Raw genomic sequence first — 66,083 nt, forward strand, 5'->3', positions numbered from 1 at the left:
TGTTATATAGTGAACAAACTCCTTTGCCTCGGGAAGATGTCCACTACCCGACTGAAGAAATTAATACATGTAATTATCATGAATATGCGATATATTGATTAACATACTCTGTATAAATAATTATTATACTTGATTTGGAATATAGCTATCTGGTTGGTCAGTAACCGTCTTGTAAAACCCATTTACGTCAGCTGGTCAACCTTTGTATGGTGTCACCACTGACTATTCCCACAGTATTGCGAGTAACAGTACTAAGAGTCCGATGGTGGCCACAAGATAGATCTAATTGTTATGCACGCGTTTTTCTTGATGTTGGTTTGGGGAAATTCGTCATGATAATGTCTCTGATAGATCGCGAATGTGTCGAGACAATGGGCACAAATACATCGATGTCCATCAGATATCCACTCTTAGTGTGATCTAGGGTAGTCACCACCAAGAAAATAAACAAACCACACGTTGTCATGTCTTGTTTATCATATACCTCTCAACATTTTACATTAATCTGAATTTTTAGGGCACAGCTACCGCGAACGCCACTATGTTTGTATTTGTAATTACCTCCTTCTGTAGCCTCCTAATCTTCGACAGAAGTAGTTCCGGATCCAATTACTTCACATTTAACATGGCATCGGCGGTTGGCAGAGTATGATGCTGCACTTTAAGGTCAGGGGATCAAAATGTTTTGGAATCCATTTATCTTAAACCGGCTTCTACTGATGCCTGAGTAGAAGGTTAGGTTTGAGCTTCATCTCATTCGTGTTAAATAGAATGCATTCTAGTCAAGGATACGATCTTCTAGCTTGTGGAGTCAATACACGCACCCTCAAGGAAAGTGATTAATGAAGCTGCATTTTGAAACATTTAAGTCAATATCAATGCATAGACGTACCATGTGGGCATAATGTTCCTAACTTTCACAAAAAGGAACGTTTGGGGATATATATAAATGACAACCTCTTTTTTAATGAAACGATTGCACAACTTCGATTAGACCCTGTTCATAAACATCTCTGTCATATCGGTATTCACATTGCATTTCAATGTGCATCATAGCTCGAGTATTCAGATCAACTGATAGTTTCAAGCAATTGCATAGAATCTACTCAGTTCAAAACAAATTCGTGTCCAGGCGTGTCTGCGTGTATAATAAAAGCGACAATCCACCTTCCATTTTCAAATGAAATCTCTGCTAAAAGCAGAGTCCTTTGTGCAATTCTGACTGTATAATAAGCATGTGTTTATCAATTACCATGAAATAGTAATGATACCAGGTGTTCGCGAAAAGATTAGAGTATCCAACCAACCGGTGGCACTCGTCACAAACACATGCAAAGACAAATCAATTGTTCATCTAAAAACACGGAATCATATAGTACAAGTCAAAATAGGGAATTGCATTTGGCATCATGTTTGTCACTGATGCGTCAAATGTTTTTGGAAAACATTACCGAGGCCTTCAATGCTGTAACCGAGTTCAAACAACTTCTGAGCAAGAGTCGTATGGCGCTCTTTTTACTTTTAGTGGAAAAAACAAAAGTTGTGACACCAAGGGCTGCAGCTGTTTTAACTGGGGCTGCTCTTCAGATAGTGTCCCTAGAACGTAAAACTGATACTATTAGATTTCACATACGCTAAAGACACCCAAATACTGTTCTCCCGCTGTATTGATTGCTCTCTTGAAGACCATGTTTAAGAACTAAACCTCAAAATAAGTAATGATATTGTCAACACAGCATCGGTGATGAGGGCAAAGCCAGTTGAGTGGAATCGGTTTCTTGATCATTTATCCTAAACCTTGAAGACATATCTGTAACTTGGAAATATACCATGTACATCGTAAGTGTGACGAATAGAGACATACATGCATATGTTTGTACATTAGGTTTGTTCAATAAAGATATACAATCTGGATGATCAATGTCGTATGAGCAAAGCTGATACAAGAATCAAATTTAAGTTGGCATGTGGAACACAAACAGCATTCATTTGCGTGGCAACACAACGCCAGTTATGACAAAGTGGTGGACAAATTGTTCGTTATACGGGACATGATGTCCTTTGTACCAGATGCAGCAGGTTACGCCAATGTAGGCTTTAATGGGAATCTTGTCTTGAAATGCCTATTACCATTTAGAAAGAATGTCCGGGGATGTTTCATCAACGAATCAATACGTAAAGGTTAATTGTGTGTAACGTACAATAGCTTTGTTTGCCAAAATATGATAAAAGGTCAAAGAATGGTATTTGTAGATGCTAACAAACCCGGGAGGCGTTTTACCGATACACATCAGAATTATGTTATTAAACTACTAACTTAGCATACAATGAGATATGCAAAGGCCCAATGACAATGGAAAGATCTTCTTGCAAATGCAAAGTTGGAGCCAATTAACTCATTAGAGAAACGCCGAAGTGCGATGTATAGATGCTAAGTTAAGTGTTAGAGAACAGTGAAATGCCTTGCAAATATTTAACATGTCGTCTGTAGTTGAATATGCGTAATATAGCCAACGAAAGCTAAATTGCAAATTATTTTCATGTTAACAAAGCACTCCATCTCTGGCATTTGACATAGAGCAATCATGAACAACATTAATGTGATAAAAGGGAGGGATTTCTTTCCATTGCTTGCCCGTGCTTTGTGCGTCGAAAGGTGATCGAATTTCGATAAAACACATTAACACACGTTAGCAATCGATGCCCTGTCCAACAGGCTGATCTAATCGATAATAAAATCCGAGCGATGAATGCACGTGGAAGCAGTTTATATGACATTATTTATGTAAGTGCTTCAAGGGAATGACAGTTTTTCAGCTGAACAACCATTGTAAGGTTTACTTCCGTGCTTTTCATTCAAGTCCATCATTTCTTCAAAAGATTCAACCATCCTCTGGTTAGCCCGTCTCGAACTAGGTTTTGATTAATTTAAACGAGATGTTGAAAAACATTTATTTTATCTCTGAAGTGATACAGTAACTAATATTTCAGAAATAAAACATTCAGATATATGCGTGAGTGGGTGAGTTTGGTTAAGCGCCTCTTTGATGAATATTTTAGTGTTATTGGTAAGGTCGTCTTGATGTCGAAGGAAAACCCGAAGTGATCCTCAAATAGCCATACACCGGAGTATTTTGTACTCCTGATCGGCGATCTCAAACAAATCACACATATTTAAATGTTAGAGTAGCATTCATTTGAGACATTCAAGGGCGTTGTGTGCTCCCTCAAAACTTGGACCAGACGAGTGAGTGGTCGACAGCATTTTTATCTTTCAAACTGGTCCCCGAGTCACGAACAACGCACCTATCAGCAACATGTGACACTGATTGCGACATTAGTCAGTTACTTGAGACCTACACGCATGTGTGTGTGTGCGTGTGCGTGTGCGTGCGTGCGTGCGCGTGTGTGTGTGTTTGTGTGTGTGTGTGTGTGTCGCAAAGTAGCAGTGAAATGTATACGACTTGGTCACTGAATATCAGGATCTTTGAAGATCCGGGGTAGAACAGGCCGTATAAGGCGTCTATGCTTGTCGTAAGAGGCGACTAACGGGATCGGGTGGTCAGACTCGCTGACTTGATTGATGCATGGCATCGAAATCCAATTGCGTAGATCTACGCTCATGATGTCAATCACAGAACTGTCTGGTCCACACTGGATTATTTACAGATCGCCGTCATCCAGTTGGAATATTGCTGAGTGCGACGTTCAACAACAAACAAACACTGAATATCAGTGATGACACCAGGTGTTCGCAAAAGGGTTTTAGCATGTCCTCCCCTACCGTTAGCACAAACCACTCACACAATTTGCATGAGAAAGTAAATCAGTTCTCCGGCTATGCGACGACGGTCTTTAAACAAACCAGACCAGACTCTCCAATGACATAATAGTGGATTTACTAATTTTGCTGAAACCAAAAACGATATGAAATGATAACGTTTAAGAAATGGCTTTGCTTGCAACACATTGGGGTGGATGTTGGGGTCAGTATCAATGTCGCAGCGTAAACTATACTGAACAGCATTGAAAACGCACCAGCAATAAAACTTGAAATATTACAAAAACAACTTGAGCAATGACCGATTTTGATCATAGACATAGACGGATTATTAAGAAAGGCGACAAAGGAAACAGGAATACCACACAGTAATTACAATTACGCCATCAGTGTAAGGAAGACACAGAGGGTAAAATGAAAAGTCAATATCTGGTACATGTATGTCCGCCATTTACAGCAACACAGGCCATGCAACGTCTTCTCATTGATCGAATAAGTCTGCGAAAAGTGTTCCGGGGCATTCCACTCTACGTAGTGTATCTTCAAGTTCTATCAGGTTCTGTACTTGCGGAAGACGTGAGAGGCGTCGACCCAGGTAATCCCATAGATGTTCAATTGGCGACAGGGCTGGCAGGGCTGGCCATGGAAGCAGAGGCACATTATTGTTCGCTAGGTACTGTGTTGAAACACGTGCTGTGTGCACTCTTGCATTATCAATGAAGGTGTGCATATCCTGGTGCTGACGTGATTTGCCAATGTTATTCCTGTAGTAAAGGGCATTAACTCTTCAACGACAAACATGGAGCTCTGTTCGATGGTTACGCCCCACACCATGACACTCCCCCTCCCATCACCCCCCCCACACACACACACACACACACACACACACACTCGCAGTCGACCGTCAGCATTCCGTAAATGTAAAACGGGACTCATCAGAGAACAGCACACCATGCCACTCTCGCAATCTCCAATGACGATGCCTTTTGGCCCAACGCAGACGTTCATTTCGATGTCGATCAGCGAGTATGGGTCCAACATATGGACGTCGAGCACGTAGTCCTGCTGAGCGGGAAGTCGAAGTACGGTGTCAGCACTGATCAATTCCGTCGGCCTTGTTCGGTTGCTGCAGTCCTGGTAGCCGGAAGTGTACGATCACGAAGATGCCGACGAACAAAATTGCGATCCTGACGTGGTGTAGTTACACAACGTTGACCCAGACGTGGTCGATCTCTGGTGGTTCTTGTCTGCTCAGTAGCCTGAAGACTGTTGAATGATGGCCTCGAAACCGTTGTGCAACGACTCTACTTGAAGTACCAACTTGAAGCATGCCCAAGTCACGTTCAAGTTCCTCTGCTGTTAATCTTGGCATTTCTTGTGTCAGTACCATTTACGTCTGCAGCAACAAGTGATGTGGCTTTTGAAAGCCTGTCTTTTATAGCCTTTTATAGCCCTTTTATAGCCACGCTTCCCGTGAAACAAAACACGTTTCCCATGATGTGCACGCAATTTGTTGCGTTTTGGCGATTTCACTCACAAAAAAATCAGGAATGTGTTTTGACGAGCTGTTCTTGATGCTTCGTCCAGAACGTCGTATATTACTCATTCACTTATATATTTTCATATGAATTAATTCAGGATAAAAATCCATCCATTTTCATGGTGGGGCGTTTTCAATGCTGTTCAGTATGTAGTTGTAGTTGACTTAGCATAATTGGAAAATGCTACTGTGTTATATTATGAAACTCGGGAACTACAGCCTGTACATACGTAAATCTATATTTAAAAAAAATAAGATCATGCAATTATATAATCTGATAACAGCATTACTGCCCTGCATACCTCCAGTAAGCAAGGATCGGCGTGTCAAGCATTGTGCTGGCCCACTCAGTTTTAAATGGCCCGACACATATTTTAGTACCACTTCATTATATTTCAATATGATGTCATACTGTGTTTATGCATTCAACGTAGACAATTGGCTTGCATTGTAATAGTTGCTATTATAGGATATATTGTGAAACTAATGTTAACAGTCATCATAGACAATAGCCACAACGCCGTCAATGTTCACTTTAATCAACATATAAAAAATGACTAAGAAACATGTTTCATACCATCATAATAGTTTAGATCAATTCTTGTTGTTGTATATCTATAGTCATAGTATCCAATTTTTTCATATTGTCAGTCATATATAGATCACAATCGTGGGATTTGTAGACGTCTACATTAACAAGAAGCTCGTGTTCAATTGTTACACCATGGACTCCAACGAAGGCCGCTTAAAGCGACTTGCCCAATTTCCCAATTATCTATTATTTTGTATATAAAGTACACGTATGTCCATTAGGAAGGTTTAAGATATACATACTTTAGCGTACATAGTTAAGGACATATTCCTGTTAATCTACCAAAGCTGCAGAAAGGATAATTATGATAACGCCTATAACGCTGTTTTTGTTCCTAGCATGTGTGTCACTTGACGAAATATATTATAGCTTCCGAGCATCGCGAATGTGGATCTCAAATGCAAATGCTACAGCTTGATTCAAGTTGTATCATTTTCTTCAGTTGTTCACAAATGCTGTGCAGATATAAGGTTATGTATAATACACAAAGTTCAATGGAGACATACTTCATCTGTCTGCCATGTTCTAACTGAAAGGCAAATTATCTAAGAGAGGAAGAGGAATGGAATTTCGGAACACCCAATCACAAGAGTGTGTTATCCAACAAATATACATGCAACACATGAAGTCTCCGAGTCATCCTTTCAACGCCTACTCAACTGGAAGTTTCCCGAGAAAGATAGGTGCTGAACAAGCAGGAAGATTCCCCTCGCGACTAAACCTTCAACTAAATTGCAAGGACAACGACTTAAACCAGAGCATAAAACGAACATACGATATACTTTGTTCTTTTCAACCATTTACCTAAGTACATGTGAATCAGTTAGGCTGAAGCAATCTTCATTTTATTACAGTAATAAAAATAACATCAAAGTAATGCTTCAAATAACCTTAAAGAAGCAAGCAAACTTACGAATAGCGATAAAATAGAGATTGTCGGAAGTGGCATCAGGCGATCAGTATCACCGTTCCTCGAAGCACCGAACTTAAAGTAGTATTCAAACGGAAGGATTTATGAAGACATGAAACCTCTTTAAATGGATAGCATTTTCTTCGTTTTGTAACGATGTTTTGGGGCTACCTATTACCCTTTCATCAGGTGAATGACAGAAATTATATTGCCTAAAAATACATGCAGATATTTTCACACAGGATAGAAATCATGCTCAACGTTACCATTGGAAAGACAGTAAATTTACGGGGTACTTGCCTTCTATTTGGTAGGAACATTGTTGTACACGGCTTTTAGATGATGCCTGGTGATATGTATCAACTTCACTCCTTAGATCTGATAATCATGATGAAGTATATGTAACTTATTTAAATATTTACAAAAGCCCGCTGACGGTTGGGTGTAGGAAAGGTGTTGCTTATACTGTCAACCTGGTTGGAAAGACATATATTTACAGTCTATAATGTGATCCGGTGACACACGTCATCTTTTGATATCCAATATGTCCTAATACTCACCGTTAAAGATGTGCGCGGTAAAAATGGTTAGTTTTAAATAGAGAGCAAACTACAAATTTGAAAGCATACTCCTGTTCAGTGTTATGTGCATGACCAGCTTTAAAAGGACGTCAAATAGACTTTAAAATGAAATATCCACGATGAATGTCAATCAATAGTCATTGAGGCTTGCATGCGTGAAGACGAATTTAATTTGTCTCTGTAACTGAAAAGAAATACGGCTGCCAGGTAACTTCACATTTGTAATATTGTAAAAGGAATAGGACCTCAATGTTGGACCGCTTAATGTCAGTGAAAAGCCGAACATGACGCAGTTCGTAGATGTTGAATAAGGTCCCGTGACGAGATATGACCATGTATGCTCACCTTTAACTTGACGTTGTGGAAATAAACTGGGTCATCATGAGTCAATATTTTCATAGTTGTGACATAATACAGTTCCCGTATCGTCATGAAGACACAGTACGTCAAATGTTAACGGCATACGGGTCCAGGACATAAACCAATATATAATTTCTTCATATTATCATGTCAGGTGACACCGAGACAAAATCACCATCCGACATGATCACTACCATACTAAAACCATTGGCACTTGGCCGTCAAACCTAGCTAACACCTTAGTTTCAAACCTGTTGTGAAAGGTTCGCTTGGTACTATGATTTTCATTTCATGATGAGAAATGGCATTAGTACGAATCCCTTAGACTCCTGGTATATACGGCAGCCCTCAATGACAAGCCACGTTGACAGATCCGTTTCTTATTGATTAAAGTGTGTTGAGTGATTCTATTTCAACGATGTCCAATCAAGCAGGAGATACCGACAGATAGTTCCGTTAAAGGGGCAAATTTGATGATACCTCATAAAACCAGTGCTTTGGATAGAATCTCTAGAGGTTGCCGAGGAAAAAAACGTTATTGATGAAATCCGGGGTGCCACTGAAATCACATAAACTCAATACTGTGTAATTTCATTCAGTTTTGCCCTATTTACACTTATAATGAATAAATTGACATGGACGCTTGCATTTCAAGAAACTCTGTAATTAGAGTTTTAATACTGCACTGTTGACAACTGCACGTGATACATACAAAAGCGTATATGACAGTGAGCTTGTAACTTATCGTTGGCTTGTGAGTGAGTGAGTGAATTTATCATCGCTTTGAACAGTATTTCAGTTATGTCACTGCATGTCAGCTTGACATGGCGAAAAACGCAAAATGGCGAAGGTCAGAGACGAGCACGTGCAGGCCTAGAAAACGGTAAAGACGAGAAATGGTCAAGGATCATATTCGGGAGATAACACCGAATCCCGAAACCATGAAATGACGCAACTCAGCGCAACAAAGACGATGTTCTGGAATTAATGCGTGGTGTGAACCACTTGGTTGGTCTATGTACACTAACATCATCGATAGAGTCACAAGTTATAAATTGCCTGATTGAATGTGAATGAAAGTATGCGGGGCCCATGATGTGCCGCTATTGAGGAAACTACATGTGTTTAGCACATGGGTCGTTCGAACACTGTAAAATCTGTATTGTTTTCTTTCTTTTAGCCTGTAGTCCATTTAAACATACATTTCCGAAAACACAGAACAACTCACGACCTCCCTTTACAACGTGACTGCATACCAAAGTTGTCAGTAAATGCTTATATAATTCATGTTGCGTTCATGTTTATGTAGCTTTGCGTGATGTAAAACGATAGATTCCTTTTCAAAAATATTCTTACTACACCTACATTCGAAATAAATCTCAGGGTAAAACTGATTATCACACACAGAGTTCTTGTCATAACGGTATCTGATGGGAACACATGGACATTTCAATGAAGCTCTTACTACGTCTCAACATTCACAGAATTCAATCTTCGGTGGAAGTGGATGTGCACTTACCCCCCGCATACATCAAAATAGAAGTGGGGACGTTTCTAGTTCCACTGCCTAAACAACGGAACTTAATTTAAGACTTGTAATTACACTGAAACCGGATCATGAAAATACCCTATTTCCGTTGAACCCTTGTCAGATAATTGACAGAATCTCTACAAAATACGTAGTGGTAAATTAGGCCTTGTTAACAAAAATGCCAGGAGACGAAACCTACGGGAGAATTCGAAGTACGTAATTTTCTGTCTGGGACTTTATGCGAAAGAAGCGGGGGAATGTACGTATATGGACCACAGGCAAAAGAAAATAATACAATCCAGATTATGCAGATATCAAATGAAAGAAGCGGGGTAATGTACGTATATGGACCGCAGGCAAAAGGAAATAATACAATCCAGATTATGCAGATATCAAACGACCCATGTGTTAAGGACACTAGTAGTATACATGTACATTCACGTAAAACTATTCACACTATTTAGTAAGGCGGACAGAACGATTCATGTATATGGTGTATCCTGGAGCTATGTCACTGATCGGTGTCTGCGAAAGCGTATATAATGAATCAGTTTAAGCGTAACGTTCGTAACACCAAAGCCCGTTCATGCATTTAAGCGAATTTGGGTGCCTGTGATTGAAATGTATTTGAATGATCATGAAAAGACATTCTATCATTGAGCAGACGATTAATTTGATTATCAGTAAAGTATGGGAATGACTGCATAAACCTGAACACGACTTTGGGGCAAACATGTCCTCTTTTAAACAACGTGTTCCAATTGCTATCTAAAAGAATGTCATTTTACTTTACTGTACAAATTAGTCCAAGATCGACGCTTTGCTTGAAGTTATGTCAGGACATAAATTGACTTGTCAGTTACATATCAAACTTTAAAATGCTACCTTAAACGGAAGAACGCGTGTGAAGATAATGTCACGTTGAAATATAAATTATTCTACTTTTGTACTCGTACACGTTTCGTGATTGTGTCGGGCTATCCCAGAAATCTTTTACGGGCCATATTTCTAACATTATGTTGCTTCCTAAGCTGTGTTAAACGATGATTAATCGTGACTGGGTGTATTCTGAGGTGCTCGTCGCTAGATTCTGTCATGTTCATGCCAGTGTGACAGCAGTATCTGAGGGCTACTCCAGTTGATTCTATCAGTTAATGTCTGTTCCTTGGACTTGCATTGATTCGTTTCGCCTTTAGCTATGAGGCCACCCATCTGTTCATGAATGTAACTCAGGTCGTTATGATGTGGCGCTACCATCAGATTCTCGTCACAAATCGTAATCAATATGCGATGCACATCTTTGTAGGCGTTGTGTTGTATAAATTCATCCTCATCCGTAAATATTCGTCTCCAAAATGTAAATCGTTATTAAACGTCTATGATTAGAAAACGTGGGCGAATTATCAGTGAGAGAGGAAATCGTCAAATTACAAGCGCACGTAAAATACTTTTACTGTCCAAGAGGACATTCTTGTACGCAAATTACTAACTGTTCGGCAGTTATCTGTGTTCATTAATCTGAAAATGCAAACTTGAACTAGGACTGAGTTTTACATTCAATTTGGTATCTTCCGGTTATTGTATTTTGGTAATGCCCAACGACGTTCAATGGTTTTGTCTGATAGATCAATGAACACACGCTTGAAATAGAGATGCATATGTACATACATTTCACCTCATGGAGATCCGTCGTAAGAGGCGATTAACGGGATCGGGTGTCCAAGTCACCGTATTCGAAATCGATTCAGATCGATTCAGTAGATCGATTCAGTGGAATGTCTGGGTGCGACTCGAATATGTTCAGACCGCCGTCATCAAGCTGGAATAGTGCTATGTGCGGCGATAAACAAACAAACAAAAACATAAATATCAGCTGATAAACATTACCAGGAAGGACAATAATGTCTCATGAGGCCCTGATCTCTCTGTTTGTTTAAATTCCAATGAACCTGCTGGAGTGGCTGTATAATGAGGCTGCGTAGGGGTCTTCATCGAAGGATTCATTAACTATTGGGGATTCAATACTTTCCGATATGCAGCCATACATCCAGCGTCAATGAGTGTTTTTAAAGACCAACGATTTGATATTCGTGTGTGTGTGTGGGTGTGTGTGTGTGTGGGGGGGGGGGGGGGGGGGTCGGGGTATGGAGATAAGATATGGAAAACAGATACTTTGTTTAATCAGCCTGGATATTTTTAAAATAAAAACATCTTGCAACAATGTTACTTTTGTGAAACACTTGGTTTATTTTTTCAACAGTCTGAAGCATGATTTTTTCAAGAGATTTCGTGGACACCTTTTTCCTTAAAATCCCAAGCACGAGCGGCATGTAAGTAAGTACTGGTATTATCGTTTCTTAAACTAAGAGACTGGACAAACTGATGGCATAGGTATGCATAATCTCCTTTTCGGAATTGATTCTTTTATCATATTACTTGCTAAATCCAGCTTAGCTACGTCAAAGACCCAAACCGCATACAGTATACATCTATGTCACTTTGCCTTTCCACACTTCTGTGTTATAAAGTAAGAAGCCACGCGATTCCATCGCAATCTGTCCTGAGGGAAAAGTCCTTACAGTCCAAATGAAAACGATGAATTGCAAAATAACTACAAATTGGGAAATAGTCTATTACTTGTGAATACAGTCACCTTGTATCCCACAATATCTGCTGTTTGATATTTTTATTCCCATCACTAGCAATCTAGCAATCCATCAAAGCTCGTGGAGAACAGATCAAAACAATGTAGTATATGGTTGATAAATTAGACAGTTTTCAGAAAAATCAATTGTCGGACGTGCAGTTGTTAAACAGCATTCAGAAAATACGTACATGTCACTGAGACTCTTGAAGAAATACCTTGAAACTGAGCATGATTTAATTGTTACAAATTCAAGCTATGCCAACTTATTCTTACATTTGGATACAGATACAAAAAGATAAAAGGACTGTGTTATGTGAACGATCTGACATCCTTCGTCTTTCGAAATCATTATCACCGAACTATCAAGCAGAAGCGTGAAGGAGGGTATGCGCCTGTTTTCCCAGATGAGACGTCTCTAAATTTATCTCATAGCCAGCATTCATTGGGTAACCAGTGGGGACTGTAAGGAATCTGGGAGGAAGTTACCTATGGGAAAAGGTGAAAGCGTCCTTGTTCTCCATGCTGACTGTGCTAGTCAGGATTTACTCCCAGGATGTGACCTCGTCTTTCGAGCCAAGCCTAAGGACAACAGGGACAACCACGCAGAAATGAACGGCAAGGTATTTATGGAGTGGGTGACAATGACACCAAAGGTCAAGGTCAAGCCGCCCCCCTTTCCAATGCGATCTGAACCTAATAGAGTTGATATGGGGTATCGTCAAAGGTGACGTTAGGCGATTGAACACAACGTTTAAATTGCGGTATGTTGAATCCCCTGGTCGGATAACATTGGGACATGACAGCGTTGCGTTACCAAAGTCATCAACGAGATAGAGTCAAGATACTGGTCACTTGATGGACTTTAGCAAGCAACAATCCCACCTATAGTTGTGACCATCAGCAGTGACACAAGCAATTCCGATAACGAGGGCTGTGACATGAGCGAATCAGGTTGCGATTAAAATTATCATGAGACGTTCCCTCTTGTGCTGTCATTCTCTGTACTGTAGTGTAGAAATTGCAGTAAATTCCAGTTTCCACCCTTGCCGAACTATAGTGGAATTCCTGGGCTCCATCGTAGCACCACCAGTGGCTATTACGAGTTATGCCCCTTCTATCCCTCTCTGATGGGCCAATAAGATTCCACCTCTCGTATCGCTTGCATTTGCTTCAAACAAAATGGCGGCGCCCAGTCAAGACGATCTGATCGATAATCAAGATCTATATTGTGATAAAAAGGGTCTTACATCGCGAAGTGCATCAAATCACGTGAGCACCTTGATTAAGAAAAAGAAAAGATTTGGAAAATATCTCTTGACAAGGAGATGGTGGTGCACATGCTTTGCGAATCCTGCAATCGACCGAAATCTGCATGACAGTTTAAGAACCGGATTTCGATTTCGTTGCGCGATTTTGATTGACTCGTTAGTCCAGCCAAAATGTAACTCCATAATACCAGCCAAGTTGGCCTCAGACCGGAAGGAAAATAGTAGAATTTAGTGTCCTGTTTAAATGGGCTGTTCAGCCTGTGCCTTGTTTTTGAAGTGACTAATGCTAGCTTAAAGGAAAGATTAGAAATTGTGGTTTGTTGCCATTTTTTCGTTAGCCACAATCTGTGAAGGTATTGATCCCAGCTTCCCATGACTTGACCCCAAGTTGAAGGCTGCTCTGTGTGTTTCGGCTCGAAATTTCCAGTAAGCACTGTTGATTTGGAGCCAAACATACTGTAAGTCCGAAAGAGAATTTCTATATTTCAATGGCGCTTCAATGACTTTACGCAGAACACGCGAGACGACTCATGGCACGATGGGATACGATGCAATCACCCAAGTCACCGATCCAGACACCGTAACCATTAAGTCACCTCTTATCACCAGCAACGGTTGCTGGGGACCTGTAATTACAACTACGATTTCCCGGACAAGCTAAATGCATTATTTTTCACTTTATTTTCAAATTTGTATTGTTTTTGTTTATTGTATGGGTGTCTCTGCCACATAGGCCATACAAAATGAAATGAACTCTTTCAAGAACATGATTTAATTACACTGTATGTATGGCAAACTTACATATGAGATCTGGCTACCGAGACAGGCTGTTTATTTGTATGCGATGTTGCTGACGTTGTGCTTGCATGGACATTCGAATACGTTAGTTCACTGACAAATATTATAGGGCCTGTCACTTTTTTACCCATTGTGTATGCCTTTTTGTCATTGTGTGTGTCCATTTACTGATCGCACAATTTAGTTCTGAATTCTGGGTGAACCTTTGCGTTTGAATTTGAAAATCACCTCGTAACAACATCAACCTGGACAAAAATATAACCACTGATTTCAAGATTTGATTGTCGAATATCAAACATCTTTTCAGTTTCAATCCCGTCATGTTATGTGATGTTTCGTATGTTGCACAGCAAAACATTCTAGTTTCGAATTATATGTTTTGTATGGTGTGTGTTAGATTAACATTAAAGAAATGAACATGTAAGTGGAAGATATAATGAAAGTAAAACACGCTGTAGGTTGCTCAACCGTCAACGTAAGCAAGAGTGAATCACATTTGAACAATGGTATCATATGGATATTGTGGTTATGTGCGCCCTAAATACATTTCCTAATAATTTCATCTTTCAGGGAAATGCACATCACCTCAGCCGTGTCCACTTAAGCTATCCATATGTTAACAAGGCATGTTTAGGTGCGCTCTGATTCTTTGTCCTCGAAATTATTTATCTAGCAACTGAACGACGGGATGTTATAATATAATCTTGTTCATTGTAGCATGCAAGGTTCACACAAAGCGTCTTGATATAGTCCCAAATATAACCCAGACCCTACCAAGCTATGCGTGAGCCAATTTGTACTTACAATTGTGAAATAGTCGGTTTGGTACCTAATTATCTAAGTTTACTATATAGCTACCACCCACGATATTATATTATAAACTGTGAAAAGTCGTTTTGTTACTCATATATTAGAGAGAGTGAATGCAGTGAAACGCCACATTGAGCTATATTTCACGATATCACGACGGTTTTAAATAATTGAGTCTGGACCTGACAAATAAACGACTGAACACATGTTCAACGATCCACGCCCTGGGCGCACGCTGACACAATGGCACGCTGTCACGAAAGTCACAGAACGTTTTGTGAAAGTCGGACTTTAGTGTTATTAGAAAGATACCATTTCCATTGAACAAACTACTAAGGTGGTGTGTGACGCGGTACACGTGCAGTTAATGCTTTTCGTTTATATGTTAAGTGAATGCTTCTAGTCGACTTATCACATATTATCACACATATCTGGGAACACACCCTCAAACCCTGATGTTGTTATACACTGCGGATTATGCAGGTTGTGGCAGTACGACAAGAAAAGTCTACCGGGGAACAGTTCTATTCCGGAAATCCCACAATTCATGGAACATAGCGTTTGATGCAAATAGGAAAAAAATATCATTTCTCTCGAGATCTCTTTGTTCAAGTCATTTCCTTGTTAGGCGTTTTGGGTCCATCTTGAAATCGGAAAGGAGCTGTCTTGGAGTCTTCTACGAAATTATTCGTCTTGGATTAGCTGTACATCGTATTCAGTAGTACAACGAATGACCAATCCACATCTTCCCGAGGCAAGTGAGTTAACTGAGTATAAAAGTCCAGTTTCCACCCTTGCCGAACTAAGCTGGCATTATGGAGTTACATTTTGGCTGGACTAACGAGTCTATGCATAGTCCAATCAAAATCGCGCACCGAAATCGAAATCCGGTTCGTAAAGTGTCATGCAGATTTCGGTCGACTGCAGGATTTGCAAAGCATGTGCACCGCTAACTCGTTTGTCAACAGATATTCTCTAAATCTTTTCATGCTTTTAATCAAGGTGCTCACATGATTTGATGCACTTCGCGATGTAAGACTCGTTTTATCACAATATAGATCTTGACTATCAATTAGATCGTCTTGACTGGGCGCCACCGTTTTGTTTGAAGCAAATGCAAGTGATACGAGAGGTGGAATCTGATTGGTCAATAGGAAAGGCATAGAAAGGACATAACTCGTAATAGCCACTGGTGGCGCTACGATCGAGCCCAGGAATTCCAGCCTAGTTCGGCAAGGGTGGAAACTGGACTTCTTAAAGTCAGTTAACTCTCTTGCCTCGGGAAGATGCCAATCCACGGTGTCGGAAAGTTGGTAGAATGAGATCGAGTGTACAGCAATGGTGTACTCTATCCTGATAAACCAATATTAGAAGAAAATCAACCCAATCGATGTCGCAACAGCAAGTTGTTGTTGTTGCATTAAGTGTTTAAGAGGTCGCCTTCTGCCTCGGCAATTTCGGCTGACCTGTCCCTCTTTGGGACTCCTGTGTGTGAGAAGGGTACACATATCTATTGTGAGTTCGGTGTTCACATAATTTCTGTTTTTGCATTGATATGATTTCTATTTTCTTATATTGATATGATTTCATTTTTATCCTTGGCTGTTCTGTGTATATACGTTCGAGTAACTGTCCATCTCTCAGAAATAGAGTTAGTTTGGCCTTCGCTATTGCATCTCTTGGCTTGAGGAGATCTATGACAGATAGCGGATCTAACTGCAATTCTCGTTTTAACCTAGCCCGGGCTGGGGCATGGTCTTGACATTCTAGTAACACGTGGTCAATGGTTTCAGCCTTATTGCAAGATGAACAAACCTTGTCATAGTGCTTTTTGTGACCAAGTCTGAGGCGTGAGATAGCAATTTCCATTTTCCATTCATTTGAGTATGAGTTTGGCTTTTGTTGGACCTTGGGTTGAATTTTGTATAGCCATCTGCCGATCTTACTTCCGTCCCATTGGGCTTGCCATCTTTCTGCTATGGAGGCTTTGATTTTGCTTTTTATCTCTAGTTTACTAAAGGGAATAGGCTGTATATCCGCTTTGTCTAGAGCTAGCTTCGCCAGTGAGTCTGCTTTTTCATTTCCATGACTATCTATGTGAGAGGGGATCCAACACAGCTCCACCTGTTGCCCTTGGTCCGATAGTTTTGTATATTCGTATAGAATATTGTTGACTGTGTTTGGCCTGGAGTTTGAGTTTCTGCCACTGATGGCCTGAAGTGCACTTAGCGAGTCTGATAGGACGACTGCCTTTGCTTCCGGGAGTTCTGGTATGAGTTTGAGTGCATGATGAATTGCCTCCAATTCAGCCGTGAATACTGACTGACCGTCAGTCAAGCGAACTAAATGTGCTTGGGGTTTGGAGCTGTGGATATTGATCCCGTAATCAGCACTGTTGTTGATAGGATTCTTGGATCCATCAGTATATATATGGGCCCAGCTGTCCCATGTAGTTCGAATTTTAGTGATAGCTACTGATCGTAGTAGGGTTGGGTTTTCTCTTTTAGTGACTTCTGATGTTAAGCAGTGTCAACTTTGGGAGTTTTTAAAGTCCAGGGAGGGTGTAACCCTTTGTAGTGACTTTCTGGAGGCTGAATGTCATCGCAATTGTGACTTCGAATGAGTTCACGTACTAATATCCCAGATGGCTTTAGTGAGGGATTTTTTCGAGCTAGGGCTTCATCTCGAATGTTTTCGTCTTGCCATATCTTTTTAACCAAAGGGTTTGATGTTCGTCCCCAGAACGATAATATTGCCTGCTCTCTTCTCAGTTTCAATGGGAGTTCTCCCGTTTCTACTTGTAGTGCTTCTAGTGGGGTGTATGTTGCTGCGCGTGTGGCCAGCATTAGGGCTTTGTATTGTATTCTGTCTAGGCGCCTCAAGACAGTATTTGATGCTAAATGAAAAGCCTCACAACCATAGTCATTTTTTGATCTGATAAGAGATTTGTAGAGGTCCAGCTGAGTGTCTCTCGATGTGACCCAAGTTGTGCCTGAAATTGCCCGTAATACGTTCAGGTCTTTTTGACATCTTTTTCCCATATATTCTATATGCTTGCGCCAAGTGGGGTGTTGATTAAGGATTACCCCAAGAAATATTGCAGATTTTTCGAATTTGATAGGTTTGCCTTTTATGGAGACACGGGGTATCATAGCATCTTTCCCCCGGCGTTTGATTAGAACTCCAAAAGCTTTTTCACTGTGGGTGAATCCCCATTTTCTACTCCGTCCAGGGCTGACTGGAGATTTTTTCTGATTTGTGAAATATCTCTGTGCTTCACCCATATTGCTCCATCATCAGCAAATTTAGAAGTTTGGGTAGGAGAGTTGACATGGTCAAAAAGATCATTGATCATGATATTAAACAGGGTTGAGCTTATAATGCTGCCTTGTGGAGTGCCATTGTCCAGTGCCATAGGATCAGATCGATTGTTCCCTATTTTAACTAATAGCGACCTGTCTTGCAGGAAGCTGTCTATGAAGTTTGCCATGTTCCCTTATACTCCATTTTGTGCTAGTTTTGAGTGAAGTCCGTCATGCCATACCATGTCGAAGGCTTTTTACTGAAGTCCTTTGGAGTCCTTTGCACATGTTTGAGGTGAGTGAGATCGGTCGATAAGAGTTTGTTAGGGCTTCGTCTTTCCCTTGCTTTAGCAGCCGGATAATTGCAGCGTGTTTCCATGCTTTTGGGACTTCTCCTTTGGACCATATCGTGTTATACAACTCAGTGAGTAAGCCTTTGGTTTGAGTGAAAGGCGACTAACGGGATCGGGTGGTCAGGCTCGCTGACTTGGTTGATACATGTCATCGGTCCCAATTGCGTGGATCGATGCATATGATATTAATCACTGGATTGTCTGGTCCAGACTCGATTATTTACAGACCGCCGTCATATAGCTGGAATATTGCTGAGTGCGGCGTTAAACAACAAACCAACCAACCAACCAACCTTTGGTTTGATCAGGTAGGTTTTTCAATATCTCATAGCTGGTTGTGTCAAGAACAGGTGCTGTGCCTTTTCTATGTTGTATCGCATCATCAAACTCTGTCACAGTAAATGGTATATTGTATACCAGATGCTTGCTTTGCGGCCGTTTTGAGATCTTAGGCATAAGCATTTTTTCCTGTTTGAATTCTTCGCTGCAATTTGTGTTGCTGCTGACAGATGAGAAGTGCTCAGCTAGAATGTTGGCCTTTTCTTTGACTGTATGGGCGTTGGCTAACTTGGGATTTATTGTGGGTTTACGCTTACCCCTGATTGCGTGTATTTTGCTCCAGACTGTTTTAGCATTTGTTTTTTCATTAAGGGATTTGCAGAAGGTCTGCCATGACTCTTTTTTAGAATGGTCTATTAGTTGGCTTACTTTCGTCCTGGCTGCTCGGACTTGGGCGAAGGCTGACTTATCCCTTTTTTACCTATTTAGGACTTTCTTTCTCACTCTCCTAGCTTTTGCTATTTCCCTGTTCCACCATGGTACCGGCGTTTTGCCAGTTTTGTGGTCTTTTTTGGAATTGACTTTTCAGCTGCGGCAATAATTGCTGAGGTGAGATTTTGGCAAAAAAGATCAGGATCATCCGAGGCAATTTCTGAGGACTTGAATGATATACATTCCTTCCTGAATTTAGGCCAATCAGCCTTTGCACAGTCCCATATGGGCTGAGGATTGGGCTGTTCCTCTAATTGTGGTGGGCTACCTTTGTAGGTGAGTATAGGAAGGTGCAACAGCAAGTAAACTATCCCCATTTATATAGGATAGGATCATAATCGGTAAAACGACACATCACTGCTCGGCATTCAACATTCAAAACACCTATTCAATGCACTTTATATCCCGATTATGTTTCTAAGTTCGTCAACACCATACCCCTGCTCGTTGGTTTCACCAAAGTGGCAAATGTCTGAGACCTGCAACATATCTGGCTTTCCTCCCACATTAATACTGTCCAAAGCAGTGTTAAACCCAGCTCACTCACTCACTCACTCACTCACTCACTCACTCACTAACATGTACATGTAATAAATATAATTCAAATAAAGAAGGCAATTTGAAAGAGCGGTAATATCTTAACTTGGAATATTCATGAAAATTGTCTCTCTACATCTGAGCATGATTATCAAGACAACTTTGTCTGAACCCCCGTACAAAATCAGGGATCGATTCAACACCTTGTTTCTCATGCATATCCATAGTCACACTTATAGGGTACATTTTTAACTTTAAGTCCCCTACAGTCGATAAACCTTTTCTTCCAGCTTATATTATGATAGATGTTTGATGTTGGGGCAAAATTATATATGGATAACCTAAGTGGTTACATATGTTTAAAAATGCTTTCAACCAATCATTAATAAACATTTAATAAACTGTGCACAGAATGTATGTTCTTACTAGTTACCGCTTTGGAAACCATAATGCAGTGTAACATACCATCTAAAAATCATATTGTCCATTCAAACTAGGTCATTTAACAACAGCTCCCTGTCAAGTATTTAGACTCTGCCGACAGGACAGACACGGCGAAAGTCGTTCAAACATATCGTTCCTGGGGATTTTCATTTTCCTGGAAAGTCCACAGTCGCGTAGCAGTCAAGCATGGTTGCGTGCATTGCCAACGGGTTTAGTGTTGTATTGACGTGTATTCACAATGACATAACGATTACTCTAATAATGTCTTGATAAAAAAATATTGCTCAATGTTAAAAGGATGGAGATGGTTTAGCACAGCAGTTGAGGGGTTCGATCTTCTGGAGAAGTATTTGTTGCAAACGTTGTCTGTTGTCTTATATATCTCACTTTCTATCCCACGCTGATCTTTTGAGAATTTCAAATGGGATTTTAACCCAGGACTAGCGAATGCTTACTCAGATAATACCGTGCCCGTGACAATTGGTGTTCCTATACCCTGAGTACGCTGTGACATGTCTGTATTCAAGTGTGGACCAGACACACCCGTACTTGATGTTATCAGTATGACCCACAAATCAGAGAAATAACACATACCCATTTCAAAAGGATTGAAACTGTTACAATGTATCTACAAATTACACACAAAGACGGTGTTTGTGTAGGCATGGGATGGGCTGTGATGTTATTTCAGATGCCATGTTCATTGGAGCACTTCATATATGCTGTTAAGAAAAAGAAAGGGGGGGGGGGGGGGAGGGGTAACCTAACGATGGTCTTCTATTTCTTTCAGCTTTCAGCCTGCTGTCAGCCTGTACAGGCTACTTCACACAAGATTAAATGCAGATATTGGTGTATAGCAACTATATTGTAGAAATTAAGCATCGTTAGATATTGTCTGTGAGATAAAGATACACGAAGACTAGGGCAACATCAGAGTTATCTACTACCCGATTCAGCGAAGTAGCCTTTTTTGACCCGAAAAGGGATCAGTTATTTGGACACGATATATGAGCTCACAGTACAAACAGATGTAGAGTAGACATGTTATGGATACGTACTGCATGGTTAACAAGAAAATCGTCCAGGTCACATGTAGTAGCACGTCATATTGTTAACGGTTACTTGTCTGTATATTCTATAGCTAAAGCAATACAGAATCATAAGCTAGGTTTTCACATGAACGTAATATTGTTTATCACAACTTAGGAGTTGTGCTAAGCTTCGTCCTAGAAATCATTCCTTTGTTTATGCAACTGTGTTGTTGAAATAAAACATTCAGCAAAATACATGTACCTGCAGTCGCAAACGGTCGCCATATAATTCATGATGTAACTTGAGGTACGTCAACAGTTACGTGTGTAACTAATTTCCTTCACTTTCTTTGCTAAATGCATGATTTTGGATGCAGGTGCTACCATTGTTGACATGAACGTTTAGGTGAACATTACTATTACATTACTATTACCACGACGTATGTATTTCAAATACTTCTCCAACTGAACTCAAAACCGTCCGATATATTATATAGTACCTATTTTGATTATTCACACCACTGAAAACTAAAAATTGAATTATTGAATCATCATTGCAGTCAATACACACCATGCGTTATGGCCAAGGCTGTATACAAAGATGTGATTTAGTAGAAATCGTGTTTTCCAGGAATGGCATACCATATATGGGCTTTGTAATGTGTACAAACAGGTTCGACAGGTAATATATATGAAGAGTTAGGCTGAGGCCGCGCAAAGCGTTACCTGGTCTCACTGTGTGCAAGCTGGGTGAGTAGACGCTCATATCTCTACCTCTTTGAATTAACTAAAATTGTTGAGTTTAGATTAACGTACATGTTACGTCTTCATTAGTGCACTGACATGGAGTCAAACAAATAGTATCATCAGATAAAGTTACTTACTTACTTACTTACTTACTTTGGAGATTTAACGTTCGCTTTCCGACTGATGCGTATTTCGCACACGGGCCCGGCCAGGCCATTTAATGTGTTTCCGAAAGGGGCGAGGGTGGTCTGTGCAACCCAAGAGGGGGCTTTAGGGGTTGCTTATATAGAATTTTGGAATTTTGAGATTTGGAATAGATGCCGATGGGGTTGGGGAGGAGAACTAAGGGAGCTGGGTATGGTGGATGATTGTTTGTTTATGTGATTTTGATTTGGTAGGTTATTATGTTTTTAGATGCGTTTTATTAGTTCCGTTTTGATTAAGAATACGCCTAAGGCCTTGAAGTTTTCTAGTTTATTTTGTGGGTTTAGTATTGCTTCTAGAGTGAGAGCCTTGTTTAGATTGAGGGTAGTTTGTAATGCGGTTCGATGTGTTAGGTAGTGTGTGCAGTGGATGAGTGCGTGTTCTCGGGTTTCTGGTTGTTTGCAGTGTGGGCAGTTACCTGTAGTGTGTTTTTTAAAAATATTTAGGTGGTTATTTAGGTTGGTGTGTCCTGTTTGGAGTTTAGTGATTACTCTGTCTATTTCTTTTGATGGATGGAGAATTTTTGGTTTGGTTAGTGGTTTGCTGAGCACTCTTTTGATTTGGCTATTTGAGTTTAGATATAGGTTATGCCATTTTTTGTGATTTTTTGTTTGTTTACACTTTTAATTTCTGATTTTGAGATGGGTAAGTTTAAGGTTATTTCTGGGATTTTGAGGGGTAGTTTGGCTGCTTTATCGGCGTTTTCATTACCGTATATTCCTACGTGGGCGGGTATCCACAAGAAGGTTATTTGTTTGCCTGCCTTAGTTAGGTCGTTGGAGCTTTTAAGTATTTGATTTATTAATTTAGGTCGGTTTTTGGTATTTTTGTTTTGCAGGGCTTGTAGTCCACTTAGGGAGTCAGTAAGTATTAGGATTTTTTGGTGGTTTTTGGATTCTTGATTGTGGAGGGCTGAGGCCATGCCCATTAGTTCTGCCGTGAATATTGATTGGTTATTTGGGAGTCGGAAGGATTGTGTGGTTTTAGTTGGTTGTGTGGTATGGACTCCGAAACCCGTGTGTTTGGAGGTCGGATCTGAGGATCCGTCCGTGTAAATGTGACACCAATTTGGCCAATTTTTGTGTATGTATGCTAGTGTGGTAGTTTTAGCTATGTTTGGGTCGGTTTGTTTATTTATTTGGCTAGCTAGTGTTGTGTCAATTTTGGGTATTTTAAGTTTAGGGGTGAAGATATTTGACTGTTTGCAGTTTTGTTTAAGATTTTTAATTTGGTGTTCATTTAGGTAGTTTGTTATTCTTTGGGATATTGGGGTAAGTAAGGGGTGTTTACGAGCTAGAGCTTGGTTTTTAGGGCTGATGTGTTGGTTTATTAAGTTTTGGATGAGAGGGTTTGATTGGGACGCGGCCCAGAAATTTAAGCTTAGCTGTTCCCTGCGTAGACTTAGTGGCATTTCTCCTGTTAGGGCCTGAAGTGAGGTGTAGGAGGTGCCATGTTGGGTGCGTGTAATGAGTTTGAGAGCCTGATATTGTATTGAGTCAAGTTTTTTAGATAGAGAGTTGTTTAGGGTGTTGTATATGGCGCAGCCGTAGTCTAGTTTTGATCTAATTAGTGATATGTAGAGAGAGAGGAGAGTATCTTTGGAGGCTCCCCAGTTAGAGCCAGTTAGGCATCTTAGGGTGTTTAGGTCTTTACTGCATTTAGTTGTTAGGTTTTGGATGTGAGCATCCCAGGTGAGATGTTCATCGAAAATAAGTCCTAAGAATTTGGTTTGTTTTTGAAATTTGATTGTTTGATTGTTTAGCTGGAGGATTGGGGAGGCGGGTTTCATGTTTTTATGTTTGAATACTATTCCTGTTGTTTTTTCTGAGTTAAGGGAGAAGCCCCATTTGACAGCCCATTGTTGTTTTTTATTAAGAGATTTTTGGAGTAGATTTTTGGCCATTTTCATGCTTTTAGTGCGGATCCAGATGGCTCCATCATCCGCGAATTTTGATGTGTTTACTTTAGGGGATAGACTCTCGAATAGATCGTTTATCATTATATTGAAGAGGGTGGGGCTGAGGATACTGCCCTGTGGAGTGCCATTTTCTAGGGGACATTGGTCCGATAGAGTTTGGTCTATACCCACGGTTATTTTACGATTGTATAGGAAGTCCTGGATGTAGTTTATTATCTGACCTTTGAGTCCTATTTTTTAAAGTTTTTGTATTAGCCCATCGTGCCATACCATGTCGAAAGCTTTAGAGAAGTCTAAGAAGATGCCTGTGGTATATTGTTTATTTAGTTGCCCTGTCTTAATATCTTGTTCTAGTCGGGCGAGGTTATCTAGGGTTGAGCGGCCAGGAGTGAAACCGCTTTGATCTGGGTTTATGATGTTATTTTGGGTTAAGTAATGTTGTAATCTATTTTTAGCCATTGATTCCATTACTTTACATAAGTTTGAAGTTAGGGATATTGGTCTATATGAGTTAGCTTGATTAACTGGTTTATTAGGTTTAGGGATTGGTATGACTAGGGCCTGTTTCCAGGGAGTAGGAACCTGTCCGTTTAGGTAGATGAGATTGTATAGTTTGAGTAGTGCCTGGAGTAGTTTTAGGGGGAGTTTTTTAATTATTTGGTAAGAGGTTAGGTCTAATCCGGGGCTGTGCCCTTTTTCCTGTTTTGGATTACGTAGAGGAGCTCCTCCATTGTGTAGGGTTGATTTATTTCTAGATTGTTATTGTTTGGTTCTTTTGTGGGTTTGTTTTCTGTTTTAAGTTTATCTTGGAATTTTTGGCTGAAGTTGCTGTTACTGCTAACGGCTATTTGGACTAGTTTTTGAACCTGGTGGTTTAGTTCGTGGGCTATGTTTAAATATTTGTAGTCGCGTTTTGCTTTATTGAAGGCTGATTTACGTTTTCGTCTAGTCTGTTCTATTTCCTCATTCCACCATGGTACTGTCGGTTTGCCTGTCTTAGATGTTTTGAAGGGGATGGAGGTTTTGGCTGCGTTTATTATATAGTCTGTTAGGTTTTTACAATAGGTTTCTGGATCATTATTTTCTATTTCGTTTAAGTTAGCTTCGTTGCAGATATCTTGGAATTGGTCTCAGTTAGCTTTATTGTAATGGAATTTTGGTTCTTGGTTTTCTGTTTGGATTGGTACGTTTGTATTTCCTATGGTTATGTTTATGGGGAAGTGGTCACTACCTAGCGGGACGTCGTGCACTTCCCATTGAGTGCTTTGGGCTAGATCTGCGGTGCATATGGTTAGGTCGATAGCTGACATTTTTTGGTTTATCTTATCGTACCTCGTGGGTTGGTTGCTATTAAGGAGTACTAGGTCGTTTGTTTCTATCCATTCGGAGATTAATTTGCCATGATTATCTATTTTATCATCTATGCTCCATGTAGGATGGTGAGCGTTAAAGTCTCCTAGGAATATAGTAGATTTATCGCTTATTTTGAGTAGTTTGTTTAGATCCTCAGGTTGGACTTTTTGTTCCGCCCAGTGGTAAATATTTATGATGTTTATGTTTCGGTTATTTAATGTGATTTTAATGCCGTTGGCTTCTAGGTTTGGCGTGTCTATTTTTATTTCTTCGTAATTTATATCTTCCCTGATAAATATGATTAGTCCTCCTCAGATAAAGTGTAAACGTTGGTATTTTCTATATCATTACACATTATCATCGCATGCACGTGACCTAGTCTGAATCGTGCAGTAGACTTTGCTTTGAGCGGTGATTTCTTATGATTATGGAAAAGGTTTCGTGGTTGATATTTACATCTTGCTTTTCAAAAAGGATATTAAATGTGGAAACATTCGTTCTGTTAATCACAATAAGTCTAAAAAACAGTTATGAGGTGACACATTTCTGTTTTATTATAGTTAGATTTCTGTCAGACGAACCGGGAAAAGACATTTGGAGGAATCTTCAAGACAAAAGTGAGTACCACATGTATACTTCTGTGTTTTGTTGTCATGTATTCAGGACAGTGTGTATATGTTTTAGATGACGATTCATTCCTAAATAATGCGCTCATATACATATACTTTGAGTACTTTACAATTCCCCAAATCAACAGGTGATACTGATGTATATATATTAACACATAAACGATACGTAAAGCATACATTTGTTACACAATAATAAAATGAATAAAAAATTAAAATAATTTAACACAACGCCAGATAATAATCAGTCTCAAACATCTGCCGAAACAGATTCCATGAGGCGGTAAAGGCAAAGTGACGAAACCTTTACGAATATATCACTGAAAATCAGTGATGACCCCAGGTGATGCTCTACCGGTAGCATCCATACTAAACGCTTTTCATTACTAAAGTCTCCACTCCAAAAAGTAGGGAGGTGTGAAAAGTCTCTCTAACGGTCGTAGCACTGGACAGCCTCCCCTATTATGTTGACAAGCGACGAGTCAGATCATGTCTACCACATAATTTCTGGAATGACCTAAAAGCTTAGTTGTAAGCAAATGTATCCTTCAGGAAAAGTTGAATAGCATGTACATGGTCCGAAGCATTGCGATGACATGCATCAGCCAAGTCAGCGAGCCTGACTACCCGATCCCTTTAGCCGCCTTTTACGACAAGCATAGGTTGCTGAAGACCTTTTCTCTACCCTGGTCTTCACGGGTCAGTTATGAATATGTCCGAATTAAACGGTATGATCTGTTATATGACATACATAGAAGTTATGCACACTTCTTTTGCGTATGCATTTTATTTACCTAATTGATGTTTTGTCATGGGCTCATCTGTCATAAAAGAAACATTAGATGCATGGGGCCTTTGTATCGTGAAAATATGCTTTTGGTTACTAATGTCTTTTCTTCTAGTAAGTTGGTTTTTTGGGGTGTGTTTTTTACAAAACAATGAATTAATGTTAAATAACTATTCTAATGTGACACCTGTGCTTCAAAAGACAAAATTATATCGTTGTGTATCTCACCGACCACGCAATTGTACACATGACTAATGGTATGTGTCGCTGCATTCTCTAGGCATCGTGTTCCCAATGTGAAATCGTATAATGAAATATTTGATGGTTTATGTGTTCCCAAACATTTGCAGGTTGATTTTCAACCCAAGGATATTACAATATGCATATCTACCTTTAAGCCCTTGGTAATGTTTTTAATACACTGATCAGTCAAGGTCATCCTCCACGTGATATCCTTAACAAAGGGGCGTTTAAACGATAACTCGTGAAGCATTCACTGTAGGACATTGAAACTTGCTACATCTGAAATGACAGTGAGTGACTTCAGTAAAAGGTAAAGTTCACAGTGAAGGTCATTCATGAAGTACTTTTGCCGTGTTTACTCAAATGGCTTTCTTCTGCAGTATTATTACGTCTTGAGCATGCTGTGGTTATATCATTTGGATAACAATGTTCTGATATCAGTATCACGGTGACCTACTTTCAATGAATAGTATATGCTATATTTTCGTTGTTTCAATTAAACGTGGGACATCCTATTTTCTGTTATAAGGCTGTACTCCATTCAAATGTTATTTTTCCAAACCGAATATGAAGTTATCAAAACAATATTGCTTGTAACGTTCTTATTAATGTAATTGGGACTCTTTTTAAAAGATGTCTTCCATGAAACATGTGTCTTCCCATACCGGAAGTAAAGTAATTAAACAAGGTGTACTTATATCGTTCTGATCAATTTAGGTAGAGGCATTTGGCGTTTTGCTTTAAAATCACACTGTCTATGACATGGGCTTTCAAGGACTGGAAGTTAAAGGGGCACTAAACTAACGCCATTCCCCGGACTGGTTGTTGCCCTTGTTATTGTTTTTTCCCCCGTGAGTACCCGGATGATACGCAACGCAACTGAGCGTGATCAGAGACTGGGCTACCGTCTGCAAGGACAGCTAAATAAACTCGGAGGCTGGAGGCAATATTTGTTTTACTCATTTTTGCATAAACACTGATTGGTTAACTGTGATCTATAAAGATTTCGACAAAGGGCGCATGTTAATTAATTTCTTCAGCCTAAACAAACGGACAAAAAGAACAGCGGAGCTCATCAGATGTCATTTGGAAATACCCCAGATGGTTATAGTTTAATACTAAAAAATGTATCCATGCAGTGAAAGGATTTTCGGATTTCGGCTTGCGTCGATAATACGATTACTACTCCCTTGTTGTCATCCACGTTTTCTCGTATAACCCTACACTTGTGTATTTGTCGTCATTCACTTGATGCTCAGTTAATGAATTTATTACAGGTACAATTAGTGGTAGCACCACTTACATTACCTGACAAAGGTTCCCATTTGGCATTTATTGTGTCTGGGGTAATTATTCAATCTAAATCCAGGTTTGAAGTGAGGTGATATGTGTGTTATGTAATATGCACGTGTCAGCCCAGCAAGAGATGAATGATCAGTTGATTTACTTTGTTTTGTAAATCAACGGATCCTTCCTAGTCATCAAAGGATTAACAGAAAATACGTTGATTGATTAATCACTTTTATCTTGCACAGTGGATATGTCAAGAGTGAGTGTTTACATGTCTAGGTTTTCTAATACAAAGGGAATACACTCATATAATGGCGTGAAGTGCCGATGTAAAAACAACATACTTTGTTCAAAGGGTTAACTGATATAATACGTTGATTGATTGATCATTGTTATCTATCACTCAATGGATTTTTAAGGAACCGTGGACGTTATGAAAATAGTTGTCACGTGGGCTTTCTCAGTCGACCATTGAGACGTGACACCTATGTAAAACACCTGAAACAATCCAAGTGATCAGTTGAGAAACGAACACGGGTTATTATATCCCGAAACGATATATATCTTTTAAAATATTTGATTGTTAGTGAGACACGTGACATCGAATAAGTTTGTTTGTACAGCTGCAGACGAGTGGGATATTATTCCTTTGTGTGGATATTCACGGATACATTCCTCGAACAAGGAAGCTGCCTAAAATTTATACACATAAATTTGGTAGGTTGTAATTATGATATTTGCATTTTGTTTTCCTTCTTTTAAACCGATTCGTTCTTGTTTCTCTACGTCTTGGTTGGGAAATTCTTCAATGCGCGATAGACGTTGTTTTCACAGGTCTTTTCCTTTGTAAGCCTGTATATATTACCGTCAATTTGTAAAATGTGATTCTCTCAGGCAGTTTATAAAATGTGTAAATATTTCAGTCATTTCGACTAAAAAATCTGTCGCGATTGATTAAGACGATAAAAAGGGCCTACAAACATCACAACAGATTATTATGTAGGATTAGAAGCCAAACAACATAGAAATGTACTTTTCAACGTAACATTTTCAGTCTCTTTGTGATGACATTAAACATCAAAATGTTTGGAATTCGTGATCATAATAATACAGATGGAAATGTTTTTCAGTCACTTTGTAAAATAACTGAATATTTAGACGTTTAATAAATGTGTTACACATTTGACAGTAAAAAAAAATACACACTATAAAAAAAGCAATGCTCAGGTGAAATATTTACTTTGTGTTGCAAGTCAAAATAGTGTAAACGAAAATCGCAAAATTACCAAGCAAGTGACTTATCAAAACTTCTTCACCATTACCGATGCTATTTCATTTTGTTGATCAATAGGACCATACGCCCTTATTACTAACAATAAAAGTGACTAATGCGCTTACGAATGGTGCAGCAGAGGTCGCGAACTAGATTTACTAGATTTCTGCTATACATCCGGGTACTCACTGGGAAAAAACAATAACAAAGGCAACAACCAGTCCCGGGGAATTGCGTTAGATCAGTGACCCTTTAAGTCATTAAACCGGATGTGCATATATCGTTCTCACCAATGAATTTAGATGCATTCGCATTGAAACCTTCTGTTTTAAAACCGTTCAGAAACTAGGGCGGATATCATTCAACCGGAAGTGGGTATAAATGTTTTTCAAACAGCCAGAGGAACAGGTTAAATAGTTATCTGCATTGGGCTTGTGTTTCCCAAACCAGAAATGATGTCATTTAACTGAAAGTGACGTCTTTAGAATGGAGATGGCTGTATATTCATCATTGTATTAGCTAGAGGTGAGGTACTTTAATATGATGTGGTGTTGCAGTAGGTCGGTGAACGTATCACACTGGAAATGTGTGGTAGTATTGTGTGACATCTGGGGCCTTCTAGAAATGATGGGGGTGCTACCATTTGGAAAGTGTCCTTGCAATCAAGTTTTCTAGTTATCTACATCATACAATGGACAAGTAACTAAGATGATTGTATTGTCCATTTGCCTGTACCTTTACGCCGTGTATCTTATGTCAAGTTTCAATGAGGGATCTCACACTGGCATGGCGGTAGTTTGAAGCAGACATCTTGATTTCATGTGGTAAGTTGTCTTAGACTAATTGCTACATGTTACTTTGTTTAGCAATATCATCGCTTAAAACGTATTCGGTAACAATGAACTACTTTGAAGAAATCCACATTAAGGAAGGAATACATTTCTGAAGCTTCATCCGTCGAGCGAAAAACAATACTGACATTATTACATTTTCTTGCAGGAGTATGAACAACCAGGTAAAAATGGTTCTGCTTGGTCGTCATGGTTGCGGCAAAACTGCAGTGATAGAATCATTTCGTGGGACATCCATTACGCAGCCAACATCTTCGTTTTTGGCGGACAATGTTCATACAGTGACAAAGCATGACTCTAACATAAGCATTATTGAAACGACTGGGCTGTTTGCAGAAGGACAAGATATAAAAGCAAATAAAATGAGACTTGCAGAATCGGTGTACACCTTCACACCAGGCCCTGATGCTTTTGGGCTTGTAGTTCGAATAGGTCGATTTACGCCAGAAGTGAGGACAATGATAGACACTCTTAGAGAAACGTTTGGTGAAGATATCTTCCGATTTACCGTCTTCATATTTACAAGATTGGATGATCTCAAGTATGATGGCATCACTCTGGAGAAATACCTACAAGAGAGTACACCAGAGCTGAAGAGTGTCCTTAATGCTTGTGGGGGAAGATACATCGGCTTTGACAACACGGGAACGTGGGAATCCAGAGCGGAGTATGCCGATAATCTTCTATCCATGTTGAAGAATCTCCAGAAGCAGAACAACAGCATGGTCTATACAGTGGCCATGCTCGAGTACGCCACAAGGTGTCAACAGAAGATAGAGGAAGAAGATCGGAATCAACAGGATGAGCGCAACCGAAATATTAAAGAAGAGTTGAAAAGTACCATGAGACAGGAACTTGAAGAACAAATAAGAAGAGAGATGCAGGCTGAACAAAGGAAAGCTGTTTCTTTACTCACGTCAAACACTCAACAGACATATATTACAACAGGATGTAGTATGTACACTTTTGTACATTATACTGTTCTGGCCATGGACTCTCACCTTCGTGTTTAATATTATATTAATATTCAGTATAATTATTTTTAGTGTATTATTTAGTGAAATTGTGCAACTATTTAATGGGTACGAGTAATATTTCTACAAATATATGGAATGAGATATGAACATCATATACTCTTCAAAAAAAAGAAACGCAAAGCCAGATTTGTGTGAGGTAGGAAAATACATTTATACAAGGAACCGTACAAGGTATTGAGCCAAAATGTTGTGGAGAGAACACTTGGTGATTGTAGTCATCTCAGTTATCAGTACATAGGAAAAGTCTAAGGTGAAGGTCAGCTACTATCAATAGCACGTATGTCCCCCGTTGGAATCGATAGCGGCCTGACATATCCTGCATAATGGAAGAAACGAGTATTCCTGGGGAATGGTAGCCCACTCGGCCTGCTACGCAAAAGCCAACTACTGCAACGTCAGGGGTTGTAGTTGACGTCTGCGTAGCCGTCTATCCAATTCATCCCACGGGTGCTTTATCAAATCCGGGGATCTGGAGGGCCAGGGGAGAACACCAACGTTGTTGTGTAGACAGGCTCTTGTGATCCGTGCCGTATGCGGTTGAGCGTTGTCCTGCTGGTAATACAGCGTTTCCGTTGGCTGCAATTGGGAGGACGTGTGGTAGAAGAATATCGTTGATGTATCGTTGGGCCGTAAGATTGCCTTGTATATGAACAATACCTGTCCTGCCATGATGAGATATTACCGCCCGCATCATAACGCTACCCCCATCAAATCTGTCCACTTTCTGTACGCAGTTTCCGGCGTAACGTCCTTCCAAACGTCTGTAGACCCATGCTCTTCGATCCCCTCTACGGAGGAGAAATCTTGACTCGTCGCTAGACTAGACATCTCCTCATCGCAGTTGACGACACCAATGCACACGTTGATGACGATGTTCTCGACTCATGGGATGCGGTTGAGGTGGCTGTGGTCGTCCTTTCACGTAGATGGCGCAGTCGGATGTAGCGATGTTGGGCAGGGGTGGTTACTCTTGGTCGTTCCGACCTTGGCCGATCACGTGTTGACCCATGCTGTTGAAACCAATCCCATATCCTTGTGATGGTGCTGGGCGCTACATTGAAAACCCTAGCTACAGCTGATCGGGATTCCCATGCCTGCAAGCGGCCTATGACGTTGTTGCTTTGCACTAATCTTGGAATGTTGTTGAATTGTCACTGTTCTATTGACGCAGATGCCAGGCAATCAAAAACCCTGCAATTTAATACCGTTCATAGTACTTCTGGATGTGCACTGGTGCGTTTTTCAGAATTGTACGTGTTTCCCGACCAATGGTTTGCATGTCCTTGCTATGATCATTTTGATCCGGGAAATCCTCATTGACACTATAACACATTAAACCCCTTCATTTTACACCTCCGCTAATTTTGCATTTATGACCAAACATATCCGTTTTGCGTTTCTTTTTTTTAAAGTATATTTCATTTTAAATGTTCATTATTTTGCTGTCAAATTTGTTTTATATAACAGAACGTATCATCTTCTTTTTGTGTTGTTGTCATAGAGCCACGCAAACTCCAAACACAAATATATACCAGACAGACTGTTGAATCGAGGGACACGTTCAATGAGAGAATACTAAAAAAAGGTAAACTTTTTCTTGAATGTTTTAGTTTCCTACCCACTGACAAAATCAATTAAGTGCTCTTCATTCTTTAAGACATTATACACGGCATGCGTCATACATTTGTAAGTCGCAAGTACTCTTTAACATATACCTTATTTCCAGGTGCTAATAAATCCAAACACGAAAGAGGACCAAGGCCGGAGTTGAAGCCAAAGCCTACAACTCCAAAAGTACAAGAAAATATCATTTCCCGAGACACTCATGAGCAAGATGCTGGTATGTGTTAAATACAGTGTTCCAGAAATCAGAAATCTCGTAAACGTTTATCATGGCAGAGATATGTTCTGTGTGATCTTTGATTCCACAATTCAGCTGTAACGGTTAAATTAGTAAATGTAATCATGCTGTGTCGTAAATGTATGAGTGAGTGAGTATACGTGTGCGTGTGCGAATAATAGATTGTAAATTATAATTTACTGTTCAATTGACTCGGTAATAATTAATATATCTTATATTTGTTTGTTTGTAGCTCAAAACGAAAGACATGCAACTGAAGACGACACCAGTGCAAATGATGCCAAACCAAAACGAAGAGGGCTGATTGCAAGAATGATTCATTTTTGGGAGTCTTTTCTCCCAAAATAAAACTATAGGGTCAAACGGTTTTAATGTGATTAGAACATTTGGTTACATGTCAGATATTTTGTCATGATCCGCAGATAAAGCAAAATCATGTTTATAAGGCACACATAGTGCAACTATTACATAATAAAAACTGCTTAATATGCCTATCATAGGCACATTGCGTCAAGTTTCGCATAAATGTAAACAGAGAAATAAAATTGTATGAATCAATGTATAACAAAAATCTTTTACTTTGCAAGCATTGTCAAAACACAAAATAAGACCAACAAGGTTGGTGCACTATTTTGTGCTATCTGGCAATTTATGTAAGGCCAGGTTCACATAGTGCCGATTATGGCTCCCGTTTGAGATCAGACAGCGGTACGACACAAAAAGTGAAAAAGTCGGATTACTATCCTCAATGATCTGGAATGTCCTATCATTGTCTGAACCGCATAACGATTTAGAGTGACAAAACACTCTCCACAAGACTGTATGACAAGAGGGATGACTTTCCAATAGTCAACTTCCTCTTCATGTCGAGCAATATTCCAGCAGCTCCAGCCTGTTTACATTTCACAACTTTTGAGATACAATCGAGCATGCTCTTTCTACCAAGAGTTCAAAGAGCGTCATACGACTCTTGCTAAGAAGTTGTTTGACCAAGGTTTCAACATTCAAGTTTTCAAAACGTTTTATGGTAGACATGTGGACATTTCCAAGTTTGACGCATCAGTGACAAAAATGATGTCCGATGCAATTCCCTATTTTGACTTGTACCATATGATCCCATGGTTTTTTTCAGGTGAACAATTGACTTACCTTTGCATGTGTTTATGACGGGTGGTACCGGTGGGGCATGATAAACTCACCTTTTCGCGGCCACCTGGTATCATCACTATTTGATAGTGATTCTTAAACACACGCACATGATATAGTTGGAATCGTACAATCGACTCTGCTTTATGCAGAGATTTCTATTGGATATGGAAAGGATTTTATCGCTTTATTTAATTATTCTATAGTAAACACTTCTTGAGTTACCACAAACATAATGCATGTTTGAGTAAGTTTGACCTTCAATACCAGTGACAAGTATTTCAAAAACACATCAACGCGCTATCAAGCAAATAAACCAAATATGACGTCCCGAGGAGTTGAGGTCACAATGACACACTACCGTTAGATCACAGCTAACGGCCATGATCTAATTAGGAGATTTAGCTTGTATGTTTTTATTTATTTTGGATTGGCACTGAAGATTAGATATTTTTTTAATTTGGAGCCCAGTGCTTTAGCTAAAAGGAGGTATCTTGTCTACAGTGGGACGACATCAAATTTCAAAACGAATTTATGAAATATCAATCCATCGAAATATTTTAATTTTCAACGCAACCTGTTGGATATTTGTACTGCTTGACGACCCAACCAAGTTTCCATAAAACATTTCCCACTGTAGGGGTGACAGAAAGAAAAAAATCAACTTTATTAAATCAGTATTTTTTGGATTATTTAAGTTGTACTTTTGTAGCAGTTCGTTGAAATATCTCCCCAGCAGTAATATATATACAACCCATCAACAGTTTAGACTCACCAGTGTAAATGTAGCCACTCACTCTACTCAACTGTTCCAAACCAGATAATGCCAAATATTCAAAACCTTTTACAGGTACTGTTAACACTTGAACTGCTATGGCGTAAAACCAAATCTGTAACGGCGAAAAGATTAGAGTTTTGAGTTCATTAATTGATAAAACTCAGTGAAATGTCGCAAATCTTTAACCAAACTTCGCACCAAAACGCAGCTGTTCACATGCACGATAATGCACGTGTTTTAGCAGCAATTTGACGCGGGTTACTCGTGCAATTCATCTTTATAAGGATTGCAGTTGGCTCCTCTGAGTTAGAGGAGAAATTCGTCTTTGATACAAGCATGGGTAGAGGGAGAAGTCTCCGTTTTGAGCAACGACATCACGCCTTGGCACTCCTACAAGATGGCAGATCACAACGGTATGTTGCCAGACGTCTTGGCGTATCCCAAAAGGCAGTTTCCAATCTCTGGGTACGCTTTCAACAGACCAACTCCGTCCAGGATCGACCCAGGTCGGGTAGGCCCAGGGTAACATCACTGCAAGATGACCGATACGTCCGTTTGCTGGTTCTCAGGGGCAGACACATTACAGCCACAGCAGCCAATAATGCTTTCCAACAAGCTACAGGACGATGTGTATCTGTATCAACAATACGCCGCCGATTACGTCACTACGGACTGCGGGCACGTCGTCCAGCTGTAAGACCCCCTCTTACACCACGCCACAGTCAGAACAGACTGAACTGGGGAAATGGACATTTACGCTGGGGTCCCCGCAGATGGGCAAGGGTACTCTTCTCCGACGAATCAAGGTTCAATCTGCATTTCAACGATGGTCGGATCCCCGTCTACAGACGTCAGGGAGAGCGGTACGCTGACGTTGCTGTTGTGGAGCACGATCGGTTTGGAGGTGGATCCGTTATGGTCTTGGGAGGTATCACCATGACTGGAAGAACTGATTTACTGGTACTGGAAGGAAATCTGACTGGGCAGAGATACAGGGACGAGATCATCATTCCCATTGTGCTTCCATTCTTAAGGGCCATGCCAGGTCACGCGGTTTTCCAAGATGATAATGCCAGGCCTCACAGAGCTCGCATCGTGACAGCATGTTTACAACAAAATGGGGTGAATCGAATGGATTGGCCAGCATTATCGCCCGATATGAACCCCACTGAGCATGTTTGGGATCTGCTGGGATGCCAGAGTTCCTCCCCCTGCTAACCTTCGCCAACTTCGCAATGCATTGTTAGAGGAGTGGCAAAACATTCCCCAGCGGCAGATTGGACTGTTCATCCGTGGAATGCAATGTCGAATCAATGCCTGTGTTAAAGCCAGGGTGGTCATACCCGTTATTAACTTTTGCAATTTCACTTTTGTATGGTACCAGCCAATACGGCATTCTGGTTCACTAATCATCAATGCACACGTCCTTCTGAACATGGACTTTGATTTTGTTATTTTATATTGTTAGCTTTCACAAAAACGATTTTCCTACGAGATACAGTGAGTGGTTTCAGTGAGTCTAAACTTTTGATGGATAGTATATTTATATTTACGAATAAGTGTCTCTCCATCCCCAACTTGACCTGGATACAAAGTCGCACCATTTTAGTCCTTTGACACACATTTGTCCCTGAAATGATAATAAATTTTAATTTTGGTTTTTAATTTGTTTGCTTGTTTGTTGTTTAACGCCGAACTCAGCAACATTCCTGCTCTAAGACGGTGTTCTGTAAATAATCGAGTTTGGGCCAGATAGTCCAGTGAGTGACATCATGAGCATCGATCCACGCAAATGGGATACGATGACATGTATCAACCAAATCAGCGGGCCTGGCCACCCGATCCCGTTTTTCGCCTCTTACAAGCAAAGTCGAATGGGTTGCTGAAGCCCTATTCTACCCGGGATCCTCACGGGTCGGTTATTAATTTATCATGTTTACTGTTAATTATTGATTTGAGTCCCTTTTTTCTTAGAAATGTTTATTACTATTAGCCAAAGTAGCCAGCCTTAAAAACTATATTGATTGATTGATTCTCTACCATAAAATTTATAACATTTTTAGCAGTGTAAATAAATAGCAGCACTAGGATGGAAATTGTATACAATGAATTTGATCAATCAAGAACAAAATTTAAAGTTTAAATAATTTAAATAATGATACTACGGCATCTAAAATAAAGATGAAATAAGGATATAAGGAAATGAGTGTCTTGGATCTTGAGGACAATTCTGAGAGTTATTTCTAGCAATTTGGAGTTAATCCTTTTGTAATTTTGGAGAATCTATCATTGTGAATGCTAATCATATAAATGCATTATTGAAATACATAATTCAGAATAAAGCCGAAATAATGGCAGTTTAAATTGTCTTCTATCTAAGGTTTTGTGCCAAAATGGCATTTTCAGGGCGATTGTTTTACAGGCATATCGAATACGTTCTTGAAATATTAAACTTCATAGATTGAGTAGTAAAATTATCTTTCAGGCTTGTCAATGAAGGGAGATAACTTTGAGCTCATGCAATATACATGCAGTAAATCCTTCTGAATGATTTTGCACATCGCACGCTTCTTGTCCAGACTTTGAGTGTTTGTGACGAAAGTTATTTATTTATTCATTTATTTCAGTGTGGGTATGTGCAACCTGTTATCATAACAACGATGCCGCCAATGACAGTTGTCAAGGATGTGGAACATCCAAATTGACGAGGAAGAGAAATGTGGAAAGGGGTATGAACATCTCTCTTACCAGAATAGTCACGTTTAGCCCTTCCCAAAGACAGTTGATTATTTTGATTACCGATTTTGATTTCAAACATTTTGCATAGCATTACCACTTAGTTCCAAACATGCTTTAATCTTATGTTTGGACATTAGTTTGCAGTAGGTAGAATACAAATGTATGGATGTGAATTGTGAATTCGTTTCTGCGGATAAACAATACAAAAGTGTTCGACTCAAAAACAATTAACAGTAGGTACTTGTTGAAGTATATATCAGAACATTTAATAGGCAACAAATACAGTAAGTTTTACTTTCTTTGAGGATACATTCATAAAGCAAAATAGTGCGTTGCTCAAAAGCATCACGCTTCGGGGAATTTGCCTGCCGCACGTACTTCACGTACTTCATGTAGTACAGTTTGTGCAAAAGTTCATCTCGTGTCCCAGTCATATAAGTCATATTAAAAGGCGCGTTTGAGTGTATGTGTATTAACTAGCATAGTCATGTCAAGAAAGGTACACGCTATTAGTCTTTCCTGGATAACAGTATCTTTTTACAACACTTTGATATGGCTTTAGTATTCTAGCTACATTTATCACACTTTGCGATGTTTTGTGGTACATTTTCTGAAAAAAGTATCCTAAAGTTTTAGTTGTCCATTTTTTGCTGCCATGAGTGCTATCTGGGCATGTTATGGCAACGTATGTAACCAACACATTTTCATTATGAATAGGAATGTTTTCACATTTCGATTTTTACATTCTCCGATTTTAATTAAGTTCCTTGGTGTTAGCATCTATTATCGTCAAATATAGGGGTCTTGCTCAGTTGCACAGTTATGACGTCGTATAAGAGAATCACTTTATTTTCTGTTGTTAATTCAACCATATTCTTTCGTTTCTTTCCACAGCGCAACAACTTTATTGACGTCAGCGGAGTGTTTAACAATGACATAATTAACAGGTATAGTTCCACTTCATTTCCTTGTAGATGCACAACGGACATCTCCTCCATCGCCTGTTCAGGCTCCTCCACCAACGCAGAAGGTGGCCCGTGTCAATCCTATTCCAAAAACCTCACGACAAGGAATTGGTATGTTCCTAATCTATGGGGCTAGGACAAAAAAAAATGATTGTCACATATCTATGGTATAGATTCGTGGTACATCTATTATTGTCGGCCAACAAATGTTGATTAACATTATCACTAATGCAACTACTCTGTAAAAAGTAATATGGCACCAATTCTCGAACTCAGTCTACGTAAGAATCGTAAGTTAACTTCAGCAGTTTCTGAGAAAACTTGTCCCCATTGCAGACACTGTGCACTTTGTAAAATAACATGGATGAAGGGCCGCAACTGTGTATGCTCCAAATCTAAAAACATGTAACAAGGGAAGTTACTCTGGGTAAAAAGAATTTACGGGACCAATTTGCGAACATTGTCTTAGATAAGCTTGTAAAGATTCATTCATGTAACGTAAGTGGTTTCTGAGAAAACATGTAAAAAGAAATAATTTACGGCACCAATTTTCGAAATCAATTTTGACAAGTAGCTCTTAGATAAGCATGCAAACTTCCATCATGTAATTTCAGTAGGTTTTTTCAGAAAACTTTTCCCCATTTCACACAGTATGCACTAAGTTGAAAATCACCGAGCAAGGGCCATAACGTAAAAAATGAATACAAGACACCAAATTTCAAACTCATTTGAAACATTACCAGTAATATTAGTGTGTAAAATTCCATTTCTCAAACCACAAACTCGTGGTAACCCTATTAAATTATCACAATATGTTCTTCGCTTAAAGAAAGCAAATAATTCTGTAAATACAAGGGATAATAGCTGGTTGAACAATGTCCAGAAAAGTTTTGATAACTGTGGCATGTCATATGTGTTCAATGACCCATATGTGTACACCAGCAAGTGGCTAGTCTCTAAGGTAGAGTTAACGTTAAAAGATCAATTTACATAATCATGACGGAGAACTATGTGCAATAGTTACAAAGGAACTTGCTACAAATTACTTAAATCTGCCCCATCCTTTGAAAAATACCTCATGCTTCCAAGGACAATATCTTTCCCACTCCTTTTCAAACCTGTAACCTGTAACCATAATTTGCCCTGTTGAGACTGGCCGCTGGCTTGGTATACTGAGAGAAGAAGGAACCTCTAAACCTTGTAACTCACCAGCTATTGCTGACGAGCTCCACTATTTAGTTAAATGTCAAGCCTTCGTAGTAGATATATACCAGTAAAATGTTATTTATGGCCTTATCTTTATAAACTCAAACAGTTACTGTGTGCAACGAGAATAGCAGAAATAAGCAATTTGTCCAAGTTTATTTCCAATGAGTACAAATGCGTTAGACATAATATATAAACTACTCTTGTTGACCATATACTTGTCTGTAAAACACGCTCTTGTACCACCGTGGGTGGTTCCATGAGAATAAACAATTTGAATTTTGAAATTCTAACAAAAAGGGTTTATTAGAAAATGTGTCCCCTTTCAGAAGCGAACGGACAGACTGGCGAACTTTGTGGCGGGGTATAATAACTATAACGATTACTATTTGGTTTATATCTAGGCACCATTTTTTTGGTTATTCAACTTCGTCATGAAGTCAGGGGTGTACCAAACGTAATATAACACAGGTATATATGTCATATTCATGAAAGTTGGATTGTAAAGTGCTACCATGAGACAATCTATCACAGACATGTCGTATTTCTCAGCCCTAAGTAATATGTCTCATTCTTAAACAATGATAACTGATATATGCTGTATGATGTGTGTGCGCCATATGTAAAGGCATTTTTATGTCTTTCAGAATTGGGCGAATTGAGACTGGTACTTCTTGGTAAAACTGGAGCAGGAAAGAGTGCAACAGCAAACACAATAATGAATAAGAAGGTTTTTGCGTCAAGATCCTCAATGACCTCGGTTACAGAAAAATGTCAGTTTGTTCGTGGCGATTTATTTGGCAACACCATCCAGATTGTTGATACACCCGGATTATTTGACACCAATACAAAGAAGGAGGTTATTGATACAGAAATTAAGAAATGTATTGCACTTTCGGCCCCAGGACCACATGCCTTTTTGTTGGTTTCATCCTTAACCAACAGGTTCACAGAGGAAGAAGGAAAAGTCTTTGACGAAATTGACGACATGTTTGGGGAGCAAGTGCTCAACTACATGGTCATCGTCTTCACTGGAAGAGATCAGATCGAACCTAAGACACTGGAGAAACACATTCAAGGCGCGCCTGACAAATTAAAACAGATTTTAAGTAACGCTGGAGGAGGATATGTCACCTTCAACAACAGAGGTAAGGCACTTGAAAAGGAAGCGGATGTAAAATGCCTTATTCAACGCATCAAAGACACAGTGAATAAGAATGGAGGGAAACATTTCACCTCAAAAATGTTCGAGGAGGCAGAAGAAATTATTCAAGAGAGAATCAAGAGAGATAGAGCTGACAAAGAAAAGGAGATGAGAAGGGAAATTGAGGAAGAATTGCGCGAAGAGATGAAGGAGTTCATGCAGACCGAGAGGGAGTATTATGAGAAGCTTCATGAAGCCAATGTGAAAGAAATGGAAGATTTAAAACTTCAACTGAAGGGAGAGCGGGATAAACATGCCAGAAAGCGTTCACTTGTTAGAGAGAATGAGAGGACCATGGAGGAGCTCGTACAGAGTGAGATGGAGATGAGGGCAAAGAAGAACAAACTTGTCCAGCAGTTGCAGAAGGCTGATGGTAAAGAGAAAGTGCAGATGCAGCATCAGCTGGCAAATGTTGGGGAGGAGGTGATGCGCATACTTGCTGAAAGGAAGAGGGTAGAAGATGAAGTCACAAATGACCGATTTTCAGCAGAATGTAATTTGAGAGCACAACAAGTAAGAGAATCTGTAAGGGAAAACATACAGAACGAAGATGAAGCAACGCTTCGCAGATTCGCTACAGGCATGAAGAATATGGGGAGGCGTTTTCTCAAGTTGTTTAAGTAGGCATACATAGTGTGACATCTAGTATTTAGTTTAGTAGGGTTAAAAATATGACCTTTTTGGCGTCTGTATGTATCTCTATCTAATCCTTTTGCTGTCACAATTTGTTCATCGTTAACGCAGCACTCAACAATATTGGGTAAAAGATATTTAATAACATCTGAGTCATTTATTGGCAAACGGAATTCACTCCGAATCCATGTTATATTTGATCAAACATATAGATATTACATAATGTGATCTGTGCATTACAAGAACCAGGATTACCATCCTGTTTGGTGTATTTTTGTCCTCTTTTCCGCAATATTTTATTAGATTACGTGGGTGTATGTCTCTAACGTCACAATCATTATCACAAATAGCGACGGTAAATTAAGACTGCCTTTAAATAACCAAGTATGGCCATGGAGAATCAGTGGATGAACGTCTACTCAAAGATCCACGACATCGGAGTTTGATGACATACAATGAGACAAGTCACAATGCCCGACCACCTGACCCCTATCGTAGCCAGAATCAAACAATCGGACTAACGAATCTGAGGAATTCTTATGATTCTTTTTACAGTGTAGTTGCTTGCGAAATAAATCATTTTCAAATTTTGTATGTCTTTTTTCTGATATCATGCCCTTACGTGTCAGGATCTTCTCGTAGAGGCCAGTGGTAGACATAGAATGAATGAATGAATGAATGAATGAATGAATATGCATTGTGCTAGTATTTATATAGATGGGTGCATTATTGACACATTTACACATTCTCAAACCAAAATTAAATGGCCTGAAATAATTGAATTATTTTATACAATTACATGTATTGTACATTTTACTGCCACTACAATTAGGAGATAAACATACTGTGTTTTCAATGTAGAGCTAGGTTACCTGTAGATTTAACCCCGCTAAATTGAATTTGGAACCGAACGCGCAGCGTTCATTGAAAACACAGTATGTTTATCTCCATTCTACCATGACTAAACAAAATGCGAACTCTTTGGTGTTAGCAAATATACTGAGTGAAGCGGCATGGGTTGAGTTCAGTGTTTTAAGTGGGTTATCGATCTGAATTACGAAATCACCGAACAAAATATGGTGCTGTATATACTCAAGCAGTTTGTTTACACCGTAGTACTTCACTCGAACATATGACAGGCACTGAAAGCATATAAGCACGGCAACTTGGTAAGCTAACATGAGGTGGGCATCCCTAAAGAAAATAAAGCAAGCTTTGCAAGGCTTTCGCTCTACATCGCACTTCACCATTATGACGTCATATCACTCATTGTGACGCAAAAGATATGACGTCACAGTCGTATATAGAAAAGCGCCAAAATTCCAAGCTCTCTGTTGTCTCTAAAACGTAAATACATTCCCTTTGTTGATTTCTGTCGTGTTTTTCTGCACGAAATGTATTGCCACATATCCTTTGAATATTGTAGTAACCGCATCTGTGCATTTTGTAACCTGTATTTATAGATATATTTATTTAAATATGCCTACCGACAAAGACTGAAAATAGTACTATTCTGTGAATATTAGCTTCCGCGGTGATGCGGCCGTCAAACCAGCTGTTTCAATCAGAGGGGGTTTATTGTGATTTAATAGCCTCTGATTGACCAATCAGAATCGAGTAAATTCCAAATTCATGGTAGAATACTTATTTCTGTATGTGTCGTACGCCTGCCCTATCGTCTTACGCCTGTCTTATTGTGACGTCACAAAGTTAGATTGCACTATGACGTCATACTATGTTAGAGTGCACTGTGACGTCAAAACAACGTAAAGGTATAATTGTACTCTTGAAAATCACATGTGTGAAACCGGTTGAGTAAATTATACAGCTCACCTTTGGACTTTTGTATTATATATATATATGAATATGAACTTATATATATATATTTCTTTCTCAAAACTGGCATCTCTCCATAGAGTTCTCATCTAAATGCAAATATTACTCACAGTACAAATAGCGGATTCTTACAAAAGTTTGCACATCGGTTTTTCGATTCATACCTCAATGAACCGAAAAAAATGTACAGTCAATGCTTATAATTAAATTCGACAACGTAAAACATGTTTTATCTACAATAGTTTAATCCAAAACAGTTGCATTTATCAAAACAGACAAAAATGACGACATTGATAAACATTCCAGGTGTACAGTGGCGTGACATGAATCAGGTGATCGTTTAATTTATGCACATAATTTGACACTCCTACACAGTAGCCAATCAACGGAGAGTGGGATTAAAATAATGTTCATTGGACCTGTCAATTAAGGCAAGATGACTGTAACGAACCCGAAGAATAATGTCCGAGAGAAGGCGGCTGTTTCAAATAACATGGCCATTCACAGCGTGATTCAAACATTACTTCCCTGATTACGGTAAAGTTGGAGAAATGTTAGATCTAGTTAGAAATGAAACCCGAAGACATGAAAGTTGAACCGAAGCGAGCGGGAAAAAAGCAGGCGAGCGAGCCTGCACGTTTGCTGTTTCATTCATTCTCGGCCTTCGGTTTCAAAGGGTAGTTTCGCTTAATGTCCTGTGCATGACGATACACGTGAGCAGAAAGGGAATTCCCTCGACTGTAATATTGGGATTCCCCGACATTCCGCAGTAATAAAAGAAGTGCGCCGCGGCGGGCGTGGCTTAATTTTTTACATTCATTGGGAAATGAATGCAATAACACGTGACCAATTCAGCTAATCAGAATGCAGGAATTTCCATGAACACAACGAAAATTTAATTATAAAAGATTAATATGTATGTTCAGGTGTAACAATAAATTTGTGTGCGTGTATTGCCACTCCAAAGGTTTAACTCTAATTGAGGATGAGTATCATGTATTGTCAATCTATGACATATACCGAGCTGCAAGAAGAGAATGCTTTGTTGAAAGTGAAATCAACTTTACCACATTTCAACAGTTTTTAAACCTTATGTCAACAAACTCTACAAGAAGTTTAAAACACATTCGACTATTCCTATCTAAAGTTCTAACGTATTCTAAAACTATTTGTCTTAACATAACCTCATATTATATAAGCATGTCTGATCTACATTATGTCAACATGTATTATGGGCTGGAGGCCTGATTACTGAATAAATCTGTTTGTCTGTCTGTTTGTCTATATATATATATATATATTCGTCATTAACTATGTACACAAGTGAGCACTATTCCAATACAATAGACTGAATTTAGTTAATGTAATACATTCCTGAAATTTAAGACATATTCACAGAATCAAAGAATCGGACTAAGGAATCTGATGAATTCTTATTATTCTTATCAGTTGCTTGCGAAATAAATCATTTTATATGTCTTTGTCTGATACCATGCCCTTACGTGGCAGAATCTTCTCGTAGGGGCCAGTGGTAAACATCTACTTTTAAACCGTTGGATAATTTAGTAATGCTGAAATGTTTTTCGCTTGTATCCGTCAGTGACGACACCTAGATATAATCGAAAGCTGATTTAGCTTGAGCATGTAATTTGAGAATGAAACGAAATTGGACGAAGGTTTCTGTAATAATATTACCTAGGAAAATAGCGTTACTGTTATCATTATAACTAAAACTATTATAACTAAACATTGCCCTTAGCATACCTAAACCAAATCAGTTTCCACACGGACACAACGGAGGTAAATGTGGCACTGGCCTAGAACCACGTTAACGATGGATTACGTCACTATAAGACGTCATTCGACCTTGCATTTTGACATAGGAGAGAAACAGTTTTGTGAGCAAATGTGAGTGCAGCTGTTTATACAGGATCAGAACACTGACTAAACGTCATTGAGTAACATGATTGATTATAGCCAGTCGCTAGGCGGGCATTATCAAGTTACAACGTTCCGTTTTATGATAATTAAATCCATTTTAGCTGTAGTGATGTTTAACGCCTGTCACAGGTATTCCATCATACCGGCATGTAAATTATCGATTTTCATTCTTCACTCCCTGAGAAGTAAACAAACCAAGCTGCCTTGAGGAGCAAGAAGGTTATAATGCTGGGCGAACAGTAGGCGGAAACTGTCAGAAGCCAAGCTGTCGGACCCGATCACGCATCCAAGAACGCCCCACGACAAACGTTGCTTAACTTCACCAGATTTATGAACAGGTGGCACGTGGCTATGTCTTATACAGTTTCAAGTGAAACAGCTTCAAGCATCCAAGATTGCATAGAAACGTCATGTTAAACAAAATTGTGAAGATATAATAAAAAACAAATAGTTTTCGTGCTTGTCATACTTAGGTGATATGACATCGAAATGACGAGTCAAGTGGATCAGATTGGGATACTCCTATCATGAGTGAACAGTATTCTGTTACATATGTTCCTTATGAATGAGTATGGTTTTACGACGCTCTTGACAATGTTTTAGCAATATCTCTCCGGGGACACAAAAAATGGGTGTCACATATTTATATGCTGCGAGTGCATTTTGTTAGATTGGCTGTGAAATGTTCATTTCACTTGTGAGATGGCCCCTTTATATCCCGTCATCGCTGAGGGATCGGGTGGCCAGTCTCGCTGATGCATGTTATCCCAATTACGTAGATCGATGCTCATGATGTAAGTAGCTGGATTGTCTGGTCAAAATTCGATTATTTACAGACCGCGTCATAAAGCTTGAATGTTACTGAGTTCGGCGTTTAACAACAAACAAACAAACAGAAGAGAGTATAATATGGCTTCTTTTAGAAGTTTAAATTACACAATGGTGCCTCAATAAATGGATGAGCAGTGGACCAACACATTTAGTTCTATGGATGTCAACGTACATATTATTTTTTATATGTAGTATTCCCATATGCTTCTAACAGCAATATTGCATTTCTCGTCGGAATAATGGCGGCAAACATTGAAGTCATTGGAGCGATCATTGGTGAAAAAAACTGACTTGACTAACAGCTGATGATGCCGCCTCTGATATGTCGCCGTAATTCTATGACCTCATGTATGAAGGGTTGTTTAGCTGAAAACAGGACGCAATCTCCATATCACCATGACCTTATTTCATATGAGATTAGCCTCCATTCGACTGAGAAAAATACTACTGTGCCTTTAAAAATTCCGATTGATTCAGTCTCCGGGTCCATCGACCTACATGTGACAGTGTAACAAATTTTCTTGTTTACAGAAAGTCCTGCCTTTCAGATTTATGGTAATGTTTTCTAAGCTCATTGCGCAGTAGTTCTAGGAATGTAAGATTTGTCTGAAGTAAACATTCAAATCACCAGATACATCATCAACATTGTCCGTTAGTGTCTCACTTAAATATCCAGTGAGCTATTCCACGTGGGCAATACACATAAATGTATTATATATACGTGTCCGCGTTCGATAGCTTTTTCAATACAACCCTTGCTTTTAAAAACATACGTTTATATAAACAGCTATCGCTCTTGAGATACACGTTGAAACACCCGTTATAACCAAAACTACCTCTGAAACATACTAACGTGGATGTCTTAACCCACAGAGAGAATGTACCAGCCCTCGTCCACTGCATTGGATGTATGTAGGTTATCTAACATGGATATACAGTGTGAACTAAATATAATTGAAGAACGAAAACAAGAGATATACCACACTCTCACATATGTTTGCCAAGGGCTACAATTGTCACGATCTAGTTTATTTACTTAGTTCCGGGTTGCTATTCTCTGTTTGTTCCGTTTCGTTCCCTCATTCGGCGAAAACAGACGATAAAATATTCTACGTCGTAGTTTACAGATAGAGTAACGTATTCATCAGCAAAATACGTCTCGGTGCACTCATCCATGTGAAAAGATAAGACACACATGTGGCGTTGTTTCCTTACGTACTACATTCATAAGAAAAAAACCAGTTTACCTCAATTCACCAAGTCAACAACATGAAAGGGCTTAATGTCTCTGAAGTAAATGTAATCATTTAAGCTAAAGATATGATTCACTCGTGGAAGCTGTGCTGTTTTAAACAGATGGTCATATAGGTTTAATGTTGACGCCTATGTCCGAACAGCTCCTTACGATAAAGGATAACGGTTCAGTTAGGGGTAGGGGTGTTAAAGTTAAAGCGTTCGCACGACACGCAAGGCCGAAGTCCACAAAACAGGTTGGTTTTACGCCGCTTTTAGCAATATTCCATCAATATCACGGCGGGGGACACCAGAAATGGCCTTCACACATTGTACCCATGTCGGGAATCGAACCCGGGTCTTCGAACGCTTCAACTAGTAGGCTACCCGACCGCCCCTCCACGACACAGATGCTAGCCACATAGTTGTCCAAGGAATGTGTCTTTGTGACCATGTGATTTCATCGTGCATGTGTGCACTGTATGTGTATATGTATGTGTATTTGAACAGTATTTCGGTCATATCAGGATCGTAGACATTTTTATACTTGGTGACACTGACGTCCATGGGTATAATGCTACCTTAGACGACGACATGCGGGCCAAGTGTGATGAAATTGTGATACTATGCCCTTATATTTTGTTAAACACATTCTGCGTGTCTCAGGCTTGATCAAGGTCTCCCATATTAGGAACGCCTGCTCAATCCTTTACAAATTGATATGAATCATTTGTGATGTTTTAATTTGTCAAATGTATCTATCCAACGTTGATACATATCATGTGCGAGTGTGTGTAGTGGGTACATACATTGTTTTAGTGACATGTCAAATATTGCCACATATAAGGCCTGTATGTTAACAGAAGAAGGAATCTGCCAAACTATCACCTGTCACTGCTATCAACTTTGGCTTAACTCTAAAACGTGAAAATATGTTCAGCGGTCTTTTGTACTGGATTCCAAAACTCTATAAAGATCTTTACAAAGAGATATACATTGCCGGTTCAAGCTAAATGTAATCCCTGATTAACCTTTGTTAATCTAGAAAGGACTGTCTATATATTCAAAGAAAATTTTTGAAACAAGTCAAATGAATACCATTTGGATTTTAAAAATCTCATATGATTTCCTTGAATACTAGTATCAGACAAGAACCAAGTTGAATTTTGTGAAAATATTTTAATTATTCAGGCTACACATCATTATCCCACACAACGAACTCAAGGCAAATGTTCATTACTTGATCTATGGGGTATTTGTCACAAAACCTGATGGTCATAGATGCAGTTACTTCTCTATCTACAAAGGTGCAGGAATATGTGTCAAAAATGAAAGCAAATGTCGTCTGAAGTTTAATGAGAAGCCAATATGTGAAATGCTGGACTTCCTCATAGAAACCTTCCTCATGTCAAATCTGGGGATACGACATTTTGACAAGCAGTGTTGACCTCCCTTCCTTGCTGATCTGTTTCTTTACGTATATGAATCTGAAATTCTGATCGGATTGGCAAATTCAAAATATGAGAATTTAACACAAGCTTTAGGTATATACCAACTACACAGATTCAGTGACAGAAATCTCTCTACGAGACTGTGAGTCAAGGCGATACAAATTTGATGCATCAGTGACGAAAATGACATCCTATGCCAAATCCTTTAATTTATCTTGTACCATATGTTCCCTTGTTTGTTCAGTTGATCACTTGAATTACGTTTGATGTGTTAAAGGTGGATTCAACTGATAGGGTAGGATATGCTCACCTTCTCGCGAACACCTGGTATCACAACTATTTACTACTGATTCTTAGACACATGCTTATGACATCGTCGGGATTGTACAATAGGCTGATTTTAGCAGAGATGATGATGGAAGGGTTTTGTTACTTTTAATTACAATATAAAATACAATAATAAAATTGTCAATGCAAGGTAATATCCAACCTAGATTTTCTGCCCAAACAGATTCAATTTGGCGTAAAGGGCAAATAGCTGTGGAAATTTTATGAATGGACCACTGAAAATCAGTGTTACTGTTATATTCATGCGACTATCATGGTCGTTGAGCTCCACCATTACCGGCTTTAAGCGGACGTTAACTTGAGATATCTCTCTTCACCAATCACAATTTCTATGTTGCAAATCCCGCTTTCTTTCTTCCAAACCATTTATTTACATTGCAACAACTGAAGACGATCCCAGTGGTCAGGACTGGTAATTCAGAAAGTGATTTGGTAGGTCATTAAAATGTGTCCGTGCTCTTCAATGGGCAGATGAAGGATTGGAAATGTTTTAGTGGGTGTGTCAGTAGAGGTTCAGGCCGCCTTTATTAACAATATTCCAGTCATATCACGACTTGGGATACCATTGATGACCTTCACACATTGGGGAAACAGCTACAGATCATGCCGTCGCTTTGTGCAACAATTTGTGTAGATTTTCTAAATCTACGCTTAATTACGAATCTGCATTTCATTTTAATGTTTATTCAACGTCTTCCAAAAGATATATATGACAAGAATCTAGGGGAGACTATGCAGACGACAGCTTGTGCAGAATGATCTCCAAGAACTGGCGTTATGGTTTGTCTGGAACCGACCTCCGTGGTTTAGCAGTGATATTATGAAACACATTTACACTTTTCTGGGACAATGACAATTATCTTGTGGTGTTTGTATAACTTCGTGTGGCATTTACATCAGTAACTTGAATAGCTGTCACTTCCTGTTACGAATGAATCAGAAAACAGCAAGTCGACACAAGTGGTTCTTATCCCATTGCTGAGAAGCAAACAGTTTCTCTAACAAACAACTGTAACGTCAGTGTTACACGGATCATACACGACACCACTTGTGACTCGTCTGGCAAACTGCGAAATGCACTTTCTTATTGGCCTCCACTTAAAGAAAAATCCTCTCTTGTGGCGCATGTTAGGGTTGACCTCTGAAACAGAGAAATATCAATTAAATGTGTAGTGACAGAATATGATAGGTTTCATTTATAGCTCATCACTCGGGTATAGCATGTTCAAGTACACAATGTTTACCGAGGAAAAATCGTATTTGTCCCTGTTTATCTCCAATCGATCAGACCCATGTAAATTGGGGTGCTTTAAGTAGTGTCTGTATTTGAACACTACAGCTTATTTTTTTTTAAACACACTGTGCTTAAACATTGATCATGACATGTAAACCTCCTGTTTAGGCCCGGGAAATGTGTGTGACATATACTTTTATACACTGATGGAAATGAATAAGGGAATACTTAGTTTTAGACACAATACAATTGTACGCTATTATGGGTTCCCAGCTACGTCTGCCAAAAATGCGTTGGAAACAATGCACATATACACACATTTCAACATTTGATTCTGACATGTGTTGAATTTATTTTTCATTGTTCCCATATATATATATATATATATATACACTCCTACCCAGAGTTCCATGCGGCCGGCAGCCAGCTAGCATAGTACCTCTGCCACAGGCCAGCGCCATGAGACGATTCGTCACATCTTTCACAGTCCATTCAAGATATTGCACATGCTTTTCATTCGTTTCATGTTTGACAAGTCTACACATTTTCATAAACAAATGTCTACTTGTTTTTGCGTAGTTATCCTATGTTTACTTTGGTTGTACGGCTCCACGTGCTGTCATCGAAGCCCAACGGAGAGCTAGCAACACGGTCACTTTGATGCATAAATATATATTGTCATGCAACTCACTGTCGCAGTTGTAGAAGAATATCTATATAGTTATGCAAATCAAATATGTAAAGCGCCCCCAAATACTTGCAGTAGTCCGTTCTATACTGATTTCTGAAAAAAACGCGTTTGTTTACAAACAAGAGAAAAGTCCGGTCACGTAATATGCAAATTAGCCTGTGGCAGTGGTGTTATGCTGAGTTATGCTGAGTCACCACTGCGACGGAGTGTGATATATATGGTGTCTTTAGTTGCCGTATACGGTTGTCGTATACGGTGTCATATTTTCCTGCTAACCTAGCAACTAAAGACACCAAAACGAATTTATTATGCCGTAAGGTTTACACTGTATGGTATCTTTGTCGCACATGTCATGTCAAAATGAAAACTTGACACTTACAACCGGTATAAACAACAGGACCACAACAACGTTAACAATGGAATATATAAGGCACTAAATGTGAAGTACTATAGCTAAAATAGATAGAATTATCATAAGAATGCCCGCATGTTAACAGAAAACTGTGGGCCACTGTAACTGGATAGCAGTCCGAATTCCCCGAACGACGGGCTGCTATCTATTCTATTGTTATGTGACGTCATTAGCGTCACGTGTCTTGTTCGTGACGTCATCCTATAGTATGTTCTATGACGTTACTATTTGTAACTCATTGACCCCCGTTGTAAGCTTTTTTCTCTATAATTTTTATAGATAGAGTCACGAACGAGGTTTCTTTAATAAATAATGTCTTTGTTCATCACATTTAATGATATTAAAATACGGTCCCATATTAGGTCAGTAACAACCATCTTGAATTTTTACTGACGGTATATGCTCATGTGGGGTCAGTAGTTCTGTCTGATTGGTCAAACTCACATAATAAATGAGGCATAATAAATATATATTTTATGACTCAAAGTGAGCCCGCTTACCATCAGTTAAACTCCAAGATGGTTGTTCACCCCCCACCACCATCCCATCCCCCCAACACACACACACACACGCACGCACGCACCTACACACACACACACACACACACACACACACTTTACTGAGAAACTGTTATCCATAATTTAACGTGTGTGATGTGATAGTAGGCTAAGATTATCGGTTCTACATACGTTTTGCATCAACCAGTCCGGAATATTTGCTGTCCACCAGGAACACTTCGTGATGGAGACAGAAGTCAGCAATGTGTGGTCCAAAGAGGAGTTTTACTGTCCAGGTCTTCAGTGGTGACAGTTTATCTACTCTGAGCCATTCCTCTTTAACACCGTCCAGCACATCATGAGCCTAATGAACAAAGTATGGGTGTGTGCTTATTCATGTCCTAATGAACAAAGTATGGGTGTGTGCTTATTCATGTCCTACTGAACAAGGTAGGACTGGCATAGGTAAACCAGTGGTAGATTGAATGAGCATCTTCCTTACTGTATGTATACGTTGCGGTATATATTAACCATGTAGCACCCCGTTCAAGTACTATCATATGGTGCATTTGTCAAATACGATACTATCAAGACAGATATATTTATACTCAGATGCCATCGAGGCCATCTGCGTGCGCCATTAAATGCAAACAATAAGAATTATCTTGACAATGTATCATATGCAACAAACCTTGTTTTAAACCTAGTAGACAATAAATTCCAAACTCACACGTTTGGACTCTTCTAAGCGCCGCTTCATGTCTGTCATAGTGGCGTTGAATCGTTGAATGTAGCACTGTTGATCGACTGCATTCCTTATGGCTACAAAACTCTGTAAGGTGAGTTTCAAAATAAATAAATATGAATATTTGCCAGGTATTCCAGGGGCAAAATTGGTATTGTTTTCACATAATATGTCACAGTATTTTAAACGGTCATTGCTTCTGGAAACACAACTCAAACGAACGGAAGAATCCTTTCGACACATGAGGCCAAAACATTCAAGAGTGAGTGAGTGAAATCTTACGCCGCTTTTACGCTTTTAGCAATATTCCAGCAATATCACGGCAGGGGACACATTGTACCCATGTCGAGAATCGAACCCGGGTCTTCAGGGTGAAGAGCGAACGCTTTACCACTAGGCTACCCGACCGCCCCAAAATATTCAAGAAACTGACTATGACTATTCTTCTTAAAAACAAAAAAAATCTATATGTCATCAATGCGAGAAGTATTATACTTCTTATAAATATAAATATAGAAACTTTTAAGTGAACAATTATTGTGAAAATTATTATGATGTGTAATTGGATGTAACAGTCATCGCTATGTGGCTGAAATAATGCCGATGCGACGTTAGTTTTTAACTCACTCATTGTAACCGTCATCATACATTCACATTGCGTTGAACAATGGCCAAACGAATTCATAATTTGAAAATGGCTTGACCAATTATGGACACGGTGTACCTGTGCATGAATACATTGTTGTAAAACATAGTCGTACAGTGATAGCACGAGCCTGCGTGTTCATGTAAGCCTTTGTTTAAAACATTACCCTTTCAATTTAACCTGATCAGTGTAAGCCTACGCATTTATATCCCCTAAGAGTTTTACGCCGGATTCCGGATACCGATTAAACCGCATTTATATTCCCTAAGAGTTTCACGGCGGATTCCGTTTAAACCGCTCAGTATAATAAAGTTGTATTCAATTTAAGATTTGGATTAATTCATGATTGGGAAATGATCTTCACCGTTGAGAACACATGCAGGTTGGTTGTTTCTCTGAAGCTGTCGAGAGCATTGACAGGTTTGTGTGCTGTCACTTCCATTATATCAGTGCCGAATGTGACGTCGATGGGGATGATCTGGTCTCCAAACTTCCCTACGACATGGTACCCCTACAAACACATGACATTATGTTTACATATACGCATCAAACAATACACTGTGGAAGTTGCAAACATTTGTTTTAAGCGTTCGCTTACTTCATGCAAATTAAAAAATGTAATTGAATAGGCTACCATCGAAGAAGCTGTTAAGGGCAAGGTCAGGAGGAAACAACGTACTACCATGACTGTATATGGTATACCAAGATAAACATGTTATAATACAAGTGAAATAATAGTACAAGTGCTGAGAATCCGAAATGTTAAAGATACGTATAAGTAAATAATTGTATAAATGAGGAGAGATCCGCGACTTACACAGTAATACAAGTGTAAACTGTTGACAATATTGCCGACATACCTGAACTCCCGCATAACATCCAAACAAAAGGACGCAGACAGCAACAGCGCTGAAGACTTGCATGGTTTGGGGGTGGATGTCACAATCTAAGAATAAAGTAAACGATTGGTCATTTTAATGCACGTGATGGTAAGTAAAAGAATGACATTGACTCCACAGTCGATAACAACGTATACATAATGTTGCATAAACCGTCGGTAAATACATTTGTATATCTAACAATAATAAAGTGACGTCTTCTCAGCTGTCGTGTGAACATCATGTTTATAATACTTGAACCTATTGTTATAGTGCAAACCATTTCAATACTTTTATTTAAAATAGTGCAAACCATTTCAAAACTTATTTAACATTTCATTTATCTAAATACCTAACTGGTTCAATATGTTTCCAAGTTCACCGAAATTCTATGCCCTTTGTCTGTTTAATATATTCAGCAAACATTCGGCGTATCCCATCTTATCATAAGCCCCTCCGGACGGGACCCTTAATCTCCAGCGCTATCTATAAATTTCAATTAACACCTCCTTACGTCCCCGGATCTTACGTATATACATACACGTGGGACAATGACCTTGCCAAGCGTTACGTAATACCTCGCTCTACAAAACCCGACCGACATGGTCAGTCAGGAGACAGCCAGAAGGTAAGTGACAGAACGAGTCTCCCCCGGGAACATTGGCCACTCCGTCCCAGTGTGCGTTCAGTCACGTTATTATGAACATGTACCTTTCTACTCATTTCAACTTGCACCAATAAACATGGCTGTTGTCGTCTTAACTTCACCCCTGAGTTTTGTCTTCCGTCATCACCCCGAGCTACCATCCGAGGGCCGACACTTACGCCCTTGGACAGTATGTTTGGCCATAGATTTCAGCAGGGCGTGTAAGTACAAATGGTTCAGTGTTCACTTTCAATGCATGGAGAATCGTTACATTCCAGTAGTCCAAGCAATGAGTAAATATCCCAGGCATATACTTCTCCCTCAAGATAAAGCTGAAACATGTAGGTTAGTTGGTTGGTTTCTTGTTTAACGCCGCACTCAGCAATATTCCAGCTATATGACGGCGGTCTGTTAAATACAGTAATCGAGTCTTGACCAGACAATCCAGTGATTCATATCATGAGCATCGATCCATGCAATTGGGATCGATGACATGCATCAACCAAGTCAGCGATCCTGACCACCCGATCCCGTTAGTCGCCTCTTACGACAAGCATAGTCGCCTTTTACTGAACAGATGACATGCATGCTGTTTGACGCAGCAGTCAGGCATATTTCAAACTATAAATAATCGATTCACAGTATTGTTCTGGGAACAAAACATGACAAGAGGACTTCAGTGTGCAGAACTATAACTTTGTTTGTTTTTTGTTTAACGCCACACTTAGCAATAATCCAGCGAAATAACGGCTGCCTGTAAGTTATTGAGTCATTCACCGTCATTTATAGGTAATCATGGGATGGGTGTAGATTCATTTAATGAATCTACAAGCTTAGTCTAGGACAATCGCGCACAGGAGATTAAGTGGGCGTAAAGTTTTCCGATCGGTTCCAAGCAGCAGGACGAACATGTCTTTGGCCATTAAGATCACTGTCAATCACAAACTTTTAAGAATTGAGTGGACAGGGTGTCACAGCGTCAGATAGTTATGTTGTGCTTCATTCTCGACTTTACAGATCAGAGTAGTGTTTAGAGACGTGCCCATAAGCGCTACCAGACGTGTACCATAGCACGTCAAGGCCGTGTCAGTGATGGCTTTGTGATGGTGTGTGCTGGCATCAGCTGCAGCGGGAGGACAGACCCCATCTGTCTTGATGGTCGACTCCTGAGAAGAAGGCGTTCGTTATCGTGATGGGATTTTCACTACAGTCGTGGTACCCTTTACGTGTAGGATTCAAACAGAAAAATACCCGCCAACTCACACACAAGGTGTTTGTAAATGAGCTTTGTGAGAAATGGGATCATCTGGGTATTGCCTTGGCCAGCTTAATGTTTTGACAAAAGCTGCATTTTGGGTATTTGTAAGGTGAACAGCGTCCTGTAGCGCTTCATAATGTGAACTGACACCTTTCAGCTCTGCAAGAGTAGTGGCTCCGGATCCAAAAGAGCTAGCATCGGGACCCAAATCCAGAACAAATCTGAAGAGGACAGACGGTTGTCGGTTTCACCTTGATATAATCGTTATTAACATGCACTCCCCACGTCATTTCCTGGATGCTAGTAGCTGGTAAACATGTAAGCTATGGCCATTTATTTTCCGATTAATTCGTGTTAATTCGTTAAACTATTTTTGTTTTTAATTATATTTTCCAGCAATTATTTGTGACAGTCTATCTTGAAAAAATCAAATTAAACTGAGTTCACTTCTATAATATATGATAAGGAATGCTACTTAATAAAAGACTGAGACAGGTGACATTTGACTAAATTCCTTTCATATGTTTGGGTCATCAGTCAACGTTATTGTGTTATCGATAATTCCCCTGTCTTGTAGGTATAATTAATGGATATGTTCCAATATCTGGCAAATGGAATTTGAGGAAAACTGCAACAAAACCATGACTGAATGTAATTCCCCGGCCGCGTCAAAAATCAACAACGTAAACGGTGGTACTTGTTGTAACCCTGTCTGGCGCTCGGCATGGTGGTGGTGGTGGTGTGTGTGTGTGTGTGTGTGTGTGTGGGTGTGGGTGTGTGTGTGTGTGTGTGGATTGGGTGTGTGGGGGGTGGGGGGTGGGGGGTGGGGGCTAAAACAACTACTGATCGGCTCGGAGTCAGTATGCTGAATGTGAGTGTTAAACTGCGGCATGGTATCTCAGTGGGCTAGCTATAGAAACTCGGCATTAGTCAGGACTATTAAAAAACTTTCTCTTCATTTTATGTTTGAAGAACATTGTGAGTTAATTTATCACAATGTCTCAAATGAAACAATGACTAATCGAATGTGCATTCATCATTCAGGTGGTCATAATTGGTTGGCGGTTTCGTTTAAAGTGTTCTTGACAATTTTCACGAAGTCTCTATGTGTAGGAGAAAATACGTCTCCGTGGTTTTGGTTGAAAATGTAAACACAATGGGAGGGGGATTTTACATTTTCAACCAAAACCGAGAGGGTAGTGTTTTCTCTTTCTTTATTACCCGGCAAAAGAGTTTAATTCAAACAAAAAATCCAATTTACATGGCGCGTTATTGCGAGACAGTTGTAAAGCCTGTTCATGTATACGACTGTTGGCGAAAGCAGTCACTGTCCGAGAAATTGTTGAAAATGTGAAACCGCGAACCAAAACAGAGGAGGAGTGTTTTATCCAACTTTTGGACGTTTGAAACACCAAGTACTAATTTCATCTACTTCTAAACTCATCAGGTCTTACAAGGAAAATGTAAAACCTCATACCCGGGATGACTCTTACTATGAAAAAGTAAAACCTCCCAAGAGGTTATTACGAGATAGGAAGATACCTACAATACAATAGGCAATAGTAGCAGTAGGTTTATAACACTTTTTCCGCTCTGTAGGTCCACATATATAAATGTGATAGAGACAGACGAGTTGTTTGATTTCAAGCTGGGCCCTATTGTAGTATCAGTCAAATCTTAATTGCTCGGACCTATGAAGAATTAGGAGACGCGCAAAGACGTTTACATGAAATTACTTCACTGAAACACTTACCTCTATTCTGTCCGGTGAATATCAAGATGTGGTGTTTTGACTGAGATAGTAAAGCTTTATATACTGATACTGTAGGTCCTTAATGAGAAAGTTATGTTAATGAATGCATATCATTCACGGTTATTAAGCACGCGTATATCAAACGTCTTCCCTTGTAGGACATATTCCGCTTACAGGATTTACATTTTGTGTAAACTTCCGTATTGACGCCCCCCGGGATGGGTCCGATGACGTCAAACGTCATCCGTTTGTTACACTTAATATATGCGCCGCAAACAGCAGTTTGGCATTATGAATTTCCAAGTTGTTTACATCATTGAAATATATTTTTAATAGCCATGGCATACGCTTGTGTGTGAATATTCATAGTCTACCAACCTGCCACATCTCGTCAAGTTGTTGACATAACCCCGAGTAGTTCAGACATACGCCAGCCAGTCTATTCTGTCAGATAAACATGCCGCTCGAACCTCCCTTGTCAACAACAACAACACATGTATCTATAGTTTCAAAACCGCTGCCTCCTTATGAAATATATTTATAACAATAATAGATCATTTATATTGCGCCTATTTCCACACCACAATGGGACACGCTCAAAGCAATGTTATCACCCCGGTTACTGGATCAGTGTGCACTGAACATTCATTCTCAGCTCCCTGGGGAGTATACAACCCAAGCTGCCTGATAGGCGCTGGAAGGTTAACAACCGTCAGAGGCAAGAACAAAGTCACTTGCCCAAGGAGACACAACATGTGTTAAATGTGTTTCAGTGTGGTGCAAGACCGAGGCCCTAGAAACTCTCAGGTACCAAGCTGCCGACACGCGGTCACCCATCCAAGGACTCATCGACCTGTAAAAGTAGCTTTGATATTTGTCAATCATAACAGGGTGTCGCAAAACCTTCCAGGTGCAGTTAAGGCTATTGTTAGCCACTCGCTGTAATTTCATGTCTGAAAACTTTTCAGAATTACGGTATATGGGTAGGTGTTGTAAGGGACCGAAAATATATTCAGGGAGTAAATTGTTCCAGATAATACGTGGAAAATTATAACTTGTCCTCGGGTTTCACACACACACACACACACACACACACACACGCACGCACGCACGCACGCATGCACACACACACACACACACTGAGCATTCTTGTCCTGAAATATGAACTGAAGCAAATTGTATTGTTCGTCTCATTTCACAGAAAAATGCGTGTTTTGAAGAAGTGACCATGAAAATATGCTGTCTACAATTAAAATCGTTGAGACGTTAAATCGCTCAGAATGTAATCAAAACAAGACCCCAACCTCAAAACCACGTAATCCGAGTTTCGTTGACAACTTCCTATTTCTTGTAAGCCTCTACTGGATGTATTTCAAAATCTTCAGCATTTGTCGCAAAGGTCGAGGGTGAAAAAAACATCCGGTTACGTTCACATTAAGCATCCCATCGGGTGGTCAGGCTCGCTGATTTTGTTGATGCATATCATCCTATTTCAGCTGGAATATCGCTGAGTGCGGCGTTAAACAACAAACAGACATTTATACAGCGGGTGAATATGTAGATCCACTGAGAGAAGTTATAAAATTAAGTACAATATTCAAACATATCGGCATGTATGAAAACAGAAGCTTGGATTGTCAACGTTAAATTTTCTATACATAACCCTTTCGGTCCATTGGTGTACATGTAGCGGGGCGGCACTCGTGTGTAGGGGATTCTTAGTAACGAGGTGTAGCAGAACAACAGTAACACAGAATTTCCCAAACTACTAATTGACGGTTGAAGGTTGTTTTTCTACGCACTCAGCCTTGTTCCAGATATATTACAATGGACTGTAAGTAGTCTAGTCAGTAAAATGATGATCAACGATATACGTCATAGGCTCACGGTGTTACACAATAATTGAGGTTTACCACAAGCACACCAGTTAATCTCAACTGACAACACAGCTGGCTTCTTATTCATTCATTCATTCATGAGGACATTGTGTGTTTCCGTCTCTGTCTGTCAATTTACTCAAGCGTGACGTTACACTCACGGATACACTCCATCGCCTGAAGGGTTTGACCCCGTTCCTACCTCGGAATACAGCATTACAGGAAAGTGTTTGCACCCATCAGAGTTGTATAAAGCGAGAAAGCGATACCATTCTGTCTCGTGTTATCGCTTTCTCGTATCGATCTATGGCTTTATCGCTTTCTCGACTCGTTCCATCGCTTTCTCGCTCTATCACTTTCTCGTCTCGTGGCATCGCTTTACGTTTCGTGTTATCGCTTTCTTAGTCTCATGGTATCGCCTTATGGCTTTCTCGTGGCCGTAGTTGAAGGCGAAAAAGCGATGTCCCCTCTCGGCCACCATAATACTCAGTTTCACCAAGGTTATAAACAACTATGGCCATCGTCACGTTGGTCTTTATCCAGCATGAAGCTGACACGTGACAACAAGCATTCTTAAAACCGGGAACTAAACCAATCTCATTCATTCACAGCAACTGTTTTGAAGGTTAAAAGAATAGAAATGTGATAGACTAAATTTAAGGAATTTAGTTTGATTTAATTTATCAAATCTTTTCTCTGATCCCATATTATCAGTACTTTGTGCATGGACAATTACCCCGAACATTCTTGAAAAAGGTAATTATGCTTCAGACTATTGATAAAAAAAGAAATTGTTAAGATTGTTGCGAGGTGATTTTCTAATCTTAAAAACAAACTTCTGGGTCAGAGTTTTAAATAAGAAAGTATCTGGTATTGCAGCTGTATCTAATCTAAATACAAAATTCCAACATTTCGCAATAAACATTTGGCTATTTAATTAAATTCATCCACAGCTAATGAAGTGTCTGCTGAAGTGTTTTGAATATCGTCTTACAGCATAAGTTTCTGTTGATATGAAGTCTGTGACTTTGATTGGTCCAGACTGATTCCTGTAATGTTGATATCTATTATCGTCATACATCGGACATTCTGATGGTAAGTAGTGAATTTCGTTTTCTAGGGAATTGCAAGCATAGCATAGTGGAGCATCTAAAGGCGTGACCGACCAAGTATAACGACCTGTTTCTGTCGCCACATGAAACTTTAGTAGGTATCTTTCTCTGATCTCTGTACTTTGCAAACCGTAAATATGTCTCAGCCTTCTGTCGTGCTTCAACGTTCTGTACGTTCGATGTTTATTGCCATGTGGTAAATTCCTATCATTCCATAATTCTTGAAACCACAATTGGTTGTCTATCACAGTACATCTTTCTTTAATATGAGAAATGTGTTGCGTCCACTTTCAAGTCGCGTTTGGAAGCAAGGGAGATAACTTCCATGTTTGGACCATTCTGAAACAATGTCATGTTGAGTTCTCTTCTGTGTTGACAGTTTTGAGTTAAATCAAAATATTTCAATCCTTTGCCTCAATACTCTTTGCCTGAACTTGCGACAAGGTTCTACTGCCTACGATTTCTTTAAGAAACCAAAGGTACTTGTACTTAGAGGTACTCTATTTTCTGCAATCCACAATGGAACTTTGTAGTTGTGCGAGATTAGTTTTATTCCTAAATCCATTCATATACTATAGCCAACATGTTTTGTAACGATTGTTCGTGTGGTGATAAAAGAACAATATAGTGTGCGAACAGTTGAAGTTAAAATGAAATATTATCCACATACCACAGCTGAGATAGTTTATGTCATCTGCTAGATCATTAATGTATAAGGAGAACATGGTTGGCGAGATAGGGCATGCATGTTTTACATCGCTGATGATGTTGAAAGGTGAGGTCATGCAGTTGTTGTCTTCAGCTGAACACTGGACGTCCTCATACAGAGCCCTGATCATTGAAGTCTCGATAGCACGCACTGAAGCAACTTCGAAGTCAGTCTGTACGCTGGGGACAAGTACTTGTCCTGTCTTATCAAGCACTACCTGCTCTACATAAGTGAAGAGTCTCTCATAGGTCTGTTGGCGTCTGGCACCATGGTGTTAACTGTTGGAAATGTGTTCTTCACAACCTTACAATGTATAACATACAGTTGATGTCGATGCTATGGTGGGATGGGATGTAAGGAACAACTTCTTGGGGAACAGGCGCCAGCTTTTTAAGACAAGGAATAGTCGTAAATTCTTCCCTGGTTCTCTTTATGGGTTAATTATGAACTTGTCGCTCTCTTGCCGCTTAGGAAGATGGGTGTGGTCACTGACATTCTTGACAAGAGCTTCAACGGTGGAACATGTACGAGGACACCGAGCAATAACACAACCAGCTTTCCTTCTGCTCCTTACATGTAAACTGCGCCTTCGGGTAAGTCACCTTGTCACTTGGGTATTATATGAACACACACCTTTCCAAAATGCTGGATCCTCCACTGATTTACCTAATTTGTGTTTCTCATCTCCTGCCGCCTGCACATGTCCCTCCCTCTGAAAGAATAATATTATGTCGCTTCTTTAAAATAAACTTTGCTACATTTTAATATTCTGTGTTCCGAAATAGGATTCAATATTATTCATATATACACAAAGAAAAAAGTTAAGCACACCCTAATATATTTCATTATTGTTTGGACCCAATATTTGTAACAGTCATGAAAGATATAATTGCGGGAAGAATTGTTTTCTCGAGATGATGTAATCAGTCATGCGTGACGAAAGCTCACGTGCCATGCATGGTATCCCTCGAGTATCTCTAAAAGAAGTATATCCTAACGTTATTACTTTCTTAAGCTCGGTTTTAAACAGTTATTCCATGACATTGTGTGACCATGGCACGAAGACGATTATCAAAAGCCACAAGATGGCAAATAATCGGCATGCATAACGCAAGAATGTTTTGTAATGCCATTGGTCGGAATTTGGGACATCATCACACAGACCGGTGATGTACAGGACCGTCCCCGATCCGGAAGACCTCCTGTGACGACACATCGGAGGCATCGGAACACGGACGAATAACGAATCCACCGAAAATACGGTATCTTATATTTGTTATACCAAGCCTGAATAACGAATCCGGTGCTGATTTGTTTTTGTTTTTCAAAAGTACTGAATAACGAAGGTTTTTGGACGATGTAAGACGAACCTGCTGTCATACATTAAATGCGTTTCTGTGTATTTAACCACATTACTGTAGTTATTTAATATACATCCTTTGAATAACGAACCCGGTGCTGGCTTGTTTTTCGTTATTCGAAAAACGAATGACGAATAACGTTAACGAATCCACTGGAAATACGTTATCTGATATTTGTTATACCAAGTCTGAATAACGAACCCGGTGCTGGTTTGTTTTTCGTTATTCAAAAGTACTGAACAACTAAACAGCTTTTGGATGATGATGTAAGACGAACCTTCTGTCATATATTAAATGAGTTTCAGTATATTTGACCACATTACTGTAGTTGTTTAATACACAACCTTTGAATAACAAACCGGGTGCTGGCTTGTTTTTCGATATTCGAAAAACGAATAACGAATAACGAACCCGCTGCTAACTTCAGGCCCCTCAACTTAACAGGGGCTTAGTACATCCGGGACGTTTTGAGGCCAGTCGTCTTTCCTCATTTTGACAACCACCCTCTTGCTACTCGACCTAAGTACATGGATGACAATGCCAGGCCTCATCGTTCGCATGAAGTCGTGGATTACATGAGGGCCAATGCAATAACGACTCTACCCTGGCCAGCAATGAGCCATGATTTGAACTCCCTTGAACATGTTTGGGATATTCTGGGGCGGTGCATACAGGCACGAGATCCTCCTGTATAAGATTTACGCCAAATGGAAGACGCATTGCATCAGGAGTGGTTGTTGTTGACCAATCAACAGATCCAACATCTGACTGGAGGCATGAGACGTAGGGTGGAATGCGTCATCCGGGCACGTTGCGGTTATAACGGCTACTGATCTCTCTCACGTGTCATGTCAAGTAGAGACTTTCAGGAACATTTTCAAATGAAACATCAAACGTAGCTCGTGTACTTAATCCTGCAGCTCCATACTTTTTTTTAGGTCCTAGGTCAAAAACAGTACCTGTGTTACTATGATGTTTTTATCAGTAAATTTCAATCACAACTCACCAATATCTTCTTTATTTGTTGTCAAATGTTTGTTCTATCCGATGACATTGGTATCGCCCTGCTCCTGTGGTCAGTCATCCCATGCCATGGTTTATGCCATTTGTCATGGTTCAGAAATAGGGGTGTGCTTAACTTTTTCCTTTGTGTAATGTTTGAGAAAGTACATGGCATGAAAACCTTCAACAATTGCAATCACACAGACAGGCATCTCTGTTATTTGTGAAGTTCGGGGTTGGTGCAACCTTGGTCGTTTAAGTAGACATAAGTTACTACTACTACTACTACTACTACTACTACTACTACCTTCGGTGATTCTCTCAGCGATAAGAGAGTTGGACTTTTGTACCACCAAAAGCTTGACTCCAACCCACACAGACTGTTCAATCTACCCTTCATCAACCTTTGCACCTGCTTCATTTGCAATGAGCCAATTTAGTAACATTTACAGTGAATCAATCTATACTGAGTCAAATTAAAAACTTCACATTTTTAAAAGTAATCCCATATATGATATACAAGGGACAAATGTATCAGAGAATTTGAGAGGGATTGGTTATTCGCAGTATGAATAATTTGTGCTATAGAGCTTTCAATATATTTTTTTTTAATTCAGAACAACCAAGGCGATATGTTCTCCTAGAAATATCAGTTCAATTCATAACAAAGACATTGCAGCTATATTGAAAATATACTGAGTCAAATTAAATACTTCACATTTTTAAAAGTAATCCCATATATGATATACAAGGGACAAATGTATCAGAGAAGGTAATTTTTAATCATTAATGTCCAAAGAAGGATTTAAATTAATGATGGTAACCATAATTTGTTCCAAGCACCTATGGTATTCGGTAATAACATCAACAGTTTAAATCTTAAGTCCCAAACACGAGAATCTGATGGCACACAAGTTCAAAAGCGTGTATGGCCACCATGTGCGTTGACAACTGCCACACAACGCCCCCTCATGGACCTTGTGATGCTTGTGAACACATGATTGGGAAGACGACACCATTAATGCTGCAAAATGGTGCCAAGATATTGCAAATTCTGTGGTTGGTTCTGGAGAGTGCGCAGATTTCTGCCAAGAGCATCCCAGACGTGTTTGATGGGATTGAGGTCGGGAGACCTTGACGGCCAGTCCATGACGTTGACTCTCGCATTCTGAAGGAAATTCTGAAGGAATTCAAAATTGCTGTGTGGGGTCTGGCATTGTCGTGTTCGAAGATCAAACCGGGTCCATGTGCAGCCATAAAAGGCAGAAGTTCTGGTGCCAGTACCTGGTTGCGGTAAGCAGCAGCTTTGAGGCTTTCTGTGGCAATGCACTTTCCCGGCTTCTTGTCATCCGAGAACGTGCATTTCCACAGAAAGCACCCCTAACCATGACACTTCCGCCTCGAAATCTGTCAACTACCTGTACACAACACTGGGCGTAACGTTCATGACGGCGCCTCCACACCCTCGCCCTACCATCAGCAAAACGAAGATTAAATCATGATTT

General features: G+C 39.6%; 2 protein-coding genes across 3 annotated transcripts; one reads left to right on the forward strand and one right to left on the reverse strand.

Moving 5' to 3' along the window:
• Nucleotides 1-21,962: 21,962 nt before the first annotated feature.
• On the forward strand, nt 21,963-42,679 carry LOC139473480 (GTPase IMAP family member 9-like). Of its 2 annotated transcripts, XM_071256081.1 has the most exons (6): nt 21,963-22,006; nt 26,039-26,095; nt 30,697-31,502; nt 33,087-33,170; nt 33,312-33,425; nt 33,679-35,503. In XM_071256081.1, exons 3-6 carry the CDS (start codon nt 30,701-30,703, stop codon nt 33,792-33,794), a joined length of 1,116 nt encoding a protein of 371 aa, XP_071112182.1. In that variant the 5' UTR covers nt 21,963-22,006; nt 26,039-26,095; nt 30,697-30,700; the 3' UTR covers nt 33,795-35,503. The 2 variants fall into 2 exon arrangements, with proteins under 2 accessions (XP_071112182.1, XP_071112179.1); XM_071256078.1 differs by lacking the exons at nt 30,697-31,502; nt 33,087-33,170; nt 33,312-33,425; nt 33,679-35,503 and adding exons at nt 37,998-38,099; nt 39,084-39,185; nt 40,928-42,679 and having other exon boundaries at nt 21,969-22,006.
• Nucleotides 42,680-49,918: 7,239 nt separating this feature from the next.
• Nucleotides 49,919-58,672, reverse strand: LOC139473496 (uncharacterized). Its single transcript, XM_071256116.1, has 6 exons — nt 58,518-58,672; nt 54,843-54,928; nt 54,347-54,493; nt 53,322-53,423; nt 52,784-52,955; nt 49,919-50,898 (listed from the first exon to the last, which is right to left on the reverse strand). The coding sequence occupies exons 2-6, from the start codon at nt 54,903-54,905 to the stop codon at nt 50,756-50,758; spliced, it is 627 nt and encodes a 208-aa protein (XP_071112217.1). The 5' UTR covers nt 54,906-54,928; nt 58,518-58,672; the 3' UTR covers nt 49,919-50,755.
• Nucleotides 58,673-66,083: the final 7,411 nt, after the last annotated feature.

This window comes from Haliotis cracherodii, unplaced genomic scaffold (assembly GCF_022045235.1).
Source record: "Haliotis cracherodii isolate W230 unplaced genomic scaffold, xgHalCrac1.p SCAF_29, whole genome shotgun sequence".
Classification (NCBI taxonomy): domain Eukaryota; kingdom Metazoa; phylum Mollusca; class Gastropoda; order Lepetellida; family Haliotidae; genus Haliotis; species Haliotis cracherodii.

Bases quoted from the DNA above. Each gene is read 5' to 3' on its own strand.
- LOC139473480 (XM_071256078.1), top strand. The intron at 38,100-39,083 runs GTATGAACATCT...ATTTCCTTGTAG, and splicing joins GAAGAGAAATGTGGAAAGGG to ATGCACAACGGACATCTCCT. The intron at 39,186-40,927 runs GTATGTTCCTAA...TATGTCTTTCAG, and splicing joins AACCTCACGACAAGGAATTG to AATTGGGCGAATTGAGACTG.
- LOC139473496 (XM_071256116.1), bottom strand. From the start codon at position 54,905: ATGCAAGTCTTCAGCGCTGTTGCTGTCTGCGTCCTTTTGTTTGGATGT. The intron at 53,424-54,346 runs GTGAAGATCATT...CTCACCTTACAG, and splicing joins ACCTGCATGTGTTCTCAACG to AGTTTTGTAGCCATAAGGAA. The intron at 50,899-52,783 runs GTATGTAGAACC...TCTCTGTTTCAG, and splicing joins CGGACTGGTTGATGCAAAAC to AGGTCAACCCTAACATGCGC.